Genomic DNA, 72,089 nt, shown 5'->3' on the forward strand with positions numbered 1-72,089 from the left:
TATGAAGTGTGTATTTTTATGTGGAGTTAGGATTTGGGTTTTCATTTTAATGATGTTTGTGTGAATTAGATTTGTAAATTAGATATGAAGGCAGGACCAGCCAAAGCCAATTTCTGATTAATCCAAGAGAGGGTAATTCTTGACTCTCACCCACTGCTACTGAGCTGACAGAAAATTCTCACTTAAAACAACAAATTCACATTAATATTTAGACATGTTTTGATAACAATAAGAATACTTATACAGAATGCATAAGCGTCGTTCTAAGTATGTACACACATCAACTCATGTAATCTTCACCTCAGCTCTCGAAGTACATATCACCATCACCATCATCGTCTTCTTTCCTTCCTTCCTTCTTTCCTTTCTTCTTTCCTTCTTTTTCTTTCTTTCTTTCTTTCTTTCTTTCTTTCTTTCTTTCTTTCTTTCTTTCTTTCTTTCTTTCTCTCTCTCTCTCTCTCTTTCTTTCTTTCTATCATTTCATTCTCATTGCCTAGGCTGGAGTGCAGTGGCATGATCTCGGCTCACTGCAACCTCTGCCTCCCGGGTTCAAGCGATTCTCCTGCCTCAGAGCTGGAATTACAGGAGCCTGCCACTATGCTCGGCAAATTTTTCTATTTTCAGCAGAGATGGAGTTTCGCCATGTTGGCCAGGCTGGTCTCAAGCTCCTGACCTCAGGTGATCCACCCACCTTGGCCTCCCAAAGTGCTGGGATTACAGGCATGAGCCACCACGTCCGGGCGTCATTGCCTTCATCATCACTATTTTAAAGGTAGGGAAACCTAGGCACGCAGAGTTTAAATAACTTGCCCAAGATTAGCCAGCATGCATGAAGGAGCTAAATGCAAAGCCATGTACTACAGCTTCCTAACCTAGGCTCTTTTTGTTTGTTTGTTTTAGAGATAGAGTCTTGCTCTGTTGCCCAGGCTGGAGTGCAGTGGTGCAAACATAGTTCACTGCAGTCTTGAACTCCTGGGCTCAACTTATTCTCCCACCTCAGCCTTCCGACTAGCTGGGACTATAGGACACCACCATGCTTGGCTAATTTATTTATTTTTTGTAGAAACAGGGTCCTGCGATGTTGCCCAGGCTGATCTCAAACTCCTGGCCTCAAAGGATCCGTCCACCTCGGCCTCCCAAAGTGCTGGGATTACAGGCGTGACCCACCACCGTGCCTGTCCCTAGCCTGGGCTCTTGAGGACTAGCCCCCTTGACTTTTCCCAGGTACAGCCCATGGGTGCGAGTGATGGTTTCGGGTGTCACTCTAGTGCTGGCCCACATCTCACAGCACTGGGAGAATGATGGTGATGTCTGTCTAGCACATGGGCATGTCTATTATGAATCACCTTGAGTATGTTACTTCCTATGAAAGATAACGTGATAGCTCATGTATAGAGACATTTCAGTTTCAAAAAAGGAAAAATGTAATATTGCCCTGAAATGTCGAATGGGTATTTTGGTAATCTGCACTAAATGTTTTCTGCCAAATGAGACACTCACTCATTGGGGGGTGTTTGTTTCCATTCAAGTTTTTAAATTACAGGGTTTCCTTTAGGTTTTAACCATTCTCTACAGTGTGGTTGAGTTTTAAATTAAGCCTGCTGAAAATAGAGACTAAAATTGGTTTGGCCACAAGGTTTTCAAAAGTATTTTTCCCCCCTCTCTTTCTTTTGTGTTTTGTTTATGTTAGGATAAGAGCATTTAAAAATGAGTGAGAGGTCAACGTATCACTTTCCTCTAAATGACATTTCCTTTCCCTTTCTTTTCTCATATTTTTTGTGTGTGGTGTGAGTGTGTTTAATTACTTTGTTTGCTTTCATTTAGCCAAACATTATATTGTCTATTCATTTGTTAGTATTTTCATTTTCAAGGGACTGTTTTCTCATGCTTACATCATTCTAACATTCAAGTTCTTTCTTTCTTCTTTTGTACTTAGAGGCAGACAATTCTCTGTTCACAATCCTTTTGTCATAGTTTAAAATATGGGTTGTAAGGTTTATCAGTAAAATGAACCTTCCTAAGATCAGCATAAAAGATAGTAGGGCTACTAAAGAAGTTATCAAAAGAGCATCTAAGGTCCTTAAGCTGTTGACATATTGTCACAGCATATTTCCAGTTTGTAAAGTTTCAGTCCACAAAATCTGTAATTCAGATTGCCACTAAAATTTGTATTCCCGAAGTAGTAATAATAACAAAAGGCACTTACTATTTTGTAAAATACGGTTTTAAACATAATCATTAACTCAACCTCGCAATAACCTCATAAAGAGTTGTTATTTTCAGAAGCACAGAGTGATTAAGTGAAATTCCCAGGTTACATTGCTAAAAAAGATAGATCACAGAGCCATAAAAATATTTTCATTGTTATCAGTTTTATCATCATATCTTTTATTGAGCACCTTTTATAATTATCCAAGCTGTTCTATTAGGAATGTATTCTATGTATTGCTCTTTTTACAGATAAGGCAGCTAACAAGTCACAGTGGTTAAATAACCTATGGAAGGCCAAAGATCTTAAAGTCAGTGTTGGAAATCAAGTTCGGCTGGCTCCAAACCTGTGCTGTTTCAGCTTCTCCACAATTCTTTATATCCATGGGCTTCAATTTTCTCAGGTGGAAAATTTTAAAAGCCCCTTTGATTATAATAATTTATTACTGAAAATAAGAGACAATCATTATGGCCCTGAGTCTGAATACTGATAGTAATTTTTCAAGCAAAAATAAACACTTTTGGGGGTGAGATAAAACAATTTTGATAGAAAAGCCTTTTCCAAAGAGATTGTTTGATGTGCATGGTCTAGATTTTCTGTGATCTTCTGTAATCTAGGGAAAGGCTTAAATAATTGGAAGCTTTGAATGCTTAATATGTTCCTGGGGCCATGCATCCTTCTTTTATATTACTTGTCTTGGCTGGATATCTGACAAGATCTATACAGTAGAACATACACAAACGTGAAGCTTAAGGGCTTGTTATTTAGGCATTATTGGCTCTTTTCCTCATTTTTACTATTTATGGAGCTTAGCTTTTCTTTCTATAGATACTGGTTTCTGTTGGGTATCATATTCCTTCTGCTTGAAGAACTCTAACATTCCATGTGTTATTCCAGGTCTTTGGGTAATATATTCTCTCTATTTGTCTTTTCTGAAGAAGTCTCCATTTCACCTTTATTTTTGACCAAAAAAAAAAAAAAATTTCACTGTATATAGAGCTCTGGGTTAACAGTTGTGTTTTTTTCAGTACTTTAAAAATACTGCTCCATTGACTTAGTTTGCATAGTTTTTGTTGAGAGGTTGGTTGTAATTCTCATCTTTATTTTTCTGTATGTTTTATGTCCTTTTTTTGTCTGACTGCCTCTGACTTTCTATTTCTACTTGTTTTTGAGAAGTGTGATTATAATATATCTAGATGTGTTTTCTTGAAAATTACCCTGCTTGGGATTCTCTGAGTTTCTTTGGTCTGTGCTTAGATGTATTTTATTATTTTTGGAAAATTCGTGGCTATTATCTTTCCAAGTATTTCTTCTCTCCGTCTTTCTTCCCTTTCTGGGAATCCAGTTGTAATCATGTTTAAAAAAATGTGATTGTTCCATCGGTCTCGGTCTCAGATGTTCTTTCTCTCTGTTTCTCTCTCTGGTTTTCTTTCTCTGTCTATGTCTTTCTTTCCCTCTTCTTTTATTTTTCTCTTTGTGTTTCAACTTGGGTAATTTATATGGCCCTATCTTCAGCTTCACTGATTCTTTTCTCAGCTATGTCAAATCTACTAATGAGCCTGTCAAAGACATCATTTATTTCATTTCCACTAACATGGTTTTGGTTTTGTTTTTAATTTATGATATTTCTATTAAACCTTTTCTTGTAGTTTTCATCTTTCCAATAAAATTTTCTATCTGTGCATACACATGATCTGCTTTTTTATTAGATTATCAAACATATTAATCAACTATTTTTAAGTCTCTATATCACAGTCCTAAAAACTGTATTATTTGAGTCCAGACTATTAGTTGCTTTGTGTCCCCTAAATGGGTTTTTTTTTCTTGCAGTCTGTATGTCTTTGGTGGTGGGGAGCTTCCTAACTTTTTTTTATTAAAGCTGGACATTGTGTCTAGAACTCTAAATACCATTTCTATTCCAATAACCATTTATAAACCATATCAATAAGAGTAAGCCAATGATAATTGATTCTACATGTCCAGAGGGGATTTTAACACATAGTTGGTCCATGACACACCTAAGTCTGGGGTTGCCATGAGTCCACAATGGTAATGAGTAGCTCAACCAGTCTGGCTACATATAGAAGTCCCACCACACTCAAATAGCTTGGATAATAAGAATTAAAAGTAGTTTGTCCCACTGTTCCATTTTTTATTCAACTCTGAAAATAAAATAGCCATGCCTGTCTTATCTCTTTGTATTTATTATTTTCTGAATGAATGAACAAGTGAGCTTCTCCTGGGTCAGGCTGCTAGGGAGGGTTTTTAAAGTGGTCTCCCAAACTCTCTAAGCTACAAGAGCAAAAATCAACAAATCAAGCCACAGAATGAATTTCAGGGAAAATACAATCTGGAGTAGACATATAGGAAAGTCCTCTAGCACTAAAAACAAAAACAAAACTATAGTTGAAATTAGACCCCCGTTTAAATAGAGATGCTGTCACCCAGTGTAATGCCTGTGTGACACAGCTAAAGCTCTACCCTGCCCTAACTCTGCTGATCTTTAAGAAACAGGATGCCTGTGACAAAAAGTTTTCCTTTGTAAACAGACCAGCGGAGACTGGTTAGAACCAAGATGCCTGACCATAGGACTTCAAAACGACCTCGGGCTTCATTATAATCTCATTTCCGTGCTAAATGACACTCTCACCAGTGCCATGACAGTTAACAGTCACCATGACAATGACTGCAAGAGGCATAAAAGAGAAAAATGAAGGCAGCACTCCAGTTCCAGGAAGTTCATTGCCCGTTTCCAGAAAAGGCATGAATGTTCCTCCCCTGGCTTTTAATATCCAACCCTTTCGTTAGAGGAACTCTGTATTTTAACCTCCTCACCCTCACTAGTGGAGAAGTTGATTTGTGAGCCATGCTCCTGCTTCTCCATTCCATGGCCATGGAATAAAAAGCCTGCCCTGCTTGATACTCACTTTCAGTTTCATGTGTCAGCTTCACGACACTGAACAGGAAAAGACTCTAGTTTTGGGAAACCAGCTTTGTCAGTAACAATGCCAATAGAACTTGATAAGCAAAACAAATTTCATTGAATATTAATTAATTAATTAAACGGTGCTTGGACCATTGGCTAGTTATCTGGGAGGGAAAAATCTAGATTTAAAAAAATATGCGACCCCTTCAGAATCTTTCTCAACACCACATTCAGGATGGCCACTACCAATCAACTGGAGTTAGCATCTAACTGGAACTTATTTACCATTCTTTATTTAGTATCTTATTTCTAATAGATTAAAAACAAATTAATGATCTTGAAGATTTACATGCACACAAATAGATGGTAATTTTGACAGCTAATCTTTGGATAGTCAAAGACGTAAGTGCCTAAGTTCCTGAACAAATCACAAAGGAGCAAATCAATAAATGTGAGCATATAAAAATTTAAAATATCTTTCTAACAAAAAAACCTGGCCAGGTGCAGTGGCTCATGCCTGTAATCCCAGCACTTTGGGAGGCCAAGGTAGATGGATCACCTGAGGTCAGGAAATCAAGACCAACCCAGCCAACATGGCGAAACCCCATCTCTACTAAAAAAAAAAAAAAAAAAATTAGCCAGGCGTGGTGGCACGCACCTGTGGTCCCAGCTACTTGGGAGGCTGAGGCACGAGAATTGCTTGAACCTTGAAGGTGGAGGTTGCAGTGAGTGGAGATCATGCCACTGCACTCCAGCCTGGGTGACAGGATAAAACTCTGTCTCAACAGAAAAGCCAAAAAACAAAAACAAAAAAACCCAAAAAACATAATTAACAACATGAAAAAAATATATTTACATATAATATTTTTGAACAAATATAATACCAAAAAATTATACATACAGAGCAGTGACCTGGATCCTGACAGTCACACCTCCAGCATGACCAAAAGCCAGGTGCATAGTCTCTATAAGCTTCAGTTTCCTCATCTCTAAGATGGAGCTATTGATGATTCTCACACCACAGGATTGCTATAAGGTTTAAACGAGTTAATCTTACTATGCATTGCCTCATAGTAAACATTGTGTAGTAAATATGTGTTTGCTACTATTACTGTTGTTTCCAACTGAAGCTGTACCTTCTTTCAGTCAATATTTAGAACTAGTTAATATTTATTGTTCATTATAAATATATGATCATTGAAGTTTTCAAACTAAAACTTTTAAAAACAATTAAGATTTTCTGCTCATCATCACTGATCATTAGAGAAATGCAAATCAAAACCACAATGAGATACGATCTCATGCCAGTTAGAATGGCAATCATTAAAAAGTCAGGAAGCAACAGATGCTGGAGAAGATGTGGAGAAACAGGAACACTTTTACACTGTTGGTGGGGGTGTATATTAGTTCAACCATTGTGGAAGACAGTGTGGTAATTCCTCAAGGATCTAGAACTAGAAATACCATTTGACCTAGCAATCCCATTACTGTGTATATACCCAAAGGATTATAAGTCATGCTACCATAAAGACACATGCATACGTATGTTTATTGTGGCACTGTTCACAATAGCAAAGACTTAGAACCAACCCAAATGCCCATCAGTGATAGACTGGATAAAGAAAATGTGGCATATATACACCATGGAATACTATGCAGCCATAAAAAGGGTGAGTTCATGTTCTTTGCAGGGACATGGATGAAGCTGGAAACCACCATTCTCAGCACACTGACACAAGAACAGAAAACCAAACACTGCATGTTCTCACTCGTAAGTGGGAGTTGAACAACGAGATCACATGGACACAGGGAGGGGAATGTCACACATTGGGGCCTGTCAGGGGGTGGGGGGCTAGGGGAGGGATAGCATTAGGAGAAATACCTAATGTAGATGATGGATTGATGGGTGCAGCAAACCACCATGGCACATGTATACTTATATAACAAACCTGCACGTTCTGCACATGTACCCCGGAACTTAAAGTATATAAAAAAAATTAAGATTTTCATAATCGTAGATAAGACCTTTTTGGAATCTTTTCTTCTAATTATATGTTTATGTTCTCTTTAGCACAAGTATGGATTTCACTGCATAAATTGTTCTGTCCTGCTTTGTCATTTGCTATTTGCTGTAGCTTGAATTCTCCCCTGTATCATTAAATGCCTTTAAAAATCTGATTTTTACCCTATTGTATTTAACCATTCCATTTTCAGACATTCTGGCAGTTTGCTTAATTTTATTATAATTAATAATGCTGTGATGAACATTATTGTATAAACATGTTTCCAGTTGTTTCCAGGCATAGTAGAGATATTAAAAACTTACTTGTTTGAAGGGAGAGGTGGCTAAATGGATAAACAGAAAAATGGGTGAATGTGTGACTGTTAAGCACTGGAATGTAAAGATCTGAAGAAGATATAAAGGTCCAAGTCTATCCATTGACAGGTGAAGTAAGAATTCAGATTATTTTAAAGATAAAAGAGTCTTGAGAATATTCAAATACTGAATAAAAAGACTCAGTAGTTATGATTGTGGACTGAGGATGGAGTGAGTATGACTGATGAGGGCAGATCCCTAGAGACAGGAAAGGAATGAGATCCAGAACAGGTGCAGAGGGTAATTCCTTCAGGAGTCAACCTATTATTTCATGACTGGAGAGAAGGAAGCAAGGATGCAAGGTTGTGTGTTCATGCAGGTATATGTAGAAGCAGGAAGAAAGTTGAGAGAGTTCTGAGACTCCAAGGGTCCCTTTTTGTTAATATCAGCATGGCCTTTCCAAACTGAGGGGCAAAAGGAGACGAAATCAGAGTTTGGGAAAAAGGGTAAAAGTTTGAGAGAGCTGTCCTAGATTTCTGCAGAATATGAGAAGAGGCTGCTACCAAGGACCACACAGAGGGATGGCCAGGCAGCTCTGAAGTATGGGTTGAATCTGGAAGCTCCACAGTGCTATGTAGAGCAGGGAGAATCATCACTGGGCTTTCCTGGAAGGGAGAAATAGAAGGACTAAGACAAGGAAGAGAATGACTCGAGGATCTGTGCAAGAATATGAATGTTGTGGCAGCCCAAATCTGGGCTGAATATTATCAGAATAGTGAAAGTGAGAGAGAGGGGAGCAGGTCTATTGTGAGATGACCAAAGGAACAACTTCTTGGAGATTTTTCTGAGTCTCGAACAGAAGGAAAGGGACCAGAGAAAGAAAGAGCTGGGATGATGGGAGATTGTAGTCAGAGAACTCCTAGGGCAGAGGAATTTAAGATTTTAGAAGTAGATAAATTACAGGGACATGTCCAAAATAGGGCCTTGATACCAAATGCCCAAAGTGAAGTGAAAGAACATGCCAATGGGTTGAGAAGCTTAAAGAACAATGGCCATCTGGTCAAGGACAAGGGACATCCAAATCATCCAGAATAAGGGTGAGTCTTGGAGCGAAGTGGGAGACAAACACCCAGTGTGAATGTTTTCTGTGAATATGGGGCATTGACTCAACTGAATAAATGACCAAGGAAAAAGGGTGGAAAGTGGCAAACAAGATGGCAGCATCTTCCTACATAAGAGCTCATGAAGTAGCCTGAGAGTAGCCTTGGGGAGGGAGTCTCAAAGAAGAGAGAGTAGCCTCGGGTGGGGGGAGTCTTAAAGAAGAGAGTAGCCAGGGGGTGGGGGGAGTCTCAAAGACGAGAAAGTAGCCTCGTGGGGGGAGTGTCAAAGAAGAGAGAGTAGCCTCAGGGTAGAGGGGGGAGTCTCAAAGAAGAGAGAGTAGCCTCGGGGTAGAGGGGGGAGTCTCAAAGAAGAGAGAGTAGCCTCAGGGTAGAGGGGGGAGTCTCAAAGAAGAGAGAGTAGCCTCAGGGTAGAGGGGGGAGTCTCAAAGAAGAGAGAGTAGCCTCGGGGTGGGGGGGAGTCTCAAAGAAGAGAGAGTAGCCTCGGGGTGGGGGGAGTCTCAAAGAAGAGAGAGTAGCCTCAGGGTAGAGGGGGGAGTCTCAAAGAAGAGAGAGTAGCCTCAGGGTAGAGGGGGGAGTCTCAAAGAAGAGAGAGTAGCCTGGGGGAGGGGGGGAGTCTCAAAGAAGAGAGAGTAGCCTGGGGGAGGGGGGAGTCTCAAAGAAGAGAGAGTAGCCTCAGGGAGGGAGTCTCAAGGAAGAAATAGGATTGCAATAAACACAGGAGGGGGAAGGGCCTTTTAAGCTGAAGCTGTACCTTGAGCAGAGTCAGCGTTCCTGACCATCGGGAAACCAGGAGGAAGGGACAGCGGCGAATCTATGTGACCAAGGTGATGTTGATCCCACAGCACATAATGGCAGGACTCTTGCACCAGGGAGACTTAGAGTCATGAGTAATGGAAAGTGTGTTCCAGTTGTCAAAATAAATGAGTAAAATGTATTTTATGGGGTGTTATTTTTAGTTTTATAAGGCCAGATGTTCCAGCTGTACATTGCCTTACGTGCCTGTATTTCCTGGAAGCGACAGTGTCTCGATTTTCCTGACATTCTAGAAATACCTTGCCTGGCCTCCATTATCCAGAGTCTGCGCTCCTATGGCCTCACTTATCTGGATCCTAGGAATGAAAGTAGAGGGAACACATCAGGACCCCAGACAGCCAGAATCAATGTCACAAAGCCCACAGGCTGTACTTGCTGGTTATCAGCCACAGCCTATTTTATTTTAAGGCAAATTGTAACAAAGTTCAGTTGTTTGGTTTCCTAACCCAGAGCAAAATTGCAGGTTCTGCTGTTAAACACCAAAAGGAAGAGAGGGAATAATAAATCAAAAGGATCAAGTCACAAAGGGGCCAGGGAAGAGAAACACGAGAGGCTGCCACTTTATAGGATCATCAGAAACAGCTGAGGGCAGACACAGAAAAGTTAGGAAATGAAACGACATATGGTTTGCGGCCATTACTCTGCTCTAACCTTGTAGAACTCTGTGGAATTCTGTCATAATAAAACAGTTCATTTCATCTGAATTGGGGACCCCCGAGGTCTGATCCCGGGAGTCCCCAAGCCCACTTTTCCCTCCTTGGCCATCCAACTTCCTGGGGTGCCCTTGTGTGCTCATGCAGGTATGTGTAGAGGCAGGAAGAAAGTTGAGAGAGTTCTGAGGCTCCAAGGGTCCCTTTTGGTTAATACCAGCATGGCCTTTCCAAGGTGGAGGGGCGAAAGGAGATGAAATCAGAGTTTTGGGAAAAGGTTTCTCTCCCACAGAAGCCAGGAATAGGCCATCCAAACACAGCTGCCACCTTGCCATCTTTTCAGCCCTCAGACTAGCTGCAAACTCAAGGACCTTTTCTCTTCAAGGGTTTTATGAGGGTTTGGGGCCAGAAAAAAAAAAGAAAGAAAGAAAAAGAAAACAGAGAGGGTGACAAAATAGATATATGAGGAAATTTCAAAGACCTGGACATTCTCCAAGTAGTCATTTTCTGGTCAATAAATATTTGTTGGGTAAATTAATGATCTGTTTAGAAATTAGCTCGGGCATCAGCCCAGCTTTCCTGGCCCCTTTCTGAACCAGCTTTCTCAGCTGTCCCCTGGAAATCACGATGTTTTATGTCTATCAGATGCTTTAGACACTCGGGATGGGGGAACAGATTCTTAGTCCAAGCATAAGTGGACTCCTGGGATAAGGCTGGGGGCTCCCGGGGAACCCACACACACATATATTCCCCTAGATATCCCTTCCCTCTTCTCGCCCACTGGCCCCTCCTTTAGGACCCTTTCTCCAGCCCACAGTTCCAAAGATACTCTAAGCTGGCCAGTCAGTAGATCTAAGAACAGGCTTCTACTCAGAGTCATGTGTGCACCTAGAGAATTCCTAGACAGTCTCCTGATGTGGCCCATTTTGGTTATTTTTTGGTATAAATAAATAAAACTTGTCAAATATATTTTAGAGAAATGCATAAAATGACTCACATGATACACGTTTTGGTGGCTCATGGTTTGGTCTTCAATTGTGGAAGGTTCACTGTGTGGCCTCCTGCACTCCAGATCTGTGCAGAATCCATGAACGGTTACACAGTACACAAGCAGCTCTCTCCTCCCCAGCTGTAGACTACTCAGTGTGGTCAGTGGTCCGCCATCCCTTCTTCTCAACACATAAGGGGCTGTGTGTGTGAAAGTGGTGACAAGAGATTCCATGGAGCAGGGGTTCTTGTCTTGAAATGACTTAAAAATATGCCTAGAGAGACTCTTCTGAGAATCAGATGAATGGTGCAGAGACGTGCCCTCCAGGAGTGCAGAGCGTGACTTCACACATGAAGTCTTCATTCAACTCCCCAGTCACTCAGTGCAAAACCTTGGTTCATCACCTATCAAGTGCCAGATGTGTGTGAAATAATAGAAATACAGAGATATACAACTCAGTCTCTGCACTTGAGAATCCCAGAGCCTGAGAGGGCAGACAGATGCGTGAACAGAGAGCTCCAGTGCAATGAGGTAGGGATCTGGAATCACTCCCGGATTTCTGGTTTGGGTAACTCAGGGATGGCGGTGCATTTGTCTTAGCTGGAGACCAGAAGAAAAGGAGGCTTCAGGGGAAGATGGTGGGTCCAGCCCAGGACATGTCCAGTTAGTTGTACCTTAAGTGGAGATTGACGAAGACCCTTCTCTGAGCCAGCACTGTGCTAGGCTTGAGAGCAGCAGAGACTGGCCCTGCCCTCAGCTAATGTAGTGTGGAGCAGAGTGAGTCTCACACCACACAGTATGGATGCAGAATGTCATGGAGGAGGTTTGGGGGGCTGGCTAAGGATGAAGAGGAAAGTGTCTCTTGTATGCATGCTGGTGGGGGGAAGGGGTACAGAAATGTACCCTGCTCTGGGAGTCCCATGGAGAGAGGCTGTGGGAAGGAGGAGGGTCCCTGTCAGACGGGCAGTACAGCCCATAGACAAGAGTGGCTGAGTGGAGAGGGCATCCTCCCCATTTCCTCTGAGAACACAGTGCAGCTTTGGGGACTTGAGGACAGCAGGGCTCTTTGAGGAGCTCCTGCAGCCAGCAGCACTGGAGGTGGCAGCGTCTTCCCCACAGCAGCCACAAGGTTCTGGGCTTTAGGTCTTCCTGGCAGTGGATCTCAGTGCTGCACACCAGAGCAGAAGTACCTGCAGGAACTCTTAGCAACCAGGCTTGGACAACACTGGGCTCCCAGGCATCCTTGGGTGAGTGTTTGAGAGGGCCAGAGTTTCTGCACTTGGCAGGTGGCTGCAGGGCTCACAAGTGGGTCTTCAGTGCCCAGGAGTCCCCATTGGCACAGACACCTGCAAAGGCCTGAGGAGGATGCCCTACTGGACAAGACGTCATCCGCTGAGTGCAGTGGTGCTGGGGAAGGGGGAACTGAACGCTGGCAGCAGTAAGGACATCTTCACAGCAAACATGGTTCAACCTGCTGCTGACTGACATATATCCAATCACATTCCAGGTGCAGTTTCTGTTGAAGCATTTTTTGAAAGCAGTGTAATCTGACTTTCCAATACACCTGACAGGCAGCAAAGCACCATTGACACAGTGACACTGGGACCTCCCCAAGGTAGGTAACTTGTGAGCACTCCCATTTCATTCCACAGGAATTAGGGAGTATCTGTCCCTGACAGCAGGGAGCACGGGGTCTGGTGAGGAATAAGGGGCCCCTGCAGGAGCTGAGGTGCCTGGCCCACTTCGGCACCACCTCCGGGTGCCTCTGTTACCTGGTGGGCAGAATCAAACACCCAGGATGGGAGACTGATCCATTCCAGAAGACTTTGCCCATCTTCCTCATCTGGGAATGACAAGAGGCAGGGCTAGGGTATGGAGAGCCCATGCAGGCCCCTAGCCTGGTTCCTCTCCCCGAGGAGTTTTGTGGAAATGATTCTGGAAAGGTTGGAGCCAAGATGTGCCCCTGCCTGATCCACTTGGCATCCTCCCGAGGGTGCACAGGGAAGAAACAGACACTTCCCTCTGAGCCACTGAAGCATCTACTCCTCCAAAGGACCAACCAGAGAGGGGCAGAGCTGCTGGCCACCCCCAGGGTTTCCTCCCAAAACTCGGAGCTTGTCCTTCTCCCAGGACGGGAGCCAGGCAGCTTTATTGTCCAGTGGGAGACGACACTTTTCCAGGAGGGCTCCTTCCTGCACTCTCCTGAAGGCGAACCTAACCAGAATCCAAGCCAATCCTAAAGCCAGGACATATGAAAAGTCCCTATGTTTCAACATTTGCATAGAATATAAACTTAAAGGTGAAATTTTGCCCATGTAAAGTCCTGGGCTGTCTACCCAGGTGGAGGGCTTGGTGTCCTTGTTGATGTCATTATTTTTCAAGCAACATCATAGACTCTGCAATGCAGCAATGGAGAATTCACTTTGAATCCCAATGCTACATGAGCTTCGTTCTTTTTTCCAATGGATTTTCATGTGGAAGCTGAGCAGACTCAAATTGACATATTTTACTGCCATTTACAAATCTATTGCTTAATAAAAGCCCATTTTTTATATTATTTGATCATATGATGCCCTTCAAACTCTTGTTTTCATTTGTTGCCTTTAATTTACACCCTTCATATCCCACATCTCTTTCATTTTGATCACGACACAATAGTGACATGGCGGTTGGGCTATATCACGTTGCCATACGCTTAGTGTACTGGAGGTTTTTATTTGATTTTAAGCTTCTGGTAAAAAAATATGGGACTTATTTCAGTGAAGTGTGAAAAGTTCTGTTTCTCTGTGTGCTGTCAGTGTGAATTTTGTCACATGACAATTTCAGGTTTGCTAATCCCTGATAGCAGAGATCATGTCCTGCCTGGAGTCAGACAGGTACCAAACATGATGCCCCAAAGCCTCATGACGCCAGCAGGGCGTGGGTATTGTCCTCACTTGCCTTTCTCTATAACCGCATCCACTCTCTCACCCTTGATCACTTTGCTCCCACCACAGTGGCCACCTTTCCATTGCACCTGTCTTTATCACCTGCCTATGAAGAGAGCCTGTGATACACAGTTTCATGTGGAACTGACTGTCATAGCATAAAGTTAATTATTTTTTTTTTTTGAGACAGAGTCTCACTCTGTCACCCAGGATGGAGTACAGTGGTGGGATCTTGGCTCACTGCAACATTTGCCTCCTGGGTTCAAGCAATTCTCCTGCCTCAGCCTCCTGAGTAGCTGGGATTATAGGCCATGCGCCATCATGCCCGGCTAATTTTTGTATTTTTAGTAGAGATGGGGTTTCGCCATGTTGGTCAGGCTGGTCCCAAACTCCTGGCCTTAAGTGATCTGCCCACTTCGGCTTCCCAAAGTGCTAGGATTACAGACACGAGCGACCGTGCCTGGCTTAAAGTTAATTAACTAATACCCTCATCTATTTATTCCAGCAAATATATACTAAGCACCTACTGTGTGCCAGGCACTGAACTAGATGTTGGGCAGTCAGTGATGGTTGGAACACATCTTCTTCACGGATCAGAAACTCTTCCTGGGGAGACACATGAGCTGGATTATGAAACACAATGGAAACGCAGTGAAAAATATAAACAAGGTTGTGTGAAAGAGGACCAGGAGAGAGTGTGCATGTGTGGGTGTGTGTGCGTGTGTGTGGTGTGGGTGTGGTGAGGGCATTGGACAGTGGGAGGAAACCACTTTGGCAAGGCTGGCTAGGAACCCATCCCCAGAGAGAGAGAGAAATTTCAGCCAATCCCTGATGTGGGAGGAGCCAGGCACAGAAGGAAGCACATTTTGGCCAGAGGGAGTAGCACACAGAAAGTCCTGGAAGCACAGGAGACATGGGATGATAAAGGCAGGTGCAAAGGAAAGGTGGCCACTGTGGTGGGAGCAAAGTGATCAAGGGTGAGAGAGTGGATGCGGTTTTAGAGAAAGACAAGGAGTGTCATTTGAGACTTCTTAAAAATCAAGCGTTTTATTTTAGAATAGTTTTAGATTTACAGAAACATTGCAAAGATAGTACCAAGGGTTCCCATGTACCCTGAACCCATTTTCCTCTACTGTTAATATCTTACATTGGAATCATGCATTTGTCACAACCAACTAACCAACAAGGACACACTGTTATTCAGTATTCACAAGTTGTCTTTTTTGAGCCTTTCCTTACTTTCTGACTACAGGATACTCCAGGCTCAACAGGTTTATTTCCTGCCCCAGCCCTAGAATCGGTCAATTCTCCCAGGGAGCCCTGATTCCTTTTACTGGAAAGTGATATTAGAAACCAAGATGTGGGTGCTAGGCATGCTTGATACCACTGGGATGTCATTGCTTCTAGGCCCTTGCAGCCAAAAGCACTTAGAAATGTATGTGTACATATATGCATATCTATACTTATTTCTCCATTGATCCATCTGTATCTATATGAGGCTAAACATGAGTTTGATGTTTCCAGCTCTAATTCCATATCACAAAAATCATTCCAGCTTCCTCCCCTTGCTTATCTCTAATCTCCCACTGCAATGGGAAGAAACCTGGCTCCGGACATTCTGCACCCATTTACTTAAGTGTCCCATTCTATACCCATGTATGGTGGTTGCAGAGTTGCTAACCCCTAACCCCATAAGAAACATCGCTACCATCTAAAGCAGAGTGCTTGTGCACAGCTCTCTTTGACTGTGGTCTTACAGACTCCACTCATTTGCAAAGTCACTAGGGTCAGCACCCTGCACCCTTCAGCAAGGCCGTGCCATACATTTGCAAGTTAGATTCTTGGGTCACAGTCTGCATTGCATCCTGGCATCCCCTGGCCTCACTGAAGGCTTGTTGCATTGGGTGCCTTGCTCATGCGCTCTCTGGCTACTGTGATGTGGAGAGACTTCAGTGAGTCAAGACAGAAGACAGGCACCAACACTGCACCTGGCGAGAGGTTTAGACCTGGGAGGTGGCCATGGAGAGGAGAATATGTAGATGAGATAAATTTTAGACACAGAGCTATGGATTTGAATTACATTTTTGAAGTAAGTACAAAGATGTCCCAGAGGGAGCATCTCTCTCCATTAAACGTTGTCCTGAAACCAGAAGTCTTCACCCTCCTCTTCCCAGCCCCCATGACACTGGGTAGGAGGAATCCTTAAGTGTGACATCACCATACTCCAAAGAACCATGCCTACTAGCAAGCACATCATTACTCATGTGGATCACACCTTTCAGTGTGGGTGGATTGGGTTGTCTAATTATCACGGGCGCCGATCATAAATACTGCCGTCTGGGCTGTTTTCAACAGTCACGTGATGTGGGAAACACTGTCACTCACCTAAGCCATCTGCTCAGCACCAGGAGCAGCTGAGCTAGGCCTGGCAAACGGGACAATATATACACGTTCTGCTCCTTTGATAGATTTGTTTGGGGAAAATGTTCTAGTGATTAATGGGCCATTTCCTTGCTGATACGCTGCACATGTAGCCATTAACAAATGATTCCAGTGCAGCCTTGGCAAAGCCCCTCCTGTGTCATCTCAGGATGCGGCTGGCGGGGCAGGCGGGAGGGGCTGGTGTCTGGGATGAGGTCAAGGCCCAGGCAAAACAGCCTTCCTTTGTGTTCTGGCTGAGGAGGTGGGTCTGGTGGGGGCTGCAGGGAGCCCACAGAAGGACCAGGGTGGGGGTCCAGGCTGCCGGACCCAGCAGTTCACTCCCATTACTCCCAATAATATTCCTGCTGATGGCCCTGCAGGCACGTGCTTCTTCTTTAAGGATGGGCGGGCTTTTCTTCAACTCGTGATCATATGTTTTGCTTCTCGGGGAACTTCTCATTGGTTTTACTGGCACTGTCACGGGCCCTGGGTAGCACCTGAGGACTCTGTCTTACGATTAGGGACAAAGAGACAGAGAACTGACAGCCCTAAAGAGGTTTGTCCCTGGGCTCAGTGTCACCCAGCAACCAGAAGGGACCCCTCATGTGGTGGCTTGTCCCTGGACTCAGTGTCACCCAGCAAGCAGAAGGGACTCCCTCATGTGGTTATTGGTGAAGGTGAGCATTCTCAGAGTCCCTGCTGGGACAGTCCTCAAAGAGGCCTCTGCTCATGGGGGGCTCATGGTTCACTGGGGCTTACTCCACTGAGAAGGGAGGTAAGCGAGTCAGGGTGGAGCTCCCACCAGCTCAGTCTCTTAACTTGGACTCTGCAGAGCCTCAAGGAGCACCTCACAAGCCTGCTTCGAATGCAGGCTCCCAGGCCTGGGAGAGGTGCACCCCATCCCTATTGTACCCCCTTCCTGATGAAAGGAGAGAAATGATTCCAGGGTTCCAGAGACTCAAGCAGCTTAGAAATCTCTGCACTGAGAGCCTACTTTATCCAGCCCCACCTTCTGCTCCCATTTCCATTCCAACTCCCCCTGGCTCTTCCCTCCTGGCTGCCTGGGACTCCTCTACCCATTAAGGCTCAGCTCAGATTTCACCTTCTCAGGGATAACATCATTAGCCCCTAAGGCAGAAGAGATAGGCTTCTCTGTGCCCCTCTAATGTGTCATGTTTATGCTAAAAATGGCGTTACCATGCTGCAATGGGAGTCGCTGTTAGTGATTCCCCCAGTCCTTAGAGTATGGGATTCATGAAGTCAGGACTTAAGTCTTCACATTCCTGGAGCCTCCCACAAAATACACACTCAGCAAAGTGCCTGGGAGGAAGCTGCCAATGAAAATGATGGAGGAGCCCTACCCTCTTGTGGGGCTTGCGATAGCGGTGGGGCCTTTTCCTTCTCCTTTATGGGGTGCGTTAAGGCACAAGGGAAGTGGAATTTAAGAAGTATCCTTCCACGCTTGTCAAACTGTGGGTTGTGAAACAACTTAGAAGGTGGTGGCCAGCATTAGTTTAGTGGAATAAAACGTTGGATAGAATACAGTGCAATGGACAGATAAACAGTGTGCATGTATGTGTGTGTATGCATGTGTACGTACATATGTGTTTATGTATGTGTTGTGTATATACATATACTTTATACATAAAGAATAAGAATTGTTCCACAGAGCTTTTGTTTCTGCTACATGATTACACACACATGCATACAGGATGCACTGGAATTCATCTCAGGGACAGACTCCGCACTCAGCTTTGGCTTCAGCCTTGACCTTCAGGAGGGCAGTCAGCTGGAAGCCCATTTCAACATCCTTTTTGGCTTTCCTGGCAGCCTACAGATCAAGGATCGGGTGACCCTGCAGGTTACTTTCCTATCTGATCAGTGTAACAACAGTAATAAAATTGACAAGGCGTATCATAGGACTTTTGCTAATATATGATCATTCACTTCCAAACACAGATAACCATTCTAAATGTAACCTGGAATAAAAATCACCTTGAGTACTTTATATTTCAAAATTCTTTCAGGCCATGGAAATATAAATGCATATTTATTTATATTGCATGAGTAAAATTCTAGAATAAATGACCGTTTGAAATCTATTAATTTTATACATAAAACTTATTATTAAAATGTTTCCTATAGTTAAATAAGGAAATAGACTGGCAAGTAATGCATAAAAAGATCATATGTGTTAGAAAATGTTAATACTAACTTTGTTTTAAAGCCTTTTGATTGGAAGGCCAAGGCGGGTGGATCATTTGAGATCAGGAGTTCGAGACCAGCCTGGCCAACATGGTGAAACCCTCGTCTCTACTAAAAAAACAAAAATTAGCTGGATGGTAGTGGTGTGTGCCTGTAATCCCAGCTACTCGGGAGGCAGAGGCAGAAGAATCGCTTGAGCCTGGTAAGTGGAGGTTGTGGTGAACCGAGATCGTGCCACTGCACTCCAGTCTGGGTGACAGAGTGAGACCTGGCAAAAGTATTCATAAAAATCTTAGATAGGAATACAGGCAGGATACCAGAGATTATTATATCATAGTTCTAATCTTTGTAGAACTATTTGGGTATTGGTATTCATCAAAGTAAACATAATCTAAATACCTGTATTTAAATTTTTCTTGTTTAACTCCATTTAGGCTATATGTCTTTCAAGGGAAAATCCTGTTGATAATTTGTCACATCTTAAAAGCAAAATATCAACAGTTTGCCATCTCAAATAATGAAAAGAAGGGAAAACCCCCAAATCATGATCTTAACATATGCATCAACAGCATCAAGAAGATGAAGAAAACAGGTCTTACTCACCCACCCACTTTCAGCTGAGATTGGTTAAGGAAACAAAGTATTTTAGGGGGCCTCATATTTCTCTATTTCGTATTGCAAATGCATAGCAGGAGAGCCGATAGTACTGAGAAATCACTGTTCCTGTACTATATTGTCAAACTTTAAAATTTTGATCTCCAAAATTTAAGAAAATAATAATGATAAGTAAACATAAACAGAAGCTTAAAAATATTTCCATTTTACTCTTTTTATTATTAAACCCTGGATGCTTCAACCTCAGTTTTAGTCAACTATTGATTTTACCATTTATTCAGTAGCCAATAAGTGTATTCAATGTACCTTTAGTGTGTCTGTGTGCGTACATGCACATATGTGTGTCTCTGTGCATGTATGTACATGTGTGCATCTGTGTCTGTGCATGTTCTGTTCAAGTCTCTATGTGCATCTGTGTGCATGACACGTGTGTGCAGGCACATTTGTGTGTGTACATGTGTGCGTGCACAAGTAGGACACATGTATGCATACACTGATTCACTATGTAATAGTGTTCTGGGCACCTCATTGTCACATTTGAACCTCAAAGTAAGGCAGGTTCTTCATTCATTGAGCACGTGAAGAGATGGAGGCTCAGATAAGTTAAACAATGAGCCCAAAGTCACACTTGAGTTAGAGTAGTCTCAACCCAGATGGAGGCATGACTTACAAGCTTGTATGCCTTCCTACACACCTTCCTGCTCCAGAGACTCCTATGACTTCCACTAATTAATTAGCTAGTTGTCCAACATTTGTTGAGCACTTTAGGCATGGACAATGTGCCTCTTGACACTAAAATGAAAAGATTCAATCTCAAAGATGAGATGATATTGTAGTTTAAAGCAGATAGTTCCCAGTGCCAAGCATCAGGATGAAAGGGCTCCCCTGGAGATGACACTCAGACAGCCAAGAGTCAGAAGCACCTGCTCTTATGTGGGTGAGTCAGAGAAGGGGCCCAATCAGTGGCCACCCTCCAGGGGAGACTGAGGATGGATGGAGGATTACCAAACGGTGGGGAGGAAGAGAGGATAAGAGGATGGGATTCCAGAATAATGTGCTCAAGACACACAGCTGGTTTGAGGTGGCTGCAGCAAAGACTCTGGGAGTCACAGGAGGGCAGGACAGATGTGCTGACAGTGGGACAAGGTCAATTTCATGGATGCCTTGTAAGCTGGCTCAAGGCATTCAGACATTAACTGGGTAGTGGTGGGAGAGAGGGGTCTGGCCAGGGGAAGGTTTTGAGCCAGAGTGGCAGGTCTTGATTTGCACTGTACACTATCATGAGGCAGCTGTGTGCAGGATAAGTTGGAAAGGGGGGTGAGGCAGAGAGGAAAGAGCCAGAAGTCACTCCCAGGTTCCTCTAACTGGCTCTGCCCCCTGCCTGCTTGGTGTGGGCTGGGGGAGGGGATGGTATGGAAGCCGAACAGGTATGAACAGAAGTCCTGCAGGTAAGAATTCCACGTGCTGATTGTTGTGCTGGGTTATGAAGAGAAAGGGACAGAGGTGTGAGCGTAGGATGTGCTGGGTTTGTGAGGGCTGCGAGTGAGCAGGTAGGGGCTGGTTGGCTTAGTGGGGACTACAGGGCCCTGGCTCCAGTGGGAAAAGTGGTGTTCTGCAACAGAGAGATGAGTGGAAGATGGGTCACTGGCTTGTGTCCCTGGAAGAGCCCAGACTTGACCCCAAGCCATCTCCTGGTTGTAGGAGTGACTGGCAGCCACATTAGGAGCCAGCAGAGACGTGATGCTGGCAGGTGGGCTCCTAACAAACCCACCCCATGCTCCAGTGCCCACCCTCTTGGGAGACCAGGCATTCCTGGAGCCCCTGCCCAAGGATGCTTCTTCTCTGTCATTGATTCTGGGGCATGATGGTGCTAGGCTGGAGTCCCAGGGCTCCTCCAGCTCAGGATCATTTTCCTTTACATGAGAGGATGGGGACTTGTCAGAGTTGTGAGGAGCTTCTTGCTCAAATTCAGGTCTGCCCCAGTCCCAGCCCACACCCGGGCTACGGCGGCCACCACAGGCCTGTAGAGAGCTCTTCTCAGGGCTAGGGGCTGGGACTGCCAGGGGCTGGATATGAGGTCCCACTTAGAGGTGATAAGTGACATAGGAGAGTGGCCCCCTCGCCATCTGCTATGATTCCCACGTGACATTCACAGCTCTTTGGGATCCTCAGTCTGTTTCATTGAAACATTAAAGACTCAGGGATCTGGGGGCAGCCTCCGGAGCCCAGCACATGGGTGCACACTCTGGAGTCCAGCACACAGGTGCACACTCTGGGGCCCGGCACGTGGGTGCACACTCTGGAGTCCAGCAGGTGGGTGCACACTCTGGCCACCTCCTGCAGGAGAGTTAGAACACATTTGAAACCCTGGGGACAGGGTGGGGGACTTCATGGGTCTGAAGGTGGCTCTGAACCTTGGATACAGTCAACGTGTGCAATTAGGAGATTCCAGGAACCCCCTGAAATTGTGGGCAACAATTTGTGTGACTTTTTTTAAGTGTTCACAGCTTCCATAGTATTTTCAAAGGGGTCAGTGACCCAGAAATGGTTAGAAACCTATTTCTCCTGTAAGTTTAACCACACTTCTGGTTCACTGGCATTTCTCCTGGACTGCTTTTAAAATAATTGTTGGAAAACCCCATTTCACATACTGTAGGTGGCAGCAGTCCAGAGTAAAGAGGTATTATTGCCCATTGAGGAACAGAGCCCGAGATTGAAGGTCTGGGCTAGAGTCATTCCTTGGCAGGGGATTAACCAAAGCAAGGGGAGCTCCAGCCTGCCCAGGGTGCCTGGGGAGCCAGGACAGTTTCCAACCCAGCTGTGGGAAAAGGGCCCACGGCAGGAAGCAGGAAAGAAAGGATGGACGTCAGCGTTTAGAACCCTGGACACTTCACCAGAGATCAGGGCTAGGAAAGGCCTTGTCACTTGGGATATGAACTTCATTCATTATAAAGCCAAATTGCCTTGTAGCCAGCTATAGCTCAGCCCTGGGGATATGGGGGAGGAAAGGAGTCTGTGAGGACTTTGCATGTGCCTGCCTGGCCTACCTCATCCTGGGAGGAGGAGAGAGGTCACAAGGAACTCTGTTCCGAAAAGTACCCTCATAGTCAGAGCACACATCTGCCCTCAGTACTTGCGGCCATGTAAATTCCCAGTTGGACATGTACCCTGGGCTGTCTTATCCACGTGGACCGAAGTGCAGGAGAGTAAACCCCTTGGAGAAAGTGAGTTCAAAGATGTCCTAAGCTAGTCCACATGTGGTAACTGTATGAGGACTGCCAAGGGTCCACTTTGGGCAAATTCCCACAGTTCCACTTTTTGGGTCATCGTTTTCCTCTCCCAGCATCTTCCTTAGGGATTTTGAACTGCAGGATGGCAGAGCCCTTGATTTCTGGGCCTCATATTTCCACGACCCCTCATCTCCAGGAACCTTTCCACTGATAACTCAGTCTCTCCATCCCTTGACAGAGCTCCATTTACAAGCCATACAACCATTCTCTCCTGTCTACCTCTTCTTTATTTCTTTGAGATCTATTCTGTCTAGGGCTCCTCACTGGCATTGGACCGAGGTTTCATCACCATTGCCGACTCCTCTCCCTTTAACTTCTCCCTTCACTCCTTCCTGGTTGACCCTCATCTGGAGCCCTTCATCTGCCTACTCAGTTTCAACCCTGGTAGTCAGGGTTCTGCAGTTGCAAACAACAGGTGTAGACTCTGGCTAACTGAAGCAAAATAGTATTATACAGAAAAAAATATAGAATATGTCACAAAATAGAAAGACAGCTAAGAACCAAGCAGCTGGAGGGGGCTCTGGGTGCAAGAACTAATGTGTAGCCAGGTGGTCTCTTCAGGGCTCAGTTCTCACAGTAAACAAGCCCCAGCCAATTTCTGACCTTGAACCACTCAGTTTGATGTTCAAATGTTCAAGAGAATATAATTGGTCTGGTCTGGGCCCTGTTCCCGGTTTTGGATGTTGGATGCATTCAGAGTGGTGGTAGAAATGGGAGATGGTGGGTCCCTAAAGGAACATCAAGGTCCTATTACTAGGAGAAGTGGGAAGGGATGCCAGGCAGGTAGAAGCACATATGTCCATCGGAAGGCCTCAGACAGGACGCAGGCACAGTGAGAAACCAGAGCACATTCCCATAGAGCAAGAACACTTCTGAATGTAACTACAGTCCTGTCTGTTGAATGTTACAGCCCAGATTGATAAGCAAATTTCCCTGGGGTCAGCTGGTGCTAACCCCACATGGCAGGATGGAGCAAGGCTGATGGATGTTGTTTATGGAAACTGACCATGTGGTAATCTTGCAGCCACACTCCAGCTATTGTCCCACAGGATATGAGATAAAATTCACATGCTTCAGGAAGGGTGAGTCTAAAACAGTGTGTCATTTCAGCAGGGAATGAGATAGAGGAAGAAAGGGATTTCTAACTGAAATTCCACAGCTCAGCCTCTCTTTTCAAAACCCAGCAAGCCCAAGACCACCTTTAAGCTGGAGCCCAGAAGTGGGCCACCTAGTTCAGGTGAGACTAGACCTGGAGTGGTGCCTGAATTCTGGCCCTGGGTCTGTCACGACTCAGATTATGTTTTTAGATCATCAATTCATCTCCTTGGGCCTCATGTGCTCATCTTGAAAACGAGGCTAGTTGTTAAGGTAACATTCCTTGTCATACCCTTTTCTGAAACTACAGCCAAAAGGCCCAAGCTGTACCATGTGCAAAGCTATTTGTGACTCCATCTGGGGTTTTATCACAATGTACACTGATCATTTCACTGTGTGTGTTTCCCCAGTGGTGCACAGTGATCTCCTCCAGGGCAGGGATTCTCATTTATATTTGTGTCTGATATACCCAGAATAATGAAGGACTCATGTATAATAAGCTCTGTATCTCAGAGGCTAACTTCCACAATCTTAGAGGATTCTATGTTCACAAAACACAAGGTGGGCCCCTTTCCACTGAAAGCACCCGAGAGAAAGGAAGCCACCTGGCTCGGGTAGGCGGTCTCTCCTACCATCACTGTACTGTGTTTTAGGAAAGTTATCTCTCTTTGGAGCCCACTGAAAAAAGAAAATCTAGATACAAAGAGAGGGACTGGGTCAGCTGGGCCCTCACATTTCTGGAAATAACTGAGTGAAAGGATTAGGATAGGGCTCACCCAGGCCAGGGTGCGGCTTTAAGGCAGGAGGGCAGGGCAGGTCAGGCTCCTCTCGCCTCCTCCTGTGCTGGTGGGATGAGGGGCTGTATCAAGTCACGGCATTCCTTTGTGTCATCGTGCTCTTCCATAATGACCCCCACGCTGGGACTAGGTCCATCTTTTCGAAGGAGACCCAAGGGCTTGAGAGTCACGGGACAGACTCCACACTATGGAGTGCCATGTGGTTTTCTCCCCATGAGCCCCCCAGTGTGGGCTGCTGTTTTGATTTTAAGGATACAAAGAGCGGTCTGATAGCAGCGTTATTTATAATAGAGAAAAGCTGGAAGCAACCCACGTGTCCCTGGATGGATGAATGGATGGACGACATGGGGTCTCTCCACACAGTGGAATATTATTAAGTATTAAAATGGAAAGGAATGAAGCCGGGTGCATTGGTTCATGCCTGTAATCCCAGTACTCTGGGAGGCCAAGTCGGGAAGATCACCTGAGGTCAGGAGTTCAAGACCAGCCTGGCCAATATGGTGAAATCCCATCTTTACCAAAAGTACAAAAATTAGCTGGGCATGGTGATGCACGCCTGTAGTCCCAGCTACTTGGGAGGCTGAGGCAGAAGAATTGCTTGAACCTGGGAGGCAGAGGTTGCAGTGAGCCGAGATTGTGCCACTGCACTCCAGCCTGGGAGATGGAGCGAGACTCCGTCTCAGTAAGTAAGTAAGTAAGTAAGTAAGTAAGTAAGTAAGTAAGTAAATAAATAAATAAATAAATAAATAAATGAAATTCTGACACATGCTGCAACATGGATAAACCTTGAGGACATTACGCCAAATGAAATAATCCAGTCACAAATATATGAATATTGTATGATTCCACTTATATGAGGTCCCTAGAGTAGTCAAATTCATAGAGATATTAAGTAGAATGGTGGTTTCAAGGGGCTGGGGAGAGGGGTAAATCGGGAGTTAGTGTTTAATGGGTGCAGAGTCTCAGTCTGAGAAGATGAAAAATTTCTGAATATCGGGTGGTGTGGTTGCACAACAATGTAAATGTTCTTAATGACACTAAAATGTGCACCTAAAAACGATGAAGACAGTAAAAGGAGAAAGAGAGACAGAGAACTGACTGCATTTTTAATACAAGAAGCCTCAATATTTAGACTTCCAATAGAACTCAAAATATCAGCCCTGGTGATAAAGGAAGAAACCAAAATGAATGGCAAAGCAACAAGGCCAGCAAAATGAATCCGGATGTGGGCCAGGCTTAGCTCCACCTCATGCTGAAGTCCCTGGCCTGCGACAGCCTGAGCCCTGCCCAAGGCCCCCACAAGCCCAAAGGACAACCCCGCAGCCCCCGCATCCCGGCTTCTGCTCCGTGTGCACACAGCACACATGTGAATGCTGCACGTCTTGGAACCTCACAAAACACAAGCAAACTCAGGCAAAGTCCTTTTGAGCACAGTGTGGAGTCTGGGGGAACAGAAGTGTGACAGAAGGGGTTTTCATAGCCAAAATGTAAGGAATTGCAGTAAGAACTGAGTAACACCTGCGAACATTGACCCGCGCTGTCCACGTAACTGCCCCAACACCAGCAAGCTTCACTGACGCCTCTGCTTGTCCAGCGTCTTTTCATGTCTCTGGCTCTTCCCTTCTTCCTCTTTACCACCGCCTCCCCGCCCCCACCACCACTACCACCACGTCTTCCTCATTCTCCCTAACTTTCCCCAAAAGCAGCAGATTCCTTCTTTGGAATGGCGGGGCAGCTTTTGCCTCCTCTGGGGCCTCTGTTGCAGGGTTGGGCTGCATTCCAGTGGCTCATCTTTTACACGACAATTCTCAGGGGACTCTCCCAATGTTGGTTCTGCACCTAAGAGGAATTCTTAGCAGCAGCAGCAGCTAAGAAGACACAGCGTTATTCACAGCATTCCTGGGCTACTGGGAAATACTAATAGCTGCTGGGAAAACTAGCTAGGTATCTGGGGATGGGGAGAAGATGTAATTTAGATTCATCCATATCTTACATCAAAGTAGCAGAATAAGTTCAGATAGAAAAAGGAATGAAATGCAAAAATGTTCCATAGAAGTCAATACTTGATCCAAGCTATTTAAGATTAAAAGTAATGGAAGAAATAATAAAATGAAGGTTGAGAGGCTCAGCTACATAAAAATATGAAACTCCTATATAAATGGGCAACTTTTAAAGACAATCAGTGTATTTGGGAATAATCTATATTAAACATGACTGGTTTCTACCTTTTATATAAAGCTCAGACAAAGCAATAAAAAGAACGGTAATGTGTTTAATGTAAAAGGTGATGATTAAACAGACTGTTCTCTGCAGATGAAATAAAAATGGTTAACATAAAGCGTTTCAATTTAATTTTGAAAGAAAACCGAATTCCACATCAACATGTAATTTATTTTCTATATAATTGTCTAAAGATTTTAATGATAATCATTAATGTTAGAAAATCCGTGGTGACATGGGGAAAGAAAAGTAGTCTCAGTTTTTATAGAATTCTACGTTTTAACAAACCTCTCAGAAAGCAATTTGGCAATTATGATCAGAGGCCTTATGATGTTTGTTTGGATCAATTCTTCTAGGAATCTATCCTGAGTACACTCATTGAAATATTTATACCTAGCTTTTTACAATGGTTTTTTTTTTCTTTTTTCTTTCTTTCTTTTTTTTTTTGTAATGGAGTTTCACTCTTATTGCCCAGGCTGGAGTGCAATGGTGTGATCTCAGCTCACTGCAACCTCCACCTCCTGGGTTCACACAATTCTCCTACCTCAGCCTTCTGAGTAGTTGGGATGGTTTCTTATGTGTGAAAATCTGGCAACAATTTTAATGTCTAATAGCATTTGGATAGCTAAATTCCATAAAATGGGATATAATACAGATACTAAAAATAATGTTTTGGTAGATTTCACTGACAATTAGTCAATATTAATTTTAAATGAAATATTAAAATATTCTATATGAAGTTAATATTTCTTAATAAGTAAACATGCATATATATTCATAACATATTATAACATTGTATAAATATTTTTAGCAAAAGACTGGAAAGATGCTGAGACAATTGGATATCTTGGGAAGAAAAATGCACTGTATAAAAATCACACCCAGATTTATTATAAATTTAAATGTTAAAGGAAAAATAACGAAGACTGTAGAAAAAAATCACATTTTAATGAACATGAAATAGACAAAGAGTTCTTAAGCAGGACACAAAGAGTGCTGAATCATAAAGAAAGAAATAAGATAGCATTAAAACAGTCTGAAATGAATAGAAATGCAAGCCACTTCCACAGTAGAAGAAGAGATTTGCAATACATATGTCTAATATATTAAAAACGCTTTAGATCGATAAAGAGATGAAAAGCCTAGTAGAAAAAATGAGACATTTCACAAATGAGGCTATCCAAATGTCTAATACACACGAAAAGAATGGCTAAAATGAAAAAGATGGGGAAAAATAAAGTGTTGATGATATGGTTTGGCTGTGTCCCCACCCAAATCTCATCTTGAATTCCCATGTGTTGTGGGAGGGACCTGGTGCTAGGTAATTGAATTGTGGGGGCAGGTCTTTCCCATGCTGTTCCATGAGAGTGAATAAGTCTCACAAGATCTGATGGTTTTGAAAAATGGTAGTCTCCCTGCACAAGCTCTCTCTTTGCCTGCTGCCATCCACATAAGACGTGCTTGCTCCTCCTTGCCTTCCACCATGATTGTGAGGCTTCCCCAGTCACACACTGTGAGTCCAGTTAAACCTCTTTCTTTTGTAAATTGCCCAGTCTCAGGTATGTCTTTATCAGCAACGTGAAAATGGACTAATGCAGTTAATAAGAATGTAGATTGAACTGCCAGCAGGATCATGTACTGTTGGTGGGAGTGTAAATTGGTGCAACCACTTGGGAAAACTATTTGGCCATAGTTACAAAAGTTGATTACAGGTGTAATTAGCTATGTAATTTGTAACTACATAGCTATGTAATTTGTAATTCCCACACTGTTCTCATGATAGTGAATAAGTCTCACAAGATCTGATGGTTTTGAAAAATGAGTCTCCCTGCACAAGCTCTCTCTTTCCCTGCTGCCCTCCATGTAACATGTGACTTGCTCCTCCTTGCCTTCCACCATGATTGTGAAGCTTCCCTAGTCATGTAGACCTATAAGTCCAATTAAACCTCTTTGTAGGCTATGTAATAGTGATGTAATTTGTAATTACACCTGTAATCAGCTTTTGTAGCTATGGCCAAATAGTTGTGTGGTACCAGTTCATGGCCTGTAAGGAACAGGGCTGCACAGCAGGAGGTGAGCAGTGGGCAAGTGAGTATTACCATCTGAGCTCTGCCTCCTGTCAGTTCTGTGGCAGCATTAGATTCTCATAGGAGCGTGAACCCTACTGTGAACTAAGCATGCGAAGAATCCAGGTTGCAAGCTTCTTATGAGAATCTAATACCTGATAATCTGTCACTGTCTTTCATCCCCCCACCCCCAGATGAAACCATCTAGATGGGGGAAAACAAGCTCAGGGTTCCCACTGATTCTACATTATGGTGAGTTATATAATTATTTCATTATATATTACAATGCAACAGTAATAGAAATAAAGTGCACAATAAATGGAATGTGCTTGAATCATTCCGAAACCATCCCCACCTTGTCTGTGGAAAAATCGTCTTCCACGAGACTGGTCCCTGGTGCCAAAAAGCTTGGGGACTGCTGCTTGCAGAACATTGAGAATAAACAAACTGCAATGGCTTGCCAGGGTGTGGGTGAGTCTCAGAAACATAACGTGGCATGATTGCATTTATATATAGTTCAGACCAAAGCTACAGTGATCGCAGCTACCCCTGGGGAGGGAGGGGTGACAATAAGGAGGCTTGGAAAAGCTTCCAGGCGCTGCTGGGGCTGTGTGTTCAGCCTGGCGCTAATTGCACAGGTGCATTCAACTTGAGAAAATTGATCAAGCCAAGCTGTGCTCTTAGGACCTGTATCTTTTTTATAGGTAAATTCCACTTAAACATTTGTTTTTTTAAAAAAGAGAAATAAACCCTGGAAGGTATGTAAGTAGCTATAATCTGTGGGTTATGGAAGATTCTTCTTTTTTTCTTTATGTCTATGTTTTCTAAAATGAGCCTCTATTACTTCCATTGTCAAACAGTTTTCTTTGGTTTTGCTTGTTTTGAAATCATTCCTGCTGCCTTCATCTGAGCAGGCTCTGTGATACGTCAGAGCCACTGGCCCACGGTGGGAAGAGCTTCCTGTTCTAGGAGGAGGCCTACTCAGTAATTTTGCTCCTCATAATCTGAAACCAGAACTTAAACTCAGAGCACATTTCCAGAAACTGACAGGGCTGACAGTCCTCCAGTGTTCACTACTTTCTTCCTGGGGCAGCAGCCAGGTGTGTTGTCCCAAATGCCATCTTTTCCAGTGCAGGCTGTGACCGCTAGAGAAGCATTCAAAAGCACAGCAAGTCTGCGAAGTCCAGGATGGGATCCTCATTGCTCAGTTCTCCTCTTAACAGCCTTCCAGCCTAGGCGATAGGGCAAAACCCCCCTCTACACAAAATACAAAAATCAGCCAGGTGTGGTGGCATGCACCTGTGGTACCAGCTACTTGGGAGGCTGAGGTGGGAGGATCACTTGAGCCCAGGAGACGGAGGTTGCAGTGAGGGGTGATCTCACCACTGTACTCTAGCCTGGGTGACAGAGTGAGACCCTGTCTCAAAAAAATCAAAAAGGAGTGAAGCCCTAACTGTCCTTTGTGAACTGGAAAGTGCCAAGGAGAACTGGAAGGAGGCTGATTGTACACCTACTCCAAATACGGCTTAACTGTCAGTCACCTCGATGTCCCAAAGGGAAAGAGACTCTTCTGAAGATGCTGATATTGGCACATGCATTTAAGGTGAGCACCTTATTTACACTTCAGTCAACAATACGCTTACCTAACACACTCTGTGATCAATATGTTCGTGATCTCGATATTAGACCAAGTGACTCAAACTGGCTTATTTATCATGGCACCTAAAAAAAAGAAAACAGAGATGGGTGTGACATTTAGGCAATATTTGATCTTAACTCTGTCTCTATTTCTTTGCCATTTTCTCAGCCCTGCCCATCTCTCTGTACTTGCCACCTCCGACATCCACGATTGGAAGATGGCAGCAGTCACCAAGTCTACACGTGTCCTCATTCACCTCCATAAGATTTGAGTCAGTTGGAACACTCCTGAACCAACCCCATATCCCAGAGAAAGGCAGGCTCTGATTAGCCAAGGCCTAATTGACCTGCCCTATCCACTGTACCGGGAATAGGCTTGTCCAGTCAAGGAATTGGGGATGGAGTTGCTCTCCCCAAAACTCCACAACTGCTGAATTGACACAAGGAGGTTTGGATGGCAGGTCCTGGGAGGCCACCCTGCAGTTCATTTCGTCTCTTCAGTATGCAAAGGAAAAAGGAGACATGGTTGTTTGATTTCAGGCTTTTTACAGCATGAATTTGGAGTTTGTCACCTTAAGAAGAGGAAGATCACAAAAGGACCTTTTTCTTCTCCGAGAACCTTCTAAGGGTCCTTTTAAGATACACACACTGGACATCTACTTTGTGCTGGGCACTGTATGAAATCCTGGAGGAGAAACATGAAAAGGGTAGACTTGACCTTGAGGGGCCCTGGAGCTTTCTCCTCTCCTTGGTCCTACCCCAACCCCTCAGGGTCCATGTGAGATGAGAACATCTTAGAGGTGGAAGCAGCAGGTGCAGGAGCTTAGCAGCAGGGCTGGGGTGCAGAAGGACTGTCTTGGAGTGCCCCCAGCTTGGGTGGTGGGGGACATCTTTCCCTCCTTCTTCTGAGGCTGTGCCTAAAACCTGGATGGAGTAAGCAAGCTCCTGCCACCATGTTCGGAATTGGCAGTCTTACCTGGTCCCAGAGGACAGGGAGACCTGGGGAGTTTCCCTGTTGCAGTGGGGAGTTAGGCATGAGCAGGGCAGGAGACGGCTGCCCCCCACACACACACCAGGAATGTCAGGCAACCTTCAGGTGATGGACAGGCAGTTGTTATGCTGTCTCTCTAAAATAATAATTTATCACAGCCAATGCCAGGGAAAGACAGTCTCCTAACAGATAAAAACACCAGAAACTGGTGATCAGCAGCTTCTTGATAATATCTCAAGAGTTGGGCGAGTGGGCTCAACCATGCGCCTTAAGAGGCAAAATGATGGAATTTAACTGGTCTATGACCTTCCGGGGACATTCGACTGGTAAGGGAAGAGCGTCTCAAGTGAGCATGCGCACAACTCCAGTGAACACACTGTGCATGCTCCCTCCCAAGTGCTGGCAAGCCACTGTGCATGCGGACAGCCCACCCCAAGGGAAGAATCAGGGGAGAAGGGATGCAAGACCCCAGAAGCATGCCAAAGTATAAAACCCCAAGTCAAAGATCAACAGTGCACTTGATCTCTCAAGTCACCCGCTTGGCCCTCTTCCAAGAGTACTTTCCTCCCTTTCCTTCCTGCTCTAAAGCTTTCTAATAAACTTTCACTCCTGCTCTAAAACTTGCCTCAGTCTCTCCTTCTGCCTTATGCCCCTTTAGTCAAATTCTTTCTTCTGAGGAGGCAAGAATTGACGTTGCTCCAGACCACGTGGATTCACCACCAGTAACACCCTGGGTCATCCTTTCTCACTGTAGTCCTCTCAGAACGACCATGTGGCTCCCTGTTCCCTCTGCTCTGCGAAAGGCAGATTTGAGCTTCAAGGACTGGGAAAAGGAGGAAGCCGTTTGCTTTGGGAAGGACTGTCCCCTGCAGCCTACCTCTGATTGTCTTCCCTCCAAGTGACCTCTTCTTTGAAAAGCACAGGCCTTTTCCAAGGTCTGGGAAAAATAGCCAAGAAAAGCTCCTTCTCTTAGGAGTCGACCTTTCCGCCTTTCATGTGGTTAAAGAATTCCCCTTTGAGGGTCCCCTTGTGTAAACCCTTTAATTGCGTAGCTAATACAAACCAGAGCAGAAATGATTCATCCAAGAATTCTTGTTTGGATTCATTACCATTTTCAAAGTGTCCCTCTTTTATCTTGTCTCGGATCAGCTGAATGATGCCCGTGTTTAAAAAGGGCTTAGCAGAAGAGATAACGCATTATCACTTCTTCCCAGCCTAGTGTGGTGGAAGGAGGTTTACTCTAAAGATAATTAAATCTTAACTCCCAATGGGTGAGGAAACCCAGACTTCCGTGGAACAGCTTTTACCCTGCTTGAGGGCCCCACACAGCTGGGATGCCCCAGAGGTCAGAAAGAGGGGTCTTCCCACAGCATCACCCCACTAAGTGGTGAGTCAAAAAGGGGCAAGTGATAGGGTTTCTTGTTTAAAAATGGAACCGGATCCCAGTATAGATAATGTGCTAAGAGGTTAGGAATCTTCCTACTAGAACTGTGGATTAGCTCGGCTTGACGACAGTAGAAGCAACATATTATCTGTGTCTGACAAGACTACAGAGAGGTAATCAATACTCCACACTGGGTGTGGCAGGCACAGAGGTGTGTGGGGAGCTCAGATTCCCCTTCACGCTGTGAGGAGTGTGGTTAGCCAACAGCCTTCAAATGAAGATGACAGCTCATAAATCACCTCAGCTTTGAAGCTAAGATCATATTATTCTTGGGGTGGCTTCAGTTGGTGACTGAGCAAGACTTCCTGGCCACCTCCACCTGACACGGGAGTCTTTGAACAAGGAAGCTTCGCTCCAAGCTTACTGTTGGGGAGGTGGGGGCTCTGTCAGGTCCACCACTGTGTGATGGCCCCTCCCATTCCATCCTCCCTCCTCCCTTTTCCTTTCACAGCCATTATCTCCAGCAAACCAATCTCTCCTAACTCAATTTCAGCATTTCACATGCCCAGATCCCCATTCACAGAGCTCCCGTGCATCCATCCACCAGTCCCTGAGGGGCTGCATCTTGGCCCTGCTGGAGCTACTATGTAAAAAACAGAGACCCACTTGGGGTGGGGGCTGGATCTTGGAGGGCAGTTTAAGGAATGGCAAGAATGATGCAGAGTGCTGGGAGAAGAAGAATCTTCCTGGAATCGGTCCCTACCAAGATGTCCCTTCCACTATATCAATTCCTAGAGACCGTTAGCCAAGGAAGAGGGTCACTATTTTATTGAACAGAATGCCGTCCCAGGGACACTCCCTTAAGGGAGGCTGCATCTGAAAATGTCTTGTCAGTTTCAGAGTGTACGGTGTCTATGACAAGCCACGCTGAGCATGCTTCTCAGGACGGAGACATATCCAGAACTTTCACAGCCCAGAAATCCCAGACTAAGCCAAAGATTCCACACTGGATCTTCATCAGACAAAGCCTTGAAGAACAAGGAAGATGCTTCTCATCACCCAGTTTTGTCTGCTTCAGCTCCAGACATAACCAGGATGCACTTCCCCAAGGCCCAGGAATGGGACAGTATCCAGCTACTCCCAGCCCTGCATGTGCAGGGTCAGCAGTCCCTCTGTCTAGAGGAGCCAGGAGTCACGTTAGTCCTGGCTAATGGCAAACTCAACAGTATTTCCATCTTTTGTCTTTGTGTAAGAGCTAGAGATACCTGCTTGCTCCTGTAGCTTATCCTATGAAAATTCTAAGCCTGTCATTTTCTCTAAAAAGTATCCTAGTAGCTTCTTTATCTGTTAATGCAAAACATAAGACACCTCTAAATGATGTTTTGAGGACTTAGTAACTTAAAATATTTGTTACATGGGATTTTATTTAATTTTTTTGGTAGCTTAGTTCACTTATTTTCCATTTGTTTGTAATTTCTAATACATGAATTTAAGGCCATGTTTTTCTCTGAATCTGCACGTAACGGACTTGGATATATATGTCTCTCATCATCCTTCATTTCTAAGGCATTCATAATGTCAATTTAACTTCATCTTTAATTCAAGTTATTTAAAAGTGTGTTTGTGGTTTTGTTTTCAAGAGAGTTTTAAAATTGAAATGCAATACAAGAATACTTTGAAACCAGGTTTTTCTAGGCTTAACCCTACCTCTGAATCTAACCCTAACACAAAGCTTGACCCTAACTCACATTTCTTGAGCTTGATTCCAGAGAAAAGAAGACCTAACTGCTCTTCTACCCACTGACATTTTTGCAAAGCGTTATGGATTGTTTGTAATCTGGCATGTCACCCTACGAAAATATGCTTCAAAACCAAAAACATAATGGTTTTGTTTTATTTTTATAGTGGGTGGGTTGCAAAAGGCCAGAAGGAAATTCTGTTTTCTAGACTGCTTATTTTACTTGGAAAGGGAAAATGCCTCTCTAATGGCTGTCCTTGAAGGCAGTCAAAGCCAAGAAAAAGCATTGCCAAGTTTAAGAGTAAATATTCCAAAAAGTAATATTAGCAAATTATTTTCAGGAACAATGCCCACTACCACCATAATTATTTATTAAGGTTTGGGGGCCTTGGTCATTGTAACATTGTAACTGTAGAGGAAACCAAATAAAATGAATGCATACGGTAAAAGGAGAAAAATACGCTTCACAGATAACAATAATTGAAAATATACAATTATTTCAAAGCAGCTTAAGTGACTTTAAAAGACAAATATGGAAAAACAAATAGCACCTGAGTATTGATCTTATTCACAATAGTATCAAAAATATTATAAACATAGAAGTGATTTTGAGAAGATGTGCAGAATGTAAATAAAACCTCCAAGGTCTATAGGAAGTCATAAAAGACATCCATTTGAGAAAGGAAAACTATTTCTAGATCTACAGATGAATAGTCCAAATAGACTTTTTATGAATTTGGCAAAAATAATTTTGAAATTTACCTGAAAGAACAATTGACATAGACTTCCAAAAAGATTGCTTGAAAAATAAGAGTAAGAGGGAAGAAGTTTTCAGTCCCAGCAGATATTAAAATATATTTTAAGAAGAACATTCATTAAAACCTTAGAATATTGGCTTAAAATATGACAGAGAGAGACTAAAGGAATGCAATGAAGAAACCTTGAGCTAAAGACAATCATATACAGAAATACAGACAGTCACATGTGGAACTTGACATTTTCTAGTAGCTGCATTTAACAACAGTAAAAATAAATAATTTTAATAATATATTTGATTTAACCTAATATATCAAAATGACATCATTTTAACATGTGATCAATTGAAAAAATTATTTACTTTATTTTTTGAGACAAGGTCTTACTCTGTCACCCATGCTGGAGTGCAGTGGCGCGATCACGGCTCACTGCAGCCTTGACTTCTTGAGCTCAAGTGATCCTCCCACTTCAGCCTCCCGAGTATGGGTCCACAGGCACACACCACCACACCCAGGTAATTTTTGTATTTTTGGCAGAGACAAGGTTTTGCCAGACCCAGGCTGGTCTCAAACTCCTGAGCTCAAGCAATCTTTCCACCTTGGCCTCCCAAAGTGCTGGGATTTATAGTTGTAAAGCCATGGCGCCAGGCCTTGAAAAAGATTATTTAATATTCACACAATACTTTACATTCTTTTTTTGTACCAAGTTTTCAAATTTGTACTATCCACATGTTTAATAGCCACATGTGGCTAGAGGCTATGACCTCCTTACAGCATAGATTACAGGTGGGGAATGCTATATGTTATTGAACAGGCATCAGGAAAGCCATGGAGAAGGAAATAGATATTTAATAAATGACATATGTCCTTATAATGACTTGTAAAATGCAGAAGTGTATCACGATGAGTCAAACCCACACCACAGGTCATCTGACAAAGTAAGATCTAGATGGAGTAAATCAAACTATTTTAAAAACTAAAAAGCAGAAAAGCTTACACTGAGCCAAGCAGTGTCACAACTTGAGTGGACCTGGATGGGAGTCCTGCTGGTTCCAGGAAAAACAGGCCTGCGGAGAAGGAGGAGAAGGTGGGGGCATCAGACACTGTGGAGGTGAGTGGCCTGTGTGTGGGCAGAGCCTGGGGAAGACGGCCAGGGGTCCAAGACCCGGGAACCAAAGGCCCACTGGCCAATTCCTGAGTGATTCAGACAGCGGGTGGGATCAGGCAGGCCTGGTAGGCTGAGGCAGTGGAGCAGAAGTTTCCAGGCACTGGTCCAATTTGGAAGTGCAACAGGGTGTTGGCCACTGTTGGGTAATCTATCCACAGTGGACAGGTCCCCACCCATGGAAGCTCCACCAAGGACAGCTGGAGTCGAGCCTGGGGGAGAAGGTCTTGGTGAAATCAGGATGTCCAGAGAACCATCAGGGTCGTGTGTGCAGCTCCAATCGCAGAGGGAAAGTGAGATCTCAGAGGCCGCAGACACACAGTGCTGTCAAGTGGGAGAACAAGGGGACCAATAACTGCAGGAGTGGAAGACGCTGCCATGGGCTGAAGAGTGTCCCCTCAAAATTCACGTGTTGAAGGCCTAAGCTCAATACCTCCCATGCGACTGTATTTGTAGACAAGGCATTCAAAGAGGGAACTAAAGTTAAATTAGGCCATTGGGCTGGATCCACTAAGAGGAAATTTGGACACAGGTGGAGAGGGATGATCATGTGAAGACACGGGGAGGTCGTCCATCTACAAACCCAGGAGAGAGGCCTCGAGAGAAACCCACCCTGTCGCCATCTTGATCTCAGACTTGCAGCCTGCAGAATCCTGGAGAGAATAAATGTCTGTTGTTGGAGCCACCCAGTCTACAGTGCTTCATTACGGCAGCCTGAGCTGACTCTACAGATGCTGAAACTGCAGATTGCACCAGTGAGGCCCTCGTCCCCACAGCGCCACGGTAGACCCAGGCCTGGTGTGCGGACCCGCCCATGCGGCTGGGGCGGGCGAACCACTCAGGAGCCTCGCCCACTGTGTCCTGTGCAAACCACTTGCCCGCTGGGGGATTGGGAAGTCATGTTGAATCCGCGCCTAGAAAGACTCCACTCGACTCGGTGGAAGATGGGACCCAATGATAGAGTTGCCAGATAAAATACAGGACACCCAGTTACATTTGAATGCCAATAAGCAACATTATTATTATTATTATTTTAGTGTATGTCTCAAATATTGCAGGGGGCATGCTTGTTCTAAAAGTTATTTGCTATTTATCTGACATCCAAATATAACTGACTATCTTATCATTTTATTCGCTAAATTGGACAACCTTGGCCAAACGATAAGGAAAGGGGCCCAGCCCAGCAGGTGTAGCAAGGAAGTGAAGAGGAAGATAGTGGGGGAGCCCTGACCCAGGCGGTGGCAGGGGTGTTCACCAGAACCACCCAAGGGAGAGGACTTTCTGAAGACAGAAGTAAAAGACAAAAGTCAATGAAACGTTCAACAGATTTAACAACATCAACATTTTATAACTAACATTAAAAGAAAAAAGAAAAAATAACAGACTGGGAGAACCATTTCACCAATCTGAAAAAGCCGGTATGAATATAGAATACTCATTTCAACTGGTAAGAAAAATATCAAAATCTCAGTAGGCAAATAGGGAAAGGATGTGATAAATAATTTGTACAGAAGGACCTACAATTACCAAACAAATTTAGAAGAGTATTTTTGTCCTTTTAAGAATTTTTACATGCAAATTCTTAAAAAATTAAGAATAAACTTTCACTTCTAAAAAATAGGACTTAAAAATTTAATTACTTAGTGAGAATGAGAATGTGGTTCCACTGATAAGATGACCCTTCTGGTGGTGGAAACTTAGCAATATGCTAAGTGGAATTTCTTAGTGGAAATTTAGCAATATGCTTATACTTGTTGACCCAATAAAATAATTCCTGGGTTTTGTCCGAAGAGTAATGATTTAAAATAAAGACAGGAAAAAGGATAAGAAATAGTGTATTATTCCATTACGCTGACTATACAATTATGAATACACTTGAACAATAACTGGAAAGAAATACACACACAAAAAAGCATTCGATGTGAATATATTCTTCTCTTTAAGGTTCCCTTGGGTCATTAGTATATTTTTCTTTTAGAATTACCAAACATTAAAGTAAAAAAGCAGTTTCTTTTTGTCTCACAAAGACTAAGGTGTGCCCTGTCAGAATTCCACCTGGCTCGTGACCTGGGGATGGTGGGAGGGTTGGCCATCGGAGACTCTTAGACCAGCTCAGGGAATAATTCCCTGAGCCTTCTTTTCTACTTGACATCAGAGTCTGTAGGTCCAAAGCTTTGCTGGTTATCCAGGCCTTTTAAACAGGTACTCAAAAGCCCTAAAGACTTTCTCTGGCCAAAGGTTCAATGCACTATAGGATATTTCCATTCAATGAGACAGTAATTTTTTTTTTTTTTTTTTTTTTGAGATGGAGTCTCGCTCTGTTGCCCAGGCTGGAGTGCAGTGATGCAATCTCAGCTCACTGCAACATCGGCCTCCCAGGTTCAAGCGAGAACCTGCCTCAGCCCCTGAGTAGCTGGGATTACAGGCATGTGCCACCATGCCCAGCTAATTTTTGTAGTTTTAGTAGAGACAAGGCTTCACCATGTTGGTCAGGCTGGTCTCAAACTCCTGACCTCGTGATCCGCCTGCCTCAGCCTCCCAAAGTGCTGGGATTACAGGTGTGAGCCACCATGCCCAGCCAATATAGTAATTTTTATTTTATAGTTTTTTTAACCTGGTATATTAATGTCTTGCACTCACTCTTCACATTGTCGTCTACTAACCGAAAGCCAAAACCTGAATAAACTATTGTGGTAACAGCCTTTGCATGATCGGGGTAATAACTCTTTGCTGTCACTATACCATTTTCCAGCACCTAGGAGGAGCAGGAGGTGATCTGCTCAGTTGCCCCTGAAGTGTCTGGGTTCCGGTTCTAGAACAGACGGCACTGATCACAGGAGAAGGACACTTCATCACAGGTCAGTCCAGTGGATGCTATGACTGCTGGGAGAGAGGGGTTTTAAATATGAAGAATTGAGGTCAATATCAAAAACCATTGGGTTGGGTTTTCTGAGGTTCACAAAGCTTCTCCCAGCCCAAACTTGAGAACAAGAGACCACTCCTGTATCAGTTTGCTAGGCTGTCCTCACCAGATTCCGCAGACTGGGTGGCTTACACAACAGACACTGATTTTCTCACAATTCTGGAGGCTGGAAGTCTGAGAGCAAGGCATTAGCAGGGCTGGTTTCTCCTGAGGCCTCTCTTCTTGGCTTGTAGATGCCACCTTCTTCCTGTGGCTTCATATGGCCTTTCGTTTGTGTGTTCATGTCCTCATCTCTTCTTATAAGCACACCAGTCACATTGGATTAGGGCCCATCCTAACAGCCTCGTTTTAGCTTAGTTATTCCTGTAAAGACCCTATCCCCAAACACAGCCACATTCCAAAGTATTCAGGGGTTAGGACTTCAACATGTGAATTTTGGAGGGGACACAGTTCAGCCCATAACAATTCCTGAGGTCAGAAGAGAACTTCTCCGTTATTGGCCGCAAAGCTGCATAGGCATATATATATATATATTTATTTATTTATTTACAGGATCCTAACTTGTCCTGTAAGCAAGAGAGTCATCAAACCTTACACGAACCCTCAAGACAAATGTGCTAGAAGATCCTGACTAAACTGTCTGGGTAGTCTGAGAGCAGCACTATTTTATCGTAGGATTCCTGAGATTTTCAGTTCAAACCTGAGAGTGCCCCTTGGGAAGGGAAACCCCAGCACACACAGGCCTCTGATGTTAGCCTGGCTCAGTGCCCACAAGCACATCTCCATCTCAAGGGCCTTTGACCCACGAGGGCCAGGGTGAAGTCTCCTTGTTTCAGCACCCCCAGGGACGCTGGGTGATGACTTTTCTCTCTGCCTTCCTTGGGGCCAGGTCTGGAAGCCCAATGCCACTTGTATTTGACCTGCATAGGGGGCTGTGAGTGTCATCTTCCCTGGGTCCAGGGCCACATTTATGTTTTCTTTATATTGCCACAATGCATCTTAATTCCCATCTGCACTCTCAGCTAAGGCGAGGCCCTCCCCAGCACATCACCTCACTCTGATGGGCTCCCTGGCCTCTGACCCCTGCACAGTTGGTGTCCTCCTGTGCCTCTGGGACATGTGGGATGGACCCAGTCTGCTCCCCTCTGCGCTCGCCTTCCTGAGCTCCCCCACTTCCAGGGGCCCTGAGCGTGCTCTTAGGCTAGTATGACATCATTCATGACAGCAGAGTGAGAGTTCAGATTCATTGTCTTTTCTTTCATGCACTTTGTCTTTCAGCCATGTCGAGAGCTGGTTTGAAATGCAAGGTATGGTAGGAAAAATCTGTTCAGCTATCTCTGGAACAAATAGAAGGAAGTGTGCACTTTGACAGCCACGAGTAGGTGCTTTTGATGTCCAGCACCTTCCTCCCCTTCAGGGTGTGAGGCTGGCACACCTCTATTTGGGACACATCAGTGTACATTGATCTATTAAAACCCATTGGGCTTAACGTGGCTCAGGCAACAAATGCCTCAAGCACCCTGCAGAGTTTGTGCACAGCCTATTGTCGAAGTGGGATTATACCGTGGGGTGGATGCCTCTTTCAGAGGAGATGTAGCCAACTCTAGTGGGTGTTTATTCTCAGAAGAGGTCAATAGATGTTATGAAACACTTGCAGCTGGGGGAAGAGATTCCAAAACATGTGGCAAGCAGCACAGCTCTCTCTGCCTGTCGGTATCACGGGGCAGGACAAGGCATCCATCCTTCTGGACAGCATATGTATGATAGAAAATAAAGTCACCCTGTTTGTTCTTAGCACAGTCTGAGCAAGACTGAAGAAGATCCTCTGAGAATCAAACTGAGCAGATGGCTCAGGGTAATGTTATTTGACTTCCTCTAGGGCCACCCCAAGAAGTTCAATACAACACCATCAGTACAGCTCTTCTTGACTGTCACTTTATCACGGATTTGAAAAGCAACTTAAAATGTTTTGCCCTATCTTTATTGGACTATAAGCTCTGAAATTATCCATAAAATTGTTCCTATCAAATGCAAGATAGTATGACCTGCAAAAGACCAGTAAAATTTCAGAACTATGTCTTATATTAAAAGTATAAGGCAACTGAGGGTTTTCTGGCTCGTTGGCTTAACTTTTTTTGTGGTCACTAAGCATTATAATTTCCAAAATGAATCCATAGTGGAAAAGTAGGGAAATAGAAAAGAATTAAAGATCTGAGCTTGGCAGGAAAACCCAGGAAAAGGAAGGGGTTAGGCCCATAGGAACCAGAAGTATGGCAGGACAAAGGCCTTCAGGAAAGCTCATCACGTCTGCTAGACAAAACTGCATGGGGGAATTACCTGGCTGTGACACTGTAGGATAGGTATGCAAGATGATACCACGTGGGGAAACTGGGCGAAGAGTACCTCGGCTCTCTCTATAGTACTTCTTACAATTGCATGGGAATCTTCCATTATCTCAAAATAAAAGGTTTAATTTAAGAAAAACTGCACAGGCAGTGGGTGTACGGTTCATCCCAGTCCCTTCCCTGCCACCTGTGCATCTCTTGCGCCATCTTCAAGTTCTTAGGAAAAAGAGAGCGTTGTTAGGAGTGTAGGAGAGGCTGGACCCCTTCAACCCCTGTGTCTCTGGCTCATCGGTTAGCCATGCTGGTTGGAGAGAACTGTCTTGCAGGGATGGCTGCACCTGAGGCCATGTTTTTGACCTGGCATCCTCCCCTTCCCAAGGTAACCTGCTGATGAGGACTCATTGCCAGCGGGCACGAATGCTGTACAAACAACACCTGTTCTCACATCTTAAAAAAGGGTCACAGAAGTTTGAGATGCAGCCACCTAGATGGGAGACACACTGACAGCATGATCCCAGCACTCCCAGAGAAAAGAAAAGACCCCAAATGTGGAATATTCGTATTTCCTGTGGGGATTGTGAAGGGAGATCTTGGAATGTGAAAGCAGCCCATTGTTCAAGCTCAGCACAGATCCCAGTGAGGATCTGCATACAGTAGCAACTCAATAAACATTGCATTTGAATGAATGAATGAATGAATGAATGAATGAATGCTGGATCCCACAAAGCTGCCTTTAAATGCATCTCTAAAAAGAGGCTAGAAAGAAAAGTCTTTCACAGTTCAGAGGCCATTGTATCTTACTGTTTCCCCGTAACTTGGGCCTTTGTGATCCGACAGAACTTTTAGGTCAATGCTTGCAGTCAAGAGGAAGGTGAGTACCACCTCCTCACCGAGGATACCTTTTTACAATTGGAGGGGTGGCTTCAATAGGCATCCACTCTGGTACCCATTGTCACTAAGGATGCCTCAATCTTAATTGCATAAAAAAGAAAACAGCTGTGTTTGCAGTCATCTCCCAAAATGCAAATGCTCAATTCTAAATAAATGCTTTCACAGGTTAAGTTGTGCAGTCTTGGGGCTACTTCTCACAACTAACCCCTCCCAGCAGATCCTGAGGGACCTTGGGGGTCAGGAACAGATAGGCATCCTTCTCTTTCTCTGGGGTTCCTCCAGAGCTGAGGCTGGTTACATGTGGTACCTGCTCCCCATTTTTTTAGGATAAAATGCTCTGTCTGAGACTGTTAAAAAAACAGTTAACAAACTGTAAAAAAAACAAAAACCAAAAAACTAGACAGCAGATGATGATTGACCATCCTTCAAATTCCCATCAACATTTGCTATCACAGGACATCAGGAATATTGGTTAATGGTTGGTCAGGCCCCTGGAGAGATGGCCACCAATTAAAGCAAAAGCAGTGACATAAAGAAATTCAACTCATACTATGACTTGTAAGTAGGGTGAATTATTACTAACCTACCCTTCAAGTCACCATTCACTGGTTTTGGGGAAAAATAATTCAATGTTCATTCTATTTTAATAATCAATTCCATCTGATAATTTCAAAAAAATGTTTTGCCTCATTATTGGAGAAAATCAAAACACTGTTTCTGAGACGCACGCCCTCTCTGCCTGGAGTTTGTTCCAAGATGCTCCTCCCACGTGTAAGAGGAGTGATGTTGCTTGTGTGGACCTGTGCTTGGAGGGGTGGGGCTGATGGCCCCTGAGCTTGGAATTTTTGGTGGCTGTGTTGCAGGAAAGGCGGTCTCGATCCAGACCCCAAGAGAGGGTTCTTGGATCTCCAGCAAGAAAGAATTCAGGGCAAGTCCACACAGTAAAGTGAAAGCAAGTTTATTAAGAAAGTTAAGGAATAAAAGAATGGCTACTCCATAGACAGAGCAGCCCCGAACGCTGTTGGTTGCCCATTTTTATGGTTATTTCTTGATGATATGCCAAACAAGGGGTGGAATATTCATGCCTCCCCTTTTTAGACAATATAGGGTAACTTCCTGTCATTGCCATGACATTTGTAAACTGTCATGCGCTGCTGAGAGTGTAGCAGTGAGCCAACCAGAGGTCACTCTTATCACTATCTTAGTTTTGATGGGTTTGGGCGGCTTCTTTACTGCAACCTGTTTTATCAGCAAGGTCTTTATGACCTGTATTTTGTGCTGACCTCCTATCTCATCCTGTGACTTAGAATGCCGTAACCATCCGGGAATGCAGCCCAGTAGGTTTCAGCCTCATTGTACCAGCTCCTATTCAAGATGGAGTGCCTCTGGTTCACACACTTCTGACAGCTGGACGATGGCCTCTCTCCTCCTGGCTGATGCTCATCTCAATGGCATTTCCAACTGGCATAGGAGGTGTGAATGGCACAGCCTGGTTGACCAGTGTTGGACAGTGCTCTCATGAGGCATCTTGGAGCATTTGGACAGAGCTGGAGCCTGTCTGAGATGCCGATTCCCATTTTAGGATGTGGGCTCAGGAACGACACTGGCCTGCAGAACCAGCCCCCGCCTCCCAGGCTGCCTGTGCTGCATAAGAGAAATGTTGTCTTGGGAAAGAGTGATGTAAAAATGATCCAGTAAGAAAATGGCAGCATGGGGCACGGTGTGCTGGAGCGCTGGCTGTAGAGTTGTGGTTCTCACTGTGGTCACTGGAGCATCACTCCACCTCATCTGGGAATTTGTTAGCAATGCAGATTCTCAGGCCCACCCCAGACCCTCTGAATCAGAAACTCTGAGGAGGGGGCCTTGTGTTAACAAGTCCCACAGACGATTCTAACGCAGGCTAAAGTGTGGGACCACAAAGGCAATCAGCCTTCTTCAGCAGTAACGACCTGGGAACATAGGAACTTGTGGTGAGGGACTTTGCCTCTGATTTTTTTTTTTTTTTTTAGGTTCAGAACCTGTGTTCCATCAGTTTCAGTAACAATGCAGCAATAGGACAAGTTTTGATCAAACACTTTTCTGCTCCCTGTGCTCTGCTGAACGTCACCAAGGTCAGGAAGTGCGTTGTTAAGTGCTCACCCTGTGTCTGTTAAAATGTAACCCCCAGGGCCTCAGGCCCCTCCCAGGAAGGAAGATGGGTGACCCCACTGGAGCCTGGCTTTCAGAGAGGTGGGGCCAAACGGAAACCTATAAATCCATTTCCAGAAAGTCCAAAGTCCCCATCTGTTTTAAATGAACATACGTTTTTAGTGACAGAAGACCTCTCCTTGAGCCCAGGGTTGAGAGGGTCAGAAGGAGGAAGGTTTGCTCTGGAAATCTGTGTCCTTCCAAAGCCTGGCTGTCAGCATTTGGGCAGCTCCTGAAGGGCATCTGTCCACCCGAAGCAAGGCTGGCCTGGGGGTCAGGGATCCAGACCTGGTTCCGGAGGGCTCCAGTGCCTTCATTCCTGGGCTGGGCACCCTTCCTGGAACTGGGACCCCTCCGGGTGAGTCAGCCTCACCCATGTCAACTGCATGTCCTGAACCACCTCCCCACTCCTATGGGCCTTCCCATCCCACGGTGCCCATTTGTCCTGGTAAAGACAGACTAGGGCTGCCACTGTGTCTGACTCTGCGTGGTGGAAGGGGACCACTGCCCTGCAGCATCAGAAAGTTCCTCTTATCTCTCCCAGGTATTGGTGCTTACCTACAATTCTGCTTGCAAAGAAGAACGTTTTGAAAATCAGTTTCTATGCCCCACCTTTTAGACATTTATGGGGCTTTAGAAATAAGGTGCATCTGGCGCTGCTGTGTTACTGCAGAACCTGATTGGGGGAAGGGTTTAGGAAGGAGGAGATGCTGACACCAGAGTACAAACACGAGGTGGCTCTGCCAGTGGAAACCCCTGGATGAATGCCATTTTCTTACAGATTCGAGCAGAGTTGCCCACTCTTCCTGCCTGATCCTTCTGACCAAATGTGCACATTTGCAAAATACTGGGCTTGAGTCCGATGTGTCTTCTGGGGCCTTCTAATGAGTTAACCTAGTACATTCCCCAGGAGCCCACCCTCCCCGATTTGGCTCCAGGCTCGGGCAGAGGAGACATGCCCTGAGGACTGAATTCAGAGAGTTCATCTTACTGCTCAATTCTCAAGTAACAGAGCCCCCTTCCAGCACCGCAGCCCCTCCAGAGGCCCTGAGCGTGCTCTTAGGCTAGCGTGGGTTTGAGTGTGTGTCTGAGCACCAGCTGTGGCTCCCATAGCTGTGCCTGCCTTACCTGCTTTCCACCTGCCTTGGGCCTCCCGCCCACCCTTCCTGGGTGGGACTATGAGTTGGGACTTGTTGGGACACTAACTAAAAAGAGCTGCTTGCCACAGCCTCATGTCAAAGGACAGCCCAAGCACCCTCCCTTCACCCCAACCCCTGTGTGCTCACCACACAGATGGTTGATTTATTAATAGTTCTTCCTCTAAAATGTCCCCTCCATGGAAATTCCACCTCCCTAGAAGACAATGCCTTTCTAAAGCCTGCCCCTCTGCTTTTCAGAGGACGAGATGCACACTGCCTGGGATGAAACCCTAGGATCACAGAATTATTTATTTCACTAAGCATTGAGCCATTGCTTATATTAAAACAAAAATACAGACACACACATTTTTAAAGACAAAATTGAGACAACTTCAGCTTCTTGCTGGCTGCCCCCCAGCCACTCCTCCAGCTCCTGGGATCACACACACACATTCACCACCATTGAGGATAATTTGGTGAAAAATGACTAAAAGATGCAGGCTGACAGAAACCACAGATGTCAACAGGAACCATCCTCCGTTCTTTACAACTACACTTAGAACGCTAACCACAGACGAGGTCCTCAGGCGCTCCCCCCCTACCCCTCACCTTTGTCCCTGTCACTCTCTCCAATTTCGTTCTTTCCTGCCTTGGCTCCTATAGGAATCAATAATTACTAGGTCTCCACAGCCTTGACTCTCCGGGAGTGAAAAGTGAGTTCTGGGCGCCATCTCGATTTTATCAGACTGGAAATCGTTTTCAGTATCAGCAGCCTTTCTCTTCAGGAAGGTGAACCAGCTTAACCACAGCTGAGCGTGGGGAGGTGGGAGGCGAACTCCCTGCGAGGCTCAACCTCGAAGGGCCAATGGCTGTGCAAAGCTCTGCGTCTGCAAACAGTGGCCTTCAAGGGTTTTCTGGGTGATTCTCAGCCTCTTTCCTGGGCTGTCTCTCTCCAGACACCTCCAACTTCCTCTCCGGGCCTTTGCACAGCCTTCTCTGTCTGCCTGGTTTCTCCTATGTGTCCTTAAGAGCCAGCTCAGATACTAGTTCAGGCCACCTCCCTTTTTAGTCCAGCTAAGCTAATCACTACTGTAACCAGGTGGTGAGCTGGCACATCTGAATCACCAAAGGGCTGATGAAAGCACAGATTGGTGGGCCACACTCCCAGAGATTCTGATTTTGTAGGTCTTGGGAGATACCTGAGAATTCGTATTTCTAATATGGAGCTCTTGGCTGCAGCTGCTTCTTGGGGACCACCCTTCAGAACCATTGCTCTAACCTTGGCTACTCAAATTGTGGTCCACGGACCAGCATCATCAGCATCACCTGGGAGCTTGTTCACAATTCACAATCTCAGACCTAATAGGCCTAATGAATCAGATTCTGCATTTGAACAAGATCCCCAGGGGATTCCAGTGCACATAAAAGATTGCAAAGCACTCCTCCAAACTGAGCTTCTGGAAGACAGAAACTTTTTCTTACTTTTCTGTGTATTCCCAGTACCTGGCACAGGACTGAGTAGGATGCAAAGGCTGGGGCTGGAGCAGTCATTCTAGCCTGAGATCAAACCCACCCTGGACAGGTCTGCCCACGTTGGTGCACATCAGACTGACCAGCACACACTCCCAGCAGGTCATTTGGCACTTAGAAGAAAGAGCAATCAGCATCTCCAATGACCCACTACCCACTAGGTTCTGAAATCTCACAAAAGCATACCATCACCTTTACACCTGGTGACTTAAAAGTCAAACCTAAGTTAGCAAAAGGAGAGTTTCCACATGTATGTTCTTACACTCTCTTTCTGGAAGGGGAGACTGACTTCCAAACCCCGGGGCAGCTGCTCATAGGACCTAATCCGGCAGGCTGCAGCTCCTGGCTGCCTGGGCTCCGACTTGGAACTCCATTTTCTATTTACAACTTTTTCCTCATTTTGTTGTTGCTGCTAAAAGTTCCTACACTTATAAACCTTCTATCTGCCAAGCCCCAGGGCTGACTATCACAGGACTGGAAGTGTGGCGGTGTGTTTGATGATGGATAAGCACACCTCCACGCCTGCTCCCGATCATTTAGGACACAAAACTCTGTGCTCTGGAGCGAGCGTGGGCTGCCATCAGCTAAGCAGGTGGATAATGTGGGAGACAGATCAGCACATATGGCAGAAGAGGCCCAGAATTGGGTGACGATGAATGTTTTCATTTGGGCAGATGTAACAAAATCTCCTCGCTCCCTGCGTGGACTACTCCTTGAGGAAGTAGCCCACGTCTGAGCAGCGTCTTGCATCAGTCACCACGCAGTTACTTCACTTCGGTGCCCTCGAGTGAGAAGTGGAGGAGGTCAACTTGATATAAAAGCTGTACAGCTAAGTTTTGCTCAGAAAGTATCTTGTAAAATAAACATATGGATAAGGCCATTTAAAAGAGCCCATTATTATGTGTTAGATTATGGACGGAGCCCTGAGCAACCAGGAGCCAGGGCAGGGGGCTGAGTCCAGGGACAGAGGCGTTCCCAGGAGGAAGGGGCACAAACTCTGCACCTGTGATTCCAACTCATGCTCCCGTTTCAGCCGATCCGCACCCCCTCCTCTCCCTGATACTGCCTGAAAGCATTCTTTCCTATAACGTGAGTTTCTCGGGGCAGAATGTGTGTGGTGGCAGGAAATGAGGGCTGAGCGTTACCAGCTAGGAAGGGGTTTTTTGTGTTCCAACGTCGAGGTCCTGGAGTTAGCCCTTGCCTCAAAACCCGGTTTCTTTTTTGCCAGCCCACCAGCCCAGGATGGGCTCACGCTGAGGCTGACAAAACCCAGTCCTGAGTCAAAAACATCTGCCTCCTGCCGGTTTTCTTTCCCACCTCCACATGGTGGGGCCTCCAGGGGCCTCGGGACCACCTCGACCGCATGTCTGTGGGGTCAGATGCATCAGACACCATTGCCACCTCTGCCTTCTTATCACCAAGGCTGGCTCAGAGTGAGCTGAGCATGAGGCTGTGGGCCTGACCTGTTGCTGCTTCCCTTATTTCATCCCTTTGTCCCCCAAAGGATGGGCCATTTGCCAAACAACAACGGAGGCTTCCCCGGGACCCTCTTTTCTTGACATTTCCCTTCTTTGGGACACTTCCCTCAGCACTCAGCCAGCAGCCCTGGAGGGTGCAAGGCATTTCACAGCAGGACAAGGGTCTTTGAGGGCAACATCTCTGTGCATTGGGGGTGCTGTATGTTTGGAGACTGACCTGGCTTTTCTCACTCTCCTAGCACTTCTCCTAGTTTGGCTTCACCACCAACCTCCCCTGGAGACCACTGCCTTTCTTCCAAGTTCTGGGGTCACTGAGGAAGCCGCTGCCTGTGCACTGCCCCAGCTCAGCCCCTCCTGGTACGAAGGTCACGGCATATCCATCACGACTGTAACCAGCAGATCCCTGGACTCTGCCCACAGAATTCCCCAAGCCGGCCCCTCCCTCCTCCTGACCGGGGGCAGCTCCTCCTCCCAGCCTCATCTGCTCTCAGGTTTCTCAGCTGTCTGCCTCACACAGCCCCACCCCACATTCATCATGCTCTTTGAATTCAGAATTTCACTGAAATCCCCAAGGTCTTTCCTTACCATACAGCCTTAGTCACTAACTTCACAGATGTCATGAACTTCCCATTCCTCTTCTTCATGATCTCAGACAAATGTTAGCATCCAACTTTGCATTCTTACAACACAGCTATTATTTCATTACCATGATTATTCTTCACACCACACTCTGAGGTTTGTTTCCGAATCAATAGAAGATCATAGGTTTGGCCCCTGGTGCCCACCTTGCCACGTCCACCTGGCTTTATTTTCATAGCATTATTCTTTTCTATTTGGGTAATGGGCTGGAAAACCTCAAAGTTGAGAGGTTGTGGCTTTTTCCCAAATCAGAAAGCAAGCTGAGGGTGGTAAAGGAAAAGAACCCTTTTTCTTTTAAACTTGCTTCATGGTTGAGAGGTTGTGTTGTCACGTGTGTGAGCTTGTGCATGTATGCATTTGAATCTCTGTCTGTTTCCTTCTGATCTTGGCCATATGGCCACAGTGCCTTGGGATCGATCTGGGAAGGGATAGTGGACTCTGGTTTGGCAAACCTAACGTCCATTACCAAATCACTTCTCTTTTTCCTGACTCCAAGAGGAGACTGAAAGAGCTAAATGCTCACTCTCCCAGTCTTTTCCGCAAGGGGCAGCCAGGGGATAAACATTTCATAAATATTCATGACTCCTCTTATACTTATTGAATATGTATATTTGGCCACCTGCTTCAGCATAAATTCCTGTCTTATTTTCTCCACCCTCGAAGTGCCTGTTTCCAGCTTCTGGCCAGAGGCTCTGCTTCCCAGCCTATCAGAATGGCCACCCTGCAGGATACAACCCTTTATGAGAAATAAAGCTCTCCTTTCCAAATGCATGAACCTTGTCATTCTTCAGCTGATGGTAGGATTTCAGAAACTTCACAACAAAATTACATAAGGGTCTGCGGGGAGGGAGGGGAGCAACAGAGAGAATGCTGGGAGTGGGGAAGGTGAAACCACCTTTGCAAAATTATGCCAGTGAGAGAAATATGACATGCCTGACTCCATCTTGCCTCTAGCCTCACTGGCTGGCTGTCTTTGCTCATTCTTGGGCATGGGCCAAACTAATTTGGGAGAAATTTGGTTTCCAGTTTAAATAATGATAGCCCTTCCCCTAAACTCAACTTAGGGTTAGGGTTCTTGGTTTCATTAATTCTAGGTCTCATCAGTTCTTGTAAAACTAATGAAAGGCCACCAAGTTAGGAGGATGAGAAGGGCTTGAATTCTAAATAATTACCAGCCATTATTCCGAAGATCATAAGACTTGCAACTTCCCCAATTACTCTTGCAGATTACATCACTATTGCAGAACCTATGATTGGCCTTTTGAGATGTCTTTTTAGGTTTTTGCATTTCTGACACCCTGATGGCCCCCACCTGGACCTGCCAACCAATCCTGTGGCCCTCACCCAGGAACTGACTCAGCACAAAAGGACAGCTTCTATTCCCTATGACTGCATCTCCAACCCAACTAATCAGCCTGCCCCCTACTCCAGCCCCCTGCCCACCAAACTATCTTTGAAAAATCCCTAGCCTCCAAGCCTTCATGGAGACTGATTTGAGTAATAACTCCATCTCCCATGTGGGGTGGCCGGGCTGGCTTCACATCGATTAAACTCTTTCTTTACTGCAATGCTGTGATCTTATTATAGGAGTTATTAAGAAATTATTTTAGGCAGATAGAGAGGAAAAGGGGTCCTTGGAAAGTTTTTGTTTCTTTTAAAGCAGTTCCAGAAAAGTTTTCTTGTCTGGCAGGAAAGCCCCTGGTCTTAGAGCTGGGCTGGCAACCTTTGATATGCAAATGCAGGCCATTAGAAACTGGGTACCCCCAAACATGGAGATTCCCCCTCTCTTCTTCTTGTCCTTGCCCCCACATGTGCCTGACAGCATGGCCGCCCCCTTTTATGCCCACATGTGTAGAACATCATGGCACCCTGTATTTGCATTATTAAAAGGCTAGAGCAGGAGGACCAGTTTTTTCACGGGCTACATGAATGACCTACCTGGTCAAACCAATCCCCTGAGCCCTATGCAAATCAGGCACCACCTTCTCCAGCTTCCTCACATAAGCAGACACACTTCCGCTGAACACAGGGTTTCCTCTCTCGGCTTTGGAGCCCCCCTCCCTCTGTCTCTGTATGGGGGAGCTTCTTCCTTCATTCTTGCCTATTAAACTCTCTGGTCCTTAAAACCACTCCATGTGTGTCCATGTCATTTTATCTAATTCATCGTGAGATGAAGAACCCTGGTGTTCCTCCACTCATGGGATCTGTACCAATCTCAGTGAGTAGATTTTCTTTGTACAGCAGGCAGGAAGAACCTGCTGGGTGGTTACAAAGGCACTCCAGGCACAAGGCTGTTTAGAACAGAATTAATATAGAATTCCTGCCTCTTGGTGCAAGGAGTGTCTATCCAGCCAAGACTTGTCCAGGCTAAGGTCTCTGCAAGCACAGCCCTGGACCTCAGGACCACCAAAAGATGGGTAGAAACTTCTAGAACTATCATGACTAAATGAACCATATCAATCTACAAAACAATACATCATTTGGGGTTCCTCGGCTCTTAGGATGGAGATGATATTGACTTGACCTTCCCTCCCCAACGAGTGAGCTCCTCAAACGATGGGTCATTCCTAGGAGCTCCCAAGCCAAGCCCTGAGTCCACTGAATTAATCCAGTTGAAGAAGCGTCTTACTGTCCAGCAGACCCTCTCTCGCTCTCACCAAGTTTAGCCAGAGTGGGACTCTACCTCTTTCCCTTCTGTCCACCCCACCTAACCTACCCTTTAAAAAAATCCTCAAGGCTGGTAGGGGCAGCACAGATCCTACTGAATATTTAGGAGCCAAAAAGGGGTCTGTGCCAGCATTCCTGGCATCTTAATGTCAGATCTTCCTTTAGTTAAAAAGCCCTTCAGCTAACCCCAAAGCTTGAGTGTGCGTCTCAGGATCTCCTTCCTGTTCTTTCCTCCTCCGCTTTCCCTCTCCTCACTCTCTCTCGACACTGAGTTTCCTATGTATTTCTAATGCAGAGGAAGTAACTCTCTTTGGGGTTTTGTTGTTGTTCTCCTTTTCATTTTTAGTTTTTAATTTTTGTGGGTACACAGTGCGTGTATATATTTATGGATTATGTGAATGTTTTGATACAGCCATGCAGTGTGAAACAAGCACACCATGGAGAATGAGGTATCCATCCCCTCTAGCCTTTATCCTTTGAGTTAAAAACCAATGGTGGCTCTCTTTTGTTTCTTTTCTCTTCTGCTAAAGCACAGTCCCAAAGACAAGGCCAAGGGGAATTCTGCCCTTAGCTTTCTATTTTTGCAATATTCACATGTACAAATTCACTCATAAATGCCCCAACCTGCATTTAAGAGGGAGGTGATTTCAGATGAACAATGATCTTTTGCAATAATTGTGACTAACGACTGGCCTCTATTCTCTTCTCTTTGTCTTCCAGGCAGTATTTTCCACTGACTTCCTCTTCCCTGGGTTGCTCAAGTTCACACAGATGTGTCCTCACCAGGACCTCACAGGCAAGGAGACTTTTCTGTCTTTCTGTGTGAGTTGATGGGAGACCAGATTCCAACCACTAGACACAGCTGCGTCCCTGAAGGCCCGGCTGCTGCAGGCCTCCCTCGATCTGGCCAGGAATGACTCCTTTCCTCCTGTATTGCTGTCAGGAGAGGTAGGAGGTGTTAGAGAGACCTCCCCTGCCCACCACACACACCTTCCAGCTTGAGGCTGCCTAAAGATCCTTCAGAAACCCCTGACCTTGTCCCTTCCCTTCCCCCTCCTCCTTGTTCTCCATGCTCTGACCAAGTGGAATTTTCCCCTTCACCACTTCAGGGTCAGTTGGTAAAGATTAGTTGGGCAGAAAAATCAGGGTTGGAGGAAGGGTGTATTTGGAAAGAGGGCTGGGCTGGAGATGAGGAAACTTGGGGTCCAGAAGCTGCTCTGCCACACTCCAGCTCACTGACCCTGGTCAAGTTGCCTCACCCACTTGGGCCTCTCTTTCCTCATTTGCCTAATAAACGTTTGAAATCCCTACACTACTCTTAAAGTGTCTACAACATTTAAAAGCAAATTGCCCCTATTAGAAATCTGGGGCCGCTCCTGCCTTTTCCACGACCTCCCTGCTAGAAGGTCCCAGAACTTTCCCTTTTGACTCCAGAGACATCAACTCTGCTCTGTCACAACTCTCCTCTGACTGCAGGTTAATTTCTGGTGGATGCAATTTTCCTGCCTCTGCCGTTTTTACTGCAGTAGAGTTGCCCTATGGTACATAGGCAGGTTATTGTTTTATTCTTTACTTTTGAAGCACAGTCAAGAGTTTCAAAAGGGATAGAACAGGAAGGTCCCTCAGGGCTGATGTTCAGTACAAACACCCTGTAAGCCTCTGGGTGTGCCTGCCATCAGTTCTTATACAGACATCATGGGGCTACCGCCTTAGTTTGTAGTTTCTGAATAGCTGGAGGAGGGCGTATTACAGTTGAATAGGAGGGAGTTGCCAGGGAGCTGCCCATCCAATATCTTCTGTTTGTACAAGTTTTAGTTGGATACCCAGAGTCATAGAAATGATTTCTTTTCAATAATAAAAGAATCTCTAAAGAGATAAGCCTCCATCCCCTGGGAGGCCAAATGAACAACAGTGTGATATGAGCTGTTTTAGGAATGCAAGTAGGTATCCCATGATCCCCAGGGACAAAGAGAACAAGTTTAGGGTTGTTCTTTCGTGTGGAAGGAAGCTAGAGAGGTTCCACCTGTCAGAATTGTCATGCATCCTCCTTTATGGACGGACCAGCTATGAGCTACTGCCTTTCCATCAGCAGATGGTTCAAATGAACCCAGAGATTAGGTCTACAGAAAATATAGGTCACAGCAAAGGAGAAATTCTACGTGAAAGTAGTTAGCACAGCACTCAGCATATGGTAGGGATCCTATAAATATTAATTTTTCCTCACATATAAAAATTCCAATTTGCAGGGTAATCTCAGCTTGTAAAGAAGTGAAAGTTAGAGTGGTAGATTTGTCTCCAGAGATGGTGACAGCACTCTCTGCCATCACACATGTTCTTTTGTATTGTGGCTTTGCTGTCTCTCCTTAAGAAGAGTCTATTTCCCCTTCCCTTGAATTCAGGCAGGTCCTGCAACCTTTTTGACCAATAGAAGTTGGCAGAAGCAGGAGCACACATGGGTGGGCTTGTGAGTGAAGCCTTCTTGGCCTCCCAGCCCAGCCCAGGCACCAGCTGAATGCAGCCGAGTGAATTATCCCAGCCAACCTGCGTGAAGCAGAAGAAACATCATCCCAAATTCTAGCCCCAGAAAATCAAGGACAAATAAAACCATGGTTGTTTGAATCTGCTACATTTTGAGATTGATTTTTTGTTTTGTTTTCGAGATGGAGTTTCGCTCTTGTTACCTAGGCTGGAGTGCAATGGCGTGATCTTGGCTCACCACAACCTCCGCCCTGCCAGGTTCAAGTGATTCTCCTGCCTCAGCCTGAGTAGCTGGGATTACAGGCATGCGCCACTGCGCCTGGCTAATTTTGTATTTTTTAGTAGCGATGGGGTTTCTGCATGTTGGTCAGGCTGGTCTCGAACTCCCCGCCCCAAGTGATCTGCCCACCTCGGCCTCCCAAAGTGCTGGGATTACAGGCGTGAGCCACCATTCCCAGCCTAGAGGTTGTTTTTTTATGTGGCAACAGATAAAGCAAGTTTTCAGAAGAAATCTGTTAAATTGACTTTAGCCTAAAACTGCCTCCTTACCTATTGGTGCAAAAGTTGGTGCAAAAGTAATTGCAGTTTTTGCCATTAAAAGTAATGTCACCAGCCAGTATTTTAAGTTTGGCCTAAGGTTTCTCTGTACGTCGTGGGCTATAACCTAAATGGAAGTGCAAACAGACTGTAACCTACTCTTGTGCCAGTCACTGAGTTTTGCCCAATCTATGGTGGTCAACTGTTTGGACTGTGTTTAAATAAGGCAAATGCTGAGCTGTAACCAATCTGGCCAGTTCTGTACCTCACTTCCATCTTCTGTACATCACTTTCCTTTGTTCTGTCTATAAATCATCTTCCACCACCTAGCTGTGCTGGACTTTCTGAGCCTACTCTGGCTCTGGAGGCTACCTGATTTATGAATCATTCTTTGCTCAATTAAACTCTGTTAAATTTAGGCCGGGCGCTGTAGCTCGTGCCTGTAACCGCCACACTTTGGGAGGCTGAGGTGGGAGGATCACTTGAGGCCAGGAGATCGAGACCAGCCTGGCCCACGTGGTGAAACCCAGTCTGTACTAAAAAGACAAAGTATTAGCCAGAGGTGGTGGTGCATGCTTGTAATCCCAGCTAATTGGGAGGCTGGGCCAGGAGAATCCTCGAACTTGGGAGGCAGAGGTTGCGGTGAGCTGAGATCACACCACTGCACTCCAGCCTGGGTGACAAGAGCAAAACTCCGTCTCAAAAATAAAATAAAATAAAATAAACTCTGTTAAATTTAATTTGGCTAAGGATTTTATTTTAACAATTCAAGAAAGAGTTTCAAAATTTAACCTTTCCATAGGATTTTTCTTTTTCTTTCTATCCTCCCCAAATTTTTCATATAATCCGTGTACTTTCAAAAATAAGTTCTCCAGAAACATTGCCAAGGGTTCTGTGGATTCATTCACTCAGCAAGGTTTTGAGAAACATTTTTAACACAAACGTTTAAATGTGCATGTAATTTCCATCCTCAGAGAGCTTAATACTAACCATGTAGACTAGACACATATACATTGAATGCTAATAATCTACAAGGCAGTATATGACTGTAGCTAAGTGATCTCTAAACCCTGTTTTGACCGTAAAATTCCATTAGGCCATGGAACTGAGTATACAAACATTGAGTTCAGGGAAGACTCTTTGGGGTTCATCAGTATCAGAAAAACAGAAAATTAAACACACACGAGCTTACCTAAACAGGGCTTTGTTTTTCCAGCATGAGTTCTTGCGTGGGCAGTCGAGGGCTGTCAGAGGTATGGGCTCCTTCTAGCTTTCTCCTATTCTTGGTATATGGCCTTCCTCACAGCCTCACTGGATGGGTGCTCCACCTCTAGGCAACATGTTACATTTCCAGGTAGTAAGAACGAATAGGAAAGGACAAAAATCAAAAGGAAATGCAAGCCAACAGTCCCTTTTAATTAGGAAAGCAATAGCTTTTCTATAAGTTTCACCTTTTAAACTTCTACTTAAATTTTCTTGGCCAGAACTATTTTGTAAGTCTATCCTGAGCTGCAAGAGGTCCTGGACACATTCTGAGATACACTGGCCTTCTGTCACAAGGAAAAAGGGAGGAGTGTATATTGGATGTTTGAAGTAAGGAAGTAGAGAATGCCTTCGGGATAGGCAGTTAGCAGTGGCCCCCACAGTCAGAAGGTTGGCAGGATACAAAGATCTTTAGATAAGATGAAATACAGGGGCATGTGCCAGAAGGAGAGAAGGTGGACCCCTTTCTCCTGGATGCATATGCATGGAAGGAGGGTAGAGAGAGTGCACACACACAATCACCCCCACCCCACCCAAACTCACACCACACCAGACACATACACACACACACACACACACACACACAATCACCATTTAATGTTGGACTGATATTTGAAGCTACTTCTGACTTACCTTGCCCAAGATTTCTTTTCTCCGACTCTATTGAATGTGCCTTTTTGCTCTACAGAGGCTAGAGAGCTAAAAACACTACTTCCCAGATATCCTTATAGCCAAGATTCTGGTTGCAATTGATCTCATGCCAATTAGAAACACTGTTCAAGACTTGCATTCAGAACTGAGTTCAGTGGGTGGAGGGCAGCATTCTGGAGGCAGCAATGACATCTTGGGGGCCCCACTCGACAGGCAGCTTCCTTAACAGCCTACTTCTGTGGCGTCATAGTTGGTCCTGAAGGTTCACCTAGGATCATTCTTCAGCTCCTCAATGATTCTGTTATCAATTTTGTAACAGAGGTAAATCCCTTTCTAAACTGGCAAGCATGACTCTGTTCTCTGTAACTGAAGCATATTTGGTCGCAGCATCACACAGACCTCTCTCCATTGCAGCCTCTCCCATTTTCTCTCTGCTGGACATTAGTTAGACAAGTGACTTCACATCTCCAACTCTCACCTTCTTTCTTCTGACCTGGAGCTCTTGTATGGATTGGGCATGAAACTGCCTGTACAGTGTCTGACTCAGATGAGTGTTCAACAAATACTAGCTTCAACAAACTTACTCAGAATAGTCACAGAAAATGCCAGTGAAGGAGTTGCTGCATGGGGCAATGGTGGTAGAGAGGCACCCCGGCATGAGAGATAGCCTCGTGCTCTGCAGGGGCACACAGGAGCCCAGACTTGAAGCTCTTGTTAATAAAGTCTGTCTCCTCTACCAACCTATAAGCCACCAACCTGTCATTTCAAACCTGTTTGAATTTCCTTTTGCTTCTAGCATAAAATCTGACATAGGGGAGCCCGAATGACCTGGACAGAGACCTCCAAATGCAGAGAATCATCTTGGAACCAGTAGCTGGATAGCTGCCTCCTAGGAAACACCAGCCATGGGCCCCATCCTCTGCTCAATGCAGCCTGTCATGGTGAACAGGATAGACACCACCATTGCCTTTGTAGAGGGTCCTGTTTAACATGGGAAGCAAATGCCTGGAATGTTCCCCCACGTGAGCACCCATAGTTTGAAGGAAGACAGTGCAGTGCCCATGTGGCCCCAGGCCACCAGCCCAGAGAAGGTTTTCCTGACTACATCAGCTTAGGCTAAAGCCTGATCAAAGAAACAAATCTGTATCAGCTGTCTCTGTTCCCTGTGAGGTCATGTTGCCAAGACACTTTGGGGCCAAATGTAGCTTTGCAGTGAGAAAAAAGTAGGGAAATGCTACTGAAGGCTGCAGGAGCTGTGACAGGCTGTGGAGAGGCTGTGGGAAGAGTAGACTGTGCTGGAGGCCAGGTTGGCAGCCATGTGCCAGTGCAGGGGAAGTGCAGGGCTGGAGGAGACAGCCAGGCTGGGGAGGGCACCGCACTCTGGCTGGGGGTTACAGGCCTTGGGCCTGGACCACCTCAATGGGAATGGAAAAGTAGGTGAGATAAACATGTTTTGGAGAGCATCTATGGATCTTGCTAGGTGTATCCTTGCTTCCTTCTCCTGGGGGATCTTGGGAGGCAAAATGAAGGTGAACATCATCACATAGTTCACCCAGCTTCTCCTCATCTGTGGATTTGCACAGCATCCTGTGTGTGCCGTCAACAGCTCTGATCCCACTATCCTCGGGTTGTTTCCCTGTCTTAGTCCTGGTCACAATGAGACGCCCCAGTGGAGAAAGGATGTTTCCATCTCTGTACCACAGAGCCCACAGAACCAGTGGCCAGTAGGCAGCAGTCAGCGGAAGCAGCAACAGCAGGTGGCATCCAGGCTGTGCTTAAGGATTGACACCTGCGCAGATGATGAAACACCTTCTTCAGTGAATGTGGAGACAACCCATCCCTCTGAGTCACAGCAGAGTGTCCTATCTATCCGTTATCAATGCTGCATTATTAGTATAATCGAGAAGCTTTATTGAGCAAAGTCCTGTTCAGCTTTGGTGAGAGCACTGGAGTGTCTTGGTGGGTCCAGGAAGAGCAGATGCCTGAGAGGAGATTCCAAGGAGATGAAGCACCAGATCCTTCCTTGGGGTACAAGACAGCTGGAGAAGGGGAAGGCCCAGCTCCAGATCCCACCACTCCTCTCATAGGGCCAGCCAGGGAACGGCAGCCCTCCATGCGTCAGTTCTCTCATCTTTGAAATGGACGTGATAGTATCTACTCTGCCCAATTCATATAGCATTGTGGTGAAGCCCAGATGAGATAAGGGTACAACTGCTTCTCAGTGCCATACAATGCAATGACTCACTAGTTAAAGTATTGCCCAGCCCCAGAGCACAGACCAAATACTCCTGTGTTGAATTGTGCAGGCTGTGCAGACTGATAGAGCAGGATTAAGAAGTACCAAATAGCTTCCTAGAAAAGGCAAACTTTGAGCAGTGTGGAAGAAGGAAATGTATGAGTTTGTAGAAATGAAATGAAATCTTTTTGGTCAAGGTCAGCAGCTAGGGCCTGCCTTTCACTGTGTGTCCACCTATGTATATTAACTCACTTAATCACCTCTACAGTTCACAAGGTTGGCATGCTTATCCACACATAAGAGGTGGGAACTTTACATAGGCATTTCCAGATGGCTGCTTGGGCTTCCTCACAGCATGGTGGCTAGGTTCCAAGAAGGGGCATTCCAAGAAAACAAACTCAGTGTGCAAAATCTTATTAAACCTCCACTTACATCACACTTGCTGGTGTCCCATTTATTGAAGCTGGTCACATGGCCAAGTCTGGAGACAGTGTAGGGGGGGCTACATATGATCAAGAATGCCAGGAGCTATTGCACTTTTGGGCTACTTGAGTAAGTGTATCACAAAGAGTGGCCAAATGCAACACACTAATCAATATCAGTTGCATTAGCATTTTATTGATTAAAAAAATTGTTAAATCCCATCTTGAATTTCCGTGTGTTGTAGGAGGGACCCAGTGGGAGATAATTGAATAATGGGGGCAGGTCTTTCCCATGCTTTTCTCTTGATAGTGAATAAATCTCATGAGATCTGATGGTTTTCAAAAGGGGAGTTTCCCTGCACAAGCTCTCTTCTCTTGTCTGCCACCATGTGAGATGTGTTATTAACATTCCACCATGATTGTGAGACCTCCCCAGCCACGTGGAACTGTGAGTCCATTAAGTCTCTTTCTTTTGTAAATTGCCCAGTCTCAGGTATGTCTTTATCAGCAGTATGAAAATGGACTAATACAACCAGGTACTCAGCATTTAGATCAAGAAACAAAGCATTACCAACACCCCAGAAGCCCCACCTAGACCCTTTTTCAGGCACTCCCTACTTCTCCCCAACCCAGAAGACCCACTGCCCTGACTGCTAATAACATTCATTAATTTTTAAATATATTTTAAAACTTTGTAGTGCTGGAATGAATGGCTTCTATTGATGGTTTCTTTTGGCCAACATTATGTTTGTGAGTTTCTCCATACTACTGTGTATAATGTTCATTTTCATTGCTGTGTGATAATCAATTGCATGATGCTAACATATTTTATTTATCTACTCTTCTATTCATGGGCTTTTGTCAAGCTTCCAATTTGGGACTATTACAAATAGTGTCACAATGAACATTCCTCTTGGTGAACATATCCATGTATTACTGTTGGTATACACCCAGGAGCAGAATTGCTGAATCATAAGGCACACATGTGTTTTTGGTGGATACAGCCAAACAATTTTCCAAAGTTATTGTGTGAGTGTATCCTTCTGTTAGTAGTGTATGAATGTTTTTGTAGCTCCAAACCCCTTCCACTCTTTTCATTGTAGCCATTTTGATGGGTATGTAGGAGCATTGCATTTTGGTTTTAACGAGAATTTCCAAAATAACTAATGAAATTGAGCATCTTTATATAAGTTTATTGGACATTTGGATTTCCTCTTTTGCTTAATGACTTTTCAAATATTTTGTCCATTTTGAAATCTGATTATTTTGTCTTTATTTTGTATGGATTCTGTATATATTCTGGATGAATTTTTTGTTGTGCCTGTGTGATTCATTGTACTCCATGGAAAGTTGGTCAGAGCAGTGGCTGATACAGACCAAGTAGCTGAAAGCGGGAAATAGAAGAGGAACAACTGAAAGTATCTGATACACCTGGCTACTGCCATCTCTCACCTGGGTGATTTCAAGGGCTTCCCAATGCCCAATGCAGCACCTAATCTTAATAGACACTCAAAGTATTTGCTGAGTGATCTTACTGTTTCTTCCTTTAAAAATCTTGCTAATGATTTTATTTTCTACAAAGGTAACCTTTCTTCTCTAATGTCGTCTATCACTTGAGACAGTAGAAAGATAATTAGACCACGGTTTGATACGGGGATGGAGTAAAAAGATGGGATTTGAATCCTGTTCTGCTTCTCACTTGTTTGGTGACCTTGGATATCTCTGAAACATGATAATCTCATCCATAAAATAGGGATCATAATAGTCCTATCAAATAAGGTGTTGTGAGTATTAAATGAGTAACTCCACGTTGGGCCACTTAATAGAATATCAGGTACAAGGAAGCCCTCAGTGAAGGTTAGCTGTCATCATCATCATCATCCTTGTCATCGTTGCCATTATTGTTATCTTATGATTATTAGGTCCCTGCTTTGCTAATCTTCAATTATGTAGCATGGCTTCTTCATCTAGATAACAGAAGTAAGAATGATCTCTTCCTAGGATGCTTGGAAGAGTGGGATGAAACAAATTTGTGAAAAAGCTTGATCAACATTGGTCCCATCTACAAAGACTGGGTCACTATTACTCTGATGGTCCTCATAAGTCTCAGGCTCTCTGACATTTAAAACAGATTTTATAAATGGAGAGAAGGCAAGAGTGATTTAGATAGAGGAGGGGATGGCAAGTCCTCTAAATAGAGATAGAGACTTACAAATATGTATCCCCAGAGCATTGCTTCACTAGATCCCCAGGACAACTCTCCACGGGGGATTTATTAACCCCTTGCGCAAATGAGGAGAAGAAAGCTCAAAGAGATCAAGGAACACACCCAAGATCACAGGACTAGTAAATCACAGATTCCAGGTCTGTGTGCGTCCCAGCCCCCACTCCTTCCCCAGCCTAGCTCTCCACTTTCAGCCTGAGGAATGCTCTAAATCTCTAGATTCATACAGTAACTTTTGCACAGTTTAAAAACCAGAAATTAATTCCGCGCCCATGGGAATGCTCTCAGAGTGGAGATAATTCTGCAACATATCCTTGTGTATATTTTCAGTGCATCCCGACTTCCACCTGGTTTGGAGCTATAAGTCAATCTTTTAGCCACTAAGCTAAATTCCCAGGGTGCTCTTAAGATACAGAAATTCCAGCAGTAAATAGCAAAGCTGTTAGACAAGATTAAACTTGCCAAAGTGATTTGAGCCGAGCTGAGAAAAATGGACCCCCTTGAAATGATATGCTATCAGCCAACAGTAACATAACCCTGGAAACAAACCTTTTAGTTTATAGTTCAACAAGCAGCACACATGGTTAGGAAGGGGACTTGGCTGAAGTCTAGCATCCACAGAGGGTGCAGAGGGTGTAGAAAATGTGAGCTGTACTTCATTTATGTTTCTCTTTTCCTGATTAAATGATCATGTGGGGAATTCCTTGATTTTGACATTTGAAATCTACAGAGTCTGTCTGGGAGGTGAGTAATGATAGTATAACTAAAGATTGTGATCACAGAGGGGGTCAGAGTGTGATAAAGGGGGAATGATACGGAGACAGATGAAGGATGCAGGTGGGGGAAGATCGCAGGCACTGGGAGGCAGTTCCATCTCCATTTCACTCCATTGCTCTTACAACAACTTAAAAATGGAAAACAAATGCTATGGAGACTTCATTTTTCTAAGAAATTGATTCAGTTAAAAAAAAAAAAAAACAAAACCCAAGGTGTGCTTACCCAGGTCAGTATTTTCCCTGTTGAGACCGAAGCAACTGAGGGTTGTACAACACACTCAACTGCTTCTCGAGGCCACTGTAGTTTCCAAGGGCAAAAGCAAACAGTCCTGAGCAAATCCCACATGACCTGTTCCATTGTTGACCCTTCTATTTACCTTTGTTTTTGAAGAAGCCCAGACACTAAGGCGACATTCTCATAAGTATGTCACTTTAGCTGAGGAGGAATAAACTACAATGCTATAGCCAGGTGCCTGATTCAATCACAAAATTATTCAGACACCTGGGGCAATGCCCAGCTGGCAGGGCTACCTGTTTGTTTTTCTTTTCAGCTTGTATTTTGTATTGTTGCCAGCCTTATGTTTTAGAAGCATTGAGGGCACTTAGCATTTATTTAGTCTTGGTTCCCACAGTCTTCCACCAGAAGCCCACCCCACGTGTAGGCGCGGGCATTCAGGCGGGCTGCTGCTTGCTGGGAACCACGTTTCTCAGCCTGACTTGTTCTCTCTCTTCCTCTCCTAGAGGTTCAAAATTCCATTTTCAGTATTTCCCATAGAAAAGTGCTCCTAAAATCTGAAAGTATGCTATTTTAGGATGCAAGTAGATCTTTGTCCTTCCTGCTTGGTGGAGATGAATTGGGGCACTGTTCCTGAGCCAGTGGCCTCTGTGAACGCTGGAACACTGCCTGGGTGTCCACCCTCATGTGGAGAAGCCATGGGGACAGCTGCAGAAGAGAGTACCCACCTGGGCAGGTGAGGTGACCAACGCTGGACAACATGCTTCCCCGCCCACTTGACTTCTTTGCATCTTGCACTGAGACACAGCCCTCCAAGGGAAGCAGCAGCAGTGAACTGCTTTGTGGCACGATGGCCTTCCATGGAGTCTGAGGAATTCTTCTGGAAGATAAGGGGCTGGAATTCCAATTCCCATTGGCACTACCCCGTGCAGGTCTAATACCACTCATTGGGCGATAGTTCTTTGTATTTCAGTCTGACAATACCGTATACAATAGGCTGCTCGGGCTGCCATTCACCTGCCCTTGAAGGGGGAAATTCCTTGAGGTGCTTCAAAGGGAGTTTACACTGATAAATGAGCATTTCAGGAGGTGTGGGAAGAAGGCTTGGTCCACGGGCGCCATTGTCAGCATTAGGTGAGTAAGGAGAGCGAAGGTGACATCTGCGGCAAAGTGTCCCAGCAACACACAGCAGGCAGGGACTGTTTTCCTCACCTGCCTTGGCATTGGCTACAAAACTGAGGGACCCTAAACAGGTACAATTCCTGAGACTGTAAAGAGGGTCAGTGACCCGGTGACTGCCCTTACCCCTCCCACCCCGAGTCCAGGAAGACTGTGTCTCTCCAAATGCCCAGGTCAGCGTCTCCTCCTCTTAAAGGGTCTGGAGGATCCTGGGAGGGCAGGATGGGGGGTGTGGGCTTATCAGCCCAGGAGCCTGGGCGCAGCTTTGAGGTCAACTTGTTGTGAGTCCTTGAGCCAGTCACATAACACCCTGGGCTATAGGTTTGTCATCAGAAGAAGCGTGATGTCTTAGGGCCTTGCTGGTGTGACATCCTAGGATCCTAGGCGTTTGCTGTGTGTCAAATGCATGCATCACAACAGGACAAATGTAGGACCAACCCTTCTGCAAGGAGGCACTTAACACTCCATTTCAGGTGAGCTCTAAAGGGAATTTCATTCCTAAAACCTTAGAAGCAAACATGTCTGTATTTCTGTTTGTTAAGTGCATTCTAAACCAATGGGCTGGCCAATGGGCATAAGAAGGCCATGATATCTCCCAACATTCTAGGCACAAGAGAAGGTTTTGGAACCAAGTGGGCAGCTGGACCTTAGAGCCAGTGGCTCTTTGGAATGATGCCAGCCTTCCTAGTTCCAAGGAAACCCATGTAACAGACTGCTGTTTGCAGGTACACATGTTAGAGATGAACACAGTGATCAGCCTAGGACTTTGGGTGTCTGGATTTCAAACCAGATTCTTGCTTGCCGAGTGTTTATCAGAGCGTGTCAATAACAATTTGAAATGAATGATTTTCTCCCACTGTCACATTCAATATTCACCTTTGGAGAAAAGCAGGGTCAGTTCTCTCCAAAAGGAAGCTTAGTTAGTACAATTGGGTATTTTACGGAAAGACGTCCTTAAACTGCACCCCTTAGAAAATGGTAAGGGACTTTAATGGGGAAATGCCACCTTACCCAGTGTGGCAAGAAAGCACTTGCCACAATCATTTCAGTCATCAGTTCTAAGTGACTTCAGCATTTCCTCATGGCAAGAACAGCGGGCTTGTTGCACAACTGCACTTTTCCTCACCTCTCTTTGGGTTCCTGTTGATCTTTTTTTTTTTATTTTGTATTTTGGAGACGAGACAGTCTGTTCCAAGTTCTGAGTTGGGGACGGTAGCAATTCTCCATGACCAAAACACTCTGCAGCTGCGTCCTTTGGAGCAGGGAACACGAGCTGCTTTGTTGACCCCTCTTCACCCCAGAGGCGTGTCTTCTAGGTTCAGTCCAGGATGCAGCCTGCCAGTCATTGGTCAGGTCACAAATATGTGCAGCACACAGCAAGGTCCTCCCTGTGACCGGCCGGTGTGGCTGCATGCTGTCTGTCACCCCAGTGCCCTGGACCTCAGTCTGCAGAGAAGCAGCTGTGACAAGCACAGAAAGGCAGGCACTGGTGCCTCCTGTCGAAGCCCCCAATGCACCAGCAGCCCTTGTGTTAATTTAAGAAGTTGACTGAACAATCTGGCACAGTCGCTGGAAACTGAAGAAGGTGGGAAGAGGCTAAGCAAAACCCTTGCTTAATTAAAAGCATATCTGCAAAAGGTCAGGCCTGGCAGGAGGATGACAAAGACAGTCAGAATTTTAAAATCAAGTCATTCTCTCTTGCGAGATTTCTTCCAGACCCTGATGGATTAGGGATGCTGGGTTTTCTCTTCCAACAGAGCCTGCACAGCTGAGTCAGGGTGAGCCAAGTGTTAGTTCCTTCGCTGTTTTCAGAGAAGTAGGACTTCTTCCCCTAAGGTGACCCCACTCCAACCCAAGGGCAAGAAGGAGGTGACTCTTAGTAAGTGCCAGCCCTCGTTCCCTCTGGAAACCTGGGGTAGATGTGGAAAGCACGCGGTGAGCTCTGTGGGGGCCATGCGACTTTAGGATGCTGTGCCTTGGTTCAAGTGGCTTCTTTAAGAAATCACCAAAACTAGATTCCTGTTGCAGCTGATGGAATTAGGAAAGTGGGGGCTCAGAAAAGTGATTTCTTAGTACTGACTTGATAACCACCTTCACCTTTTCGAGGCTGGGCATGGTGCCCCACACCTATAATCCCAGCACTTTGGGAGGCCGAGGTGGGTGGATCACCTGAGGTCGGGAGTTTGAGACCAGCCTGTCCAACATGGTGAAACCCCATCTCTACTAAAAAAAATACAAAAATTAGCTGGGTGTGGTGACACACATCTGTAATCCCAGCTACTCGGGAGGCTGAGGCAGGAGAATCGCTTGAACCCTGGAGGCGGAAGTTGCAGTGAGCTGAGATCGCACCACTGCACTCCAGCCTGGGCGACAGAGCGAGACTCCGTCTCAACAACAACAACAACAACAACAACAACAACAACAACAACGACAACGACAACAACAAAAAGAAATCACCAAGACTGGATTCCTGTTGCAGCTGATGGAATTAGGAAAGTGGGGGCTCAGAAAAGTGATTTTTTAGTACTGACTTGATAGCCAGCTTCACCTTTTTGAGAAAAGAACTCTAATTCCAGAAGACCTAACCAGCGCCAATGGGGAAATGGCAAGAGGGTAGATCTGCAATAAGCAGAGCTTTCCCGCAGCCAGCTTTCCCATATTCAGATAGGAAGCAGCAGGCAGCGTGTCAGCCTCTTCCTCCCCTGACATGCTGGGAGAGGGCATAGAAGCCCATCTCCTGAGGACATTGAAGAGGGGTCCTAACATGGGCGCAGGGGAAGGGGACTAGGTTAACACCTGCCTATGAGTTCAAATTCTTTGATTCTAGATTATCACACGACAGTCTTCAGAAAATGTCTATTCCTCAGAAGTTTGAAAACAGTTGTTTTGTACAAAATATACAATTATATATTTTGTGTATTGTATATTTGTATTTTGTTACTTATTTATGACATGTATTTATGAATGAGAATCCTTTTGTTAAAGCAAAAGCACGTGAACACTCTCTGCTGGTCTGAGAACTTCATATTTCTTCAGTAAATCATTATAATCTGAGCACACGGACAGCATCCTTGCTTCTGGCGCCAAGAAGTACAATCAACTGATGGAGAGTGTTTCTTAAATGAAAGTGGTGTTTCCAGTTGGCAAAACAGATTATTTTTGCTATTAAAGAAATTGATTTCTTAACACATGTGATTAATTATGTCTGTAAAACAGAAAATCCATCAAAGACAAAATGTTTTTCCCTTCAGAAAACACTTACAAATTCCTACAATGTCATTGACTAAATATGACATTCTATTAATGGGCACCTTGTCTCCAAAGATACATCTGGGCTCATTCTCCACATTGTCTTCCCTAGGCTTTTGGGAGATTGATGACTGATGACAAAAACAGGGCAGCACTTGGTGACTTTCTGCTGGTTCTTGAGAATCCAAATGAAAGTCCTACCCTGAACCTGCTCTGCAGAGGGGACCCACATGAGGAAAATGACAAAAGATGATTCCATTTCCACGGTGAAAGGGATCTTGCTAGACAGCCTGTTGGCTTTACCTTCCAAACATATTCAGAGTCCCAGCCCTTTCCCCTCATTTCCTGCTAATTCCCCAGCCCAAGCAGGGCCATTGCATGCACAGCTCCAACATGTGTGCAACGGTGCCCTTAGGATTGTGGGGTGCACAGTCAGCCTGGGGTGGCCTTGTGATACCCAGTGGTATGGTTTGGCTGTGTCCCTACCCAAATCTCATCTCGAGTTGTAGTTCCTATAATCCCCATGTGTCATGGGAGGGACCTGGTGGGAGGTAACTGAATCATGGGGGTGGTAACTGCCATGCTCTTCTCATGATAGTGAGTAAGTTCTCAAAAGATCTGATGGTTTTATAAGGAGATTTTCTCCCACTTCACTCTGCCCTTCTCCTTGCTGACGCCATGTGAAGAAGGATGTTAGCTTCCCCTTCCACCATGATTTTAAGCTTCCTGAGGCCTCCCCGGCCCTGCAGAAATGTGAGTCAATTAAACCTCTTTCTTTTATAAATTACCCAGTCTTGGGTATTTCTTCATAGCAGCATGAGAATGGACTAATAGACCCAGCATCTTCTACCTGGAATATATTTTGTATTTTTTGTATGTTTTATTGCTTATTTGTCACATCCATTTCGGAATGAAAATCCTTTTGTTAAAGCAAAAAAAAATTGAACACTCTCTGCTGGTCTTAGAACTTCATTGTGGTTGCCTCCCAACCAGGCTACCTAAATCTACCTCCCTACCTTTCTGTTTATTCTAAACACAGCAGCCCGAGAGATCCTGTTAAAGCATGAATCAGATCATGGGACTCCATGGCTCCAGTTCCTCCAAGAGCTTCTCATCTCAACCAGGGAAAAACCCAAAGTCCCCCAGTGGCCTCAGCTTCTCCCTACCTCTCTGACCTCACACCCAACCCTCACCTCTGACTCACCCAGCTCAGGTGTGCTGGCTTTCTCTCTGTTTCTAGAGCCTTGCCAGATGTAGCTGGTCCCTCTGTGGGGAATTCTCTCCCCAGTGAGCATGTTGATGGTGGGCTGTCTTGCCTTCAGTCTTCAATGCAATGTCACCTTCTCAGAGGAACTTTTTCCAACCACTGTTGTTAAAATTTCAGCTGCCCCTTTACATTCCACATCCCTCTCCCCTGCTTTAGGTTTCCCATAACACTTACTACTCTTGACATAACACACACCTGACCTATCTGGCACTTTCTTGTCTGCCTCCCTCCCAAGAAAGTGACATTTCTGACGGCAGGAGTTATTGTCTGTTTTGTTCAGTAGCTCCACTGCCTAGCACTGTGCATTGCACATAGCAGGTCCTCAATGAATATTTTTAAATGAATAAATGGATAGATGAATGGATGAATTTATGGACAGATGGGGATGGATAATGGATAGATAAATGGTCAAATGGATGGATGGATGGACAGATGGATGGATAAATGGATGGATGGGTGGATGGGTGGATAAATGGATGGGTGGATGGATGGGCAGATACATAAATAGATGGATGAATGAGTGTGTATCATTCCTCTAACCCAGAGAAAGCACAGTTGGCTGCATAAGAAGTGCCTAAACTCGAGAGTACTGGGACCACCAGTGGAGATTCTGATTCAGTAGGTTTGGAACAGGGCCTAGGAATATCACTATAATAGGCTCCCCAGGGTTCATCATATACAGTGAAGTTTGAGTTCAAGGGATGACAGAGGGGTCCACAAAAGGTTGGCTTGAACATCTGGCTGAATGATATGTTATGTACACATTAGACACTCAGGGAACATTCTCTGGGAAGGACGGGATTTAAGGAGAGGTGACAGTGGCCTTACTTTGTTTGAAGAGCATGTCGTCTGTCATATGTCTTCCTTCAAGCTTTCACAAACTGTTTACGCTATGACCCGAATTCCACCTGGAAAATGCATCAATAGAGCATGTACTGTGGCCTCCTCCATCCTCAACAGCGGAGGTCATTCATCTCCTCACTTCTTTGCTGGGAAAGTGATGGGAACTTGGAGCAGCAGAGACTCCTCATAACACATCAGCCCACCTGTCACCTGCTGTCATAATCAAACGTCACATTCAACCAGCACCTTGCATGCTCTGAGCTTGACGCACATTTTTGCACTGCCTTTTCAGGAGTCACTTCATCCAGTTCCCTGGCAGTTACTTTCAAGCTAGAAGACACTAGCTCCATGTTCCACAGTATTTCATGCATGCCTGTCTCCTAGCCTTGCCAATACAGTGTCATGAAGAATCTGTGCACATAAAGGTCCAGTCATCTTTCATCACCAGAGCCTGAAATGAGTGGTCATTCATTAAATGTTTGCAGGCAGGAAAGAAGAAAGTAGGGGGAAGGAAGGAGGGAGGGAAAGTGTAATAGCGTGAAGCCACAGCAGTTTAGCAGAAATAAGACACAAGGCACTGGCCAGGTGCAGTGGCTCATGCCTGTAATTCCAGCATTTTGGGAGGCTGAGACAGGAGGATTACTTGAAGTCAGGAGTTTGAGACCAGCCTGAGCAACATAAAAGTATCTTTAAAAATTAAAAAATATATACAAGCATTAATTTAACAAAGATGTGAAATGATAAGCAGTAGCAGAGGATAGCGAGAAGAGTGGAGGCGCAGCTGTTTAATGGATGCTGCCAGCACCCCACCAGCATCACCTAGGTACTCTCCATTCATACACATGCCCATGGCTTGTGACCTTCAAACCCCTGTGCCTGCTGCATGAAAGAGTTCAATGGCTGCAGGGCCAGGCATGGCTGACCAAGCTGGGGAGTTAATATCCCAGGGCTGCTCTCAACTATGATGGAAGGCAGCGAGTGGGTGAATACCCAGCTTCCTCTTCCCCCAGCAGAATGTAGCGGATGAGCCCGAATGCCCTTGGGGGGTGGGGGTGGGGGTGGGGGTGGGGGGGACCTGCTTACAAGAACTCCCTGCCTTGGTTTCCCACCCTCCCCCGCCCCTTTCCCGACTCACTTGCCACGGCTCTCTAGGATCACCTCTAAAATACATGACTTGCACTCACATCTTCGTTTGGGGGTCTGCTTCTGGGGGAGCCCAACCTAAGCCAGTCCCCAACTGGAATAAGCTAAGTCACTTGCACAGATGTGAGACACGTTAGAAGCTGCAATCGTCTCACATTGTCTCTGAGGCCTCTGAAAATGTACAGAATTAGTAAAAACCCTGCTATTGACTAAAGAAAGCCTCAGATCTGGCATGACGGCTAACCAGTTATAAAAATAGTTGAAAGTAATTGCACGCTTCCAACGACCACCTCCGCCCCCGACAGGGTAATGCTTCAATTCCCTGCTCTGTGCAGTGATTTCCTGGATCCTTATTTTCATCTTCTGACTCCTCTGCTGCTGTAGGAAAAGTTCCCTTGTGCAGCTCAGAGCCTTTTTCTGTTCAACCAGTTCCCAAGCATCACCCACTCGGGAGAGCTGTGCAGGAGAATCAGGCTCTGTGCGTCTACACAGGGAAGTGACCCCGGCTGAAAAAAAATATTAACAACTGAAATGTACACAAAATGGGGTACACTTTGAGTGTGTGGGCATGATTATTTAATCTGAGTTTTTCTATGAGAGCTACAGACACAAATGACCAATGATATAATGACCCTATCCTGCTTCAAACTGATTTCTTGGCTTGAGGTGGGGGAGGCTGGCCCTGTGCTTGCCATTCTTCCCCTCACGGCATGTGTCCTTCATGGGGTCACCACCTCTTCCCACGTCTGTGCTTCTCTCCAGAATGGCACCTCCCGAGAGCAGACGTAGTGTCTTACTCACCATCGTATTCTCCACAACCCAAGCAGTGTCCAGGGTCATTCAGGAGATGCTGACTAAGTGAAAGCAGATGGATGAATTCATGGCCTTTTGCTCATTTTCTCTCTGTCCTTTAGGTGTCAGAAGACATGCACTTCCAGGAAATTCTTTTTCCAAGAACCTGCCTTTATAGGGATGCTTACATTTTAAAAGGATCATTCAGAGGAACATAAAAGTTTATATTTGCTTTTATTCAGTCTAAGAGTTTGTCTTTTAACAGAAGAGTTTAAACATTTAATTTGCCATATTAACTGATTTGCTTGGTCTTAATTCTGTCATCTTAATTTATGATGTTTATTTATGTTTCCCTCATGCTTCCAATGTATTTCCTTCCCTACCTTTTGCCATATTGCCAGGCAGTACTTGTTCTCTTTTTTCTTGATGATTTATGCATTTTCTGTTTACTTCACTAACAACGGTAATGCTTAAGTTTGATGTGCATATATATACATATATATATATATAAATCAACATTTGTATAAACTGCATCCTTTAGTTTCTTATGTAGGATGAGATGTTAACATGTAGCATGTTATTGGTCTTTTACCTTTCTCACGTAGGATGAAAGCATGTAGCATGTTATATTGGTTTTTTTTTTCTTTTGCTCTATCTCCCTTCC

General features: G+C 45.1%; 1 long non-coding RNA gene across 1 annotated transcript; it reads left to right on the top strand.

Annotated features, from left to right (window-relative positions):
- Positions 1 to 36,120: 36,120 nt before the first annotated feature.
- LOC134756688 (uncharacterized) lies at positions 36,121 to 50,234 on the top strand. The gene is made up of 4 exons (XR_010129731.1): positions 36,121 to 36,277; positions 39,084 to 39,189; positions 44,500 to 44,601; positions 49,064 to 50,234. It is a non-coding gene; the product is annotated as an uncharacterized lncRNA (long non-coding RNA).
- Positions 50,235 to 72,089: the final 21,855 nt, after the last annotated feature.

Source organism: Gorilla gorilla, chromosome 11, assembly GCF_029281585.2.
Source record: "Gorilla gorilla gorilla isolate KB3781 chromosome 11, NHGRI_mGorGor1-v2.1_pri, whole genome shotgun sequence".
Classification (NCBI taxonomy): domain Eukaryota; kingdom Metazoa; phylum Chordata; class Mammalia; order Primates; family Hominidae; genus Gorilla; species Gorilla gorilla.